This window comes from Phytophthora infestans, genomic scaffold (assembly GCF_000142945.1).
Source record: "Phytophthora infestans T30-4 supercont1.3 genomic scaffold, whole genome shotgun sequence".
Classification (NCBI taxonomy): Eukaryota; Oomycota; class Peronosporomycetes; order Peronosporales; family Peronosporaceae; genus Phytophthora; species Phytophthora infestans.
In genome coordinates this window covers 470,086-539,999 of record NW_003303756.1, presented here as the reverse complement: position 1 = coordinate 539,999, position 69,914 = coordinate 470,086, and the positions used below count along the sequence as shown (strand labels likewise).

The window sequence follows — 69,914 nt, the reverse complement described above, 5'->3', positions numbered from 1 at the left end:
TCTCCTCTGCGCAAAACGTCTGCAGTTGGACCCGAGTACCCTTGGCGAAGGCCAGGATAGCTTGAAGTATTGTCGACGGGGTCGTTCGAGCCCTGCATGTACTCAGCAGTATCAGGTTCAATGACATCCTCCCAGCCAATAGCGGACATCTCACGCAGGACAGCGTTCTTTAGGTTTCCAGCGAGAACTTCATCCTCTCCACCAAAACTATCAAGAAATTTCTCCGCGAAATGAGCCTCTGCAGTGATTTCGTCTTCTGTCGCGACCAGATAATTACCAATGTCGTCAGATGCACAATAAATTCCCTCCTCTTCATCCGATACACACTCTCCAGTCTCCATGTCATTGGCTTCCGCCTCATCACCCGAATCCAACTTTCCAAAGTGATGTTCAATGGCGTGATCAACAACCACGCTCAAATCATCGGTGCTATCGGCAAGCAGCTCGCTACCAAGAGCTGAATCTTCTCCGTCTTCATTAACGTCATCTAAAGAACAGCCCATAATTATGTAAGTATTCGGATTAATATACATCATACTATGCAGTATATAATGCAGCGTAATATGCAGAGCACTATGCACCACATTATGCTGCAATGTATTCAACATAGCATACAGTATACAATGCAGCATACCGTTTCTGGTTGGAGTTTGTGCTGGATGTGTGGAGTTGCTGCCGCTGATATTATCAGATTCTTCTGCTTCTTCAGATGAACAGTCGGCGTCATGAACGCGTGGTGACGTCGGGATGAGCTGAGAGCTTCGCTGGGTACTTCTAACTGGCGAGTTTGCCATAGGACTTGAAGTATTCATCAAAGAGCGACGCGCCGGCGCTCGCTGTGATGGTGACTGTGGCCTGGTAGAAGATTCACGTACGGGGACGGGAGGCACACCGTTAGCTGGCTGGTTGGTGGGGACTCGTTGAGAAGTAGCCTGAGCTCGAGCTCTTGCTTCTGCTGCTTCGATATCAGCAGCGTAGTTTTCACGTACGATAGCTGCGGTAGCAGCTAGCTGATCATCTCCAGGAGCACTGGGTTGGACGCCTACCGCATTGCGTCGCAGCTCTACAAGTAACATACTTGGTATTAGACATAGCAACGAGCTATTCAGCTGCAAGTAATACACACACCTTTTGCGTAATGCTCCAATACTGCTTGTTCGCCACGGAAGTAATCGACGCCTTCGCTCCCCTTCACGTTCTCTCCGGGAGGCATATAAAAGTAGCGGTCATTGAGACTGCGGCCCGAAGGTGGCTTTCGTGTCCACCCGTCCTTCTTTAGCTCTCTCCACACCGACTTGAAAGATAAGTCGCGTGCGGTAGCTTCGCAGTCTCGCGGCACTTTGCCTCGGACTCTCACCATCCTCCTGCGTCTTGGGTCCTCGGGGCGAAAAATCTCGAATGAGAGACATTTGGAAAAGGCGGCGATCGTCGTCGGCTGTGCACCACTCACTGAGTGGGATCAGCCCGTTACCTCCGGTAGGTAATACAAATCATCTAGATTCTCACAAACCTCGCAAAGCTGATCTTTAGATTATGACAAATGTTGCCCCTTTTAACCTCTTGAGAAAAAAAGACCCACACAGAAACAGGCATTCTGGTTGTCTTAAAATGTGTATGCCTTGTGGCGAGCGAAAAGACACGTCTCACAAACTTTAAGTCTAAAGTCGTTAAACTGAATATATTCAGTTTAGCGAAAATGGTAATCCTGCATTATGCAGCACCCGGTTTCGAGGGGTTAACTCTGGATAACAACTATATTCTCGGTCAGCCAAACGGTCCGTACATCCGAAACTTGATAACCCCGGCTTTTGGACGGGTAAGCCGGAAATGTCGTCTGCGAGCTCCGTATAAAAAACTGTTGTTGCTCTCAGCACGTCTGAATCACACCTTGATGGGCAGAATGCTTACGTACGTGGACAAGACTGATCACCAACGCGGAGCCACCAGTACGAGTAATACTATCATAGCACTCCATCTTTGCATTGACCATGAAGCAGAACCCAGAGTTACCACGACGACCAAGGCAGATTTTGCTCACTCTTGTGGGGCTTTGCTTATTGATACTCCTGCTGGATAGCTCCCTGCTCGGCGGCGACGCCGAATATTCGTTTGGAGCTAACCTGGACGATAAAACTGCCAATAACTCACTCAATAACGTACCGGTACCTGCGTGGGTACAATCAAACAGCGACACTGAAGTCTCTGTAGCTAACCGACTGCATCTGAGTCTGCTGCACGAAGCCTGTATCGCCAACAAAGACGCAGTGATACCGTGGCAGTTCAGGTCACCTCGAGACGGTCACCAACGGCAAAATGCAACGGCAGACAATGACTACGAGCTCATCAACCGCAACGACTCGAACCTACTCGAAAAGCTAAAACAATGTCCTGACGTGGACATTTTCTTACCACTTAGATTGCGTGGAAACGGATACTGCGAGGATGCAGTAGCATACGCCAAGTGTACGTACCTTTACTGCGGGTTGTATGCCCTTGACATCATCCTAACAATGTTAACCTGCATAGACCTCGACTCACGATTGCTCCCGATGTGGGCTCTGGAAATTAAGCTTTATGACGATGCACTTGGACGAGAAGTGGACTACTTCGATTTGTGTCCCAAGACGCCGATGATTTTCTTCAATCATTACTGGAACGGCGTTCCGGAATCTCCACGCTGGCCAAAGAATAAACCACTCTACTTAATGCCGAACATTGAGATGTTTGAGCTCACATCTACGCACTGTTGGAAAGTCGACGTCGTACTGTGCAAGACCCACGTATGTTACGACAGAGTGACGCGCTGGTACAGCGAAAACGGCAGTCCACGCAACGTCAAAGTATTTTACACGAAGCACACGTCATCCGACCAGGCAGAATTTGCACGACAGCGTCTAGGCAACACTTCTATTGCTCCGAAAGACTTCTCCGGTGTGAAATTTATCCACACGGCTGGTTCCAGTGGCTGGAAAGGTACGCGACAGCTTGTCGACTGCTGGGTTCTGTCACCGGGGATGCCTCCATTGGACGTCTTTATCGATGACAGCTCATACAACCGTCTATTTCCACGGACATACCAACTATCGTTAAACCGTGCTCGCAGTCCTGTCCACATCAAGCACGGTATGTTGGAGCCTCAAGACTTTAACAAGTTGATAGCCGAATCGGCCTTCTTTATGTGTCCAAGTCGAATTGAGGGCTACGGTCACTACCTTAACCAAGCGCGGGCATCGGGGGGAGTGGTGGTAACCACGGACACTCCCCCAATGAACGAACTGATCCTATCGAGTGAAATGGGAGTTTTGATTTCAACAGAATCTGAGCGTCACCCGAAGATGCTTCTTGGAGGTAAATACGAAGGTGAACGAGGACTGAACGACACTGAGGGGTTGTTGGCTACATTTAACTCTAGCGGGTTATGTAATGCTATCCAGCACTTCGTATCATCGACAACCACCAAGCAACGCGCAGCCATGGGCGCTCGAGCGAGACAACAGTATCACGAAGACACGAAATTCTTTGCACAATCGATGCATAAATTACGCCTGTTCACCCGAAACTAATCGTAAATACGAAAATTTCCCTACTGCTATGCAGTGGATTCGTCGCGGAAATACTTGCGAGGCAACTGGAAATCTCCTCGCTGTCTTCCGCGAGATTCTCACTGGCCTGTTGTCTCGTAAATCAAGCATCGCGCAGACGAAGCCTGATCATGACCAGCCGATTTTGGGATCGGTCACCCGTGTGTTATTGATACAGTAGAGGCAAACTTTGGGTTCTCCGTCCGTGGTTACGGTTTGAATTTTACACAGACGTATATACTGGAGCGTGGGAGCGACATGGAGCCCTTGTCGCGGGCTTCCTCTAATCGGGGTCGTGAGTATCTTGGGCCGACGTAGGAGGTAGTAGTATTAGCGACACTACTGTGATAGTAATGTAAAAATTGATGTATTCTTATGTTGCTTGTTAGAAGGAAATCCACGACTGACTTTCTCATTTCACCTCGCTAAGAGTTTTTAGAGCTTCTTACCTTTTAGCAGATCTCTCGTGCGTGGCGGTCCAGCTCCAATTCCCGCCACGACCAGCTGCTCCACGACTTCACACTTGGAACGTCACTGTCTTGGCTCCAGGTCCCGCTTGCTTGGACGTGGTCCGGAGAGTCTGGAGTGTGTAGACCTTCTGCAGGCAGTCAGCCACCATCGTCAATCCTCTATCTAACTGTACACCGTGACAATTCTCCCCGACTGACGCTCGGTGACCTCGCCGAGCCACATCGCCTGGAGCCTGTCGCACGGTGTCTTCCACAGTCAGATCTGGAACGTTCCCACGTGACGTTCCCCTTGCATTCGGACTCTCGTTCCTTACTCCAGACGACGTTCCTTCGGCCTGCATGCCTCGCAGTTGCTCCACGCTAACTCGCTCTCCTTCCTCACGACGCTCTATACGACCAGCCAGTCCTTCCCACTTGCGTCTCGCCGCCTTATCATTCTGGTCCATAGCGCTCGGCCGGAGCCCTTCATAATATCGCATCACATAACTGTAGCAACCGACAACTAACACAGCCAAATTCCAGTAGCAACAGCCAATTTCAAATTCCAGGTAGACGTCCACGATCAACACAACCAGCGTCACTCCCATCCAGCCACACAGTATTCCCTCGACGCTCTCGTACACCAGGCGGGGCAGGTAGATTCGGATTGACAGTAGTAGAGACGTCAGCAAGTAGCTCCCAACGATGAAGTCTTTAACTCTATCCACAACAGCTACCACAGCTTCGCTAGTGGCACGAGCGTACCGGCAGGACGTTCCCCATAGCAAAAGACTCGCATCTGGAACGTACAGGCAGCACGAATGGTGGAACGCCTCACACCACTTAAGGCACACACGACCCGTAATCCCGAATCGGGACTCGTAGTCCTGGAACACCGCGATAGGAACCAGGAACAGTAGCTTCACTAGCGCGCACGCGTACTCCGGAGGTGGCACTGCAGCGGCATGGGCGTTTCGAGCCGCCACCAAGTAGCGATCGCAGCAAGTGTACCAGAAAAAGTAGATGGCACGCACGCTCTCGATCGTTCCGTCGAGGAACGCCCACGACACGTTCCGCAGAGGCGTCGTTGCAATCCAGATAACTATCCCCATCACAGCGCTGCCGACGACTCTCATCTCGTCCGCCACTTCGATGTCCATCGTCCAGTTTGTCTGTTCCGCCCATTTCGGCTAATCCTCCCCACATCGCCATCAATTTCCAAGTGACATCGTCACAACAGCAGTTCCTCCAGACCGTTAGCCGTTAGGAAGGTTCTTCACCCGAAACCTTGTCCGCCCAAGTCACCAAGCATCATTGCGTCCCTCAGTCGACGCCACGTCCCAACTGTCGAACCTTCTCGCGTGCCCCTTGGCAGCCATCAAGTAAAAACTTCCTGTTTTCGGATTTCTCTCATTTCACAATCCGCTCCTCGCCATGTCCACGCGACATACCGCCGCCGAGCTGAGGCGCTTCCGGGCGTTCTTCAACGCCGCCCTCGACCATGAGGAGCAGGGCACCCCTGGGGACACTGCGCGGGCCTTCCAGCAGCAGTTCTGGACCGAGCTGCGCGCGCGCCTGGGCGCCAACAGCATGTCGTCGGGTCTCCAGTTCTTGAACCAGCTCGCCGAGGACATCCTGAATGGTCAGACCGACGCTTCGCTCCAAGGAGCCGTCGTGGCCCTCCCCGCGCTGTCAGACTCCACTCCCTCTTCAGGCTCCGCTACGGCGTCGACAACGTCGTCGAGCAAGCAGTCGAAGTCGCCCTCCAAGAAGACACAAAAGTCGCCTAAGTCGCCCGTGCGAGGCAAGCGTAAGTCCAGCGGTGACGACTCTACTTCCAAGTCGTCCGCTAAGAAGGCTCGCGTCGCCAGCAAAACCAAGAAGGCGCACGTTCCATCCAACGAGTTCGGCCATCTTCTCGACGTGAGTCGCGCTGCTTCTGCTCCCGTTCGTCGGGCTATTGCTGCCATCTTGGCGAAGGCAGAGGCTCTTGGTAAGAAGCCCTGGCGCCTTGCGTACCCTTGAACCGGACGTCCCATGTGGTACGATCCAATCAAGTTCAGTCACGCGCACACTGGCGTTTCTGGATGACACATCGCCGTGCTTTCTGGGAGTGGGCCTTACACGCTCCTCTTGCCACTGCAGCGGCCATGACTCAGCGTCGCAAGCTGAAGATGCGCGCCGTCCAAGCCCGCTGGGCCTTCACCAGTATTTGCATAGAGACATGGGGCTTTTATGCCTTCCTCGAGATGTCGGAGAAGCGCCCTGAGATGTATTGGCTCGGGGGCCAGCTTGGCAGAGCCACACGCGATGGCCGCCCCTACAACGGACTCATTGCCGAGGACCTAGCGACCCTGAAGCAGAAGGACAAGGAACGCTATGACGCTACGCTCGAGAACGCGCTGGACCCGTCGAATATCGACACTTACGGGTACCCCAGCATGCGCTCCTTGTTCGAGTCTACGGACGCGCTGAATCCGGATGCAGACGAGAAGAGCCGGCTCTCCCTAGCTGCCTTAGCGCGAATTCGCCGCGACACCATGTCATGCACGAAGCCAAACGTAACTTGGGCTGGTGAGAAGAACGAGGAACCGTGGCAGACGCTCGTAAACAACCACGCCGTCAAGCTGGCTCAAGACGACATCATGGCCCAGATCACCGCGGGAACGTACGAAGTTCCAACCGTCCGTCCACCGTCCGGTACGGAACGTCGCCGCGACGAGTGGTCCGAGTTCGAAGATAAAGGCGAGGACGAAGAGAAGGAAGCTGCGGCCGACGGCGAAGACGCTTCAGGTAACGACGACGAGGAGTCCGAAGCCGACGACGACGAAGACGAGCAGGAAGAGGAGGAATTCGTCGAGCACGAGGACGGCGACGAGGAAAGCGACAAGGACGAAGATGAGGACGACCAGAAGAAGGCCGCCAAGTAGCACGTCTTTGCGATGTAGCCGCTCGTAGCTCTCGTTCCCTTTTAACCGTAACGCTCCGTCGTTTCTCGTTGCCGTGCCTTGTTCCTGACTCTTTGTTTCTATCGTCAATGAATCTCTCTCAAAACGTTTCTTCTTGATCCAAACCGACGCATCCGAACTCCCTCGGACTCCAAACTACCGCTTCATAAACTTTCTCACTTTCCAGACTGATGGTCCACAAACTCCTTCACGTTCCGAACTGACGCTTAGCTGATGCTTCACTAACTCCTTCGCGCTCCAAAGTGATGCGTCGCAAACTCATTCGCGTTATGGATCTTCTTGCATGGCAAGCGTCGTCTGCACCGTCGCATGAGCATCTTTAACGGTCCGCGCCCTGTCTCATATGGTGAACGTGCCTTCCAAGGGTCGCTGAGTCTTCCGCGAACTCATACCAACCGCCACTGAGGGTTCGTACCGTAGATGGTCCGCTGAATGCGAATCCGGCCAGTCCATTATTGACTGGCTTAGGGCCAAGCTAGAAGCCGCAGAGCGCATGCTCGCCGTCAAGACGTCACGACATTCGTCCCGCTCCAGCCTTGAGTCCCGCGCCGGCGTTGAGTCCGGCACCGGCATTCAGTCCCGCTACAGCCTTGAGACCGGCACCGGCGTTGAGTTCGGCACCGGCATTCAGTCCCGCTCCAGCGTTGAGACCAGCATCAGTGTTTAAGCCAGCACCCGCATTGAGTCCGACGCCAGCTCTGCCGTAGCCTCTGGCACCCACACCTGCACCAGCTTGGAGCCCCGCGGCGGCGTTGATACCCACCGCCGCGCCGCCGTACCCGTCACGCCTGCCATAGTCGTCGTTGTTGCGATAGCCATTCTGCTTGCCATACGCCCCACGCGTGTCGTAGCTATCGAGCGAGTCATCACTGTCTTGTTGGCCATACCCGTCTCGCTTGCCGTACCCGTTGTTCTTGCCGTAGACGTTCCGATTGCCGTATGCGTCGCGCTTGTCGTAGCCGTCGTTCTTGCCATACCCGTCGTGGTTCTGGTGCAGACGCCCGTACGTCTGCGCCACCTCGGTAGACGCGTCCACTGCACTAGCCGGGAGCGCCACAGCCGCCGCACACAGCACACAGATTGTCTTGCTAAACATCATCTTGCTCGACTTGGAATTGCTTGATTGGAAGCGTGTTGGCCCACAGACGCTGGATTAGGACGTCGGAAATTGAAGAATGAGCTCACTTGCATTTTGCTCCGATCGATGCAGCGAAGGACTGAAGCTGGCGTGATATCCTCTTGCGCAACGAACAGCTTGACAACCGCTCGACTAGCCCGCTCGCTGGGTGTTTGCAAGTCGGCGGGTAGTTAGGAACAGATGGCTGAGTCGCCGCATAAGAACTCGTTGCAGTGGTAGTAATCCTGTCGACAAGGTAACCCTCCGATGGCAGGGTCACCTGCGGTTGTGTTTCTAACCTGCAGTGCGATTATTAAAATACATTCACGTATCTTGCGTTGAGTACTGTTGCTGCTCGTTGCTGAAACAGACACGGTTAAACATATATTTGTTGGAGGGGGCATTGATGCGCCATGTGATGGTAAATAAATCTCGGCTCTACAGTCATCGCAAACGGTAGAACACCGGTGTTATCCAAATGCCACGTACACTTGTACTATTTATTCAATATTTGTTTTGCTGGGGGGGCTCGCAGGACACCATGGAAATGATGTACACTATGTAAAGCGATATAGGGTATCGGAAGGTGGTCAACAATCCTGGGAGGGGAGTAGTGTCATCATATATCTCGCGGACGTTTGAAGGCATTTCAATCCTAGACTGCCCTTTTTTCAGAATTCAGACTCGTTTGACTTGGGTTCTGAAAGGGGACACCTCTACAGAAGATTGTTTACTCTCCTTAGCTCTTTCTGATAACTTAAATAAGTCAGATTATCTGACCCATAATACGACAAATAATGTTGTAAACATGCTTCCCCTCTTTCCCTCGTGCGTACTCTCTCTCTCTGTCGTAGAATCTCGGACCGCGTCAAGCTGACGCTGGTTCTGTTGACCACCAAATCGTTCCCGTGGACGCCAATACCATACAGTATTGAAAATGCTCTCTAGCCGCCACCAAGCCTGAAACTCTTAGCAAACAACGTCTTTTGGTATGCAAATCAGGCTTCAACAACAAAAAGCAAATTACTTTCTCTGTCTTTTAATATGCAAATTATCATTTTTCAAAATTACGTTTGATAAGTTTGCACATTAAAAACGCTTCCCTTTGCGCCAAACGTTTATTTTTGGCGAACCATCGCGTCAACGTTTTCTATTAAAGCTAGGTGACGTGAAACACAGATAGAATTCATGTTTGCCCATGTTTATCCATGATCTTCCGTAACGTGTACGGATATTTTACCTGGTATAGTCCCCGAGTTCTTTCCATTTTCCACTGGGAACACTCTCCACATCTACATGTCCTCTTTCCGCTTTCTGTCGTGATAATCCTTGTTAGGTCGGGGTCGTGTATCTAGCAGGCCGACGTAGGAACTTAGGTTTATCACGTAAATGTAAAGTTGTAGTAATATTCTTGAGCACGTCTCTTGTAAGAAGGAAAATCTCGACTGAGCTTCTACCTAAAGCTCCAAACTGAGCGCTAAGCCTCTTACCTTCTCGTAAACCACTACCACGTGAAGGCCCAACGTAAATTCCCACCCTTGTCGACGTCCAGGTGTTCCACTCTAGGCTTGGAACGCCGCCGATTGGACCGGAGGGCACAGTTGCTTGGACGTGGCCTGCGACATCTGCAGCTAGCAGATCTTCCGAACGCAGTCCGAGAGAATGATGGGTCCGCCTTCCAGCTGTGTACCGTGACAATTCTCCCCGATTACCACTCGGTGTCCTCGCCGAGCCTCCTTGCCCGACACAGGTTCCACGGTACTATCAGCCACTTCAGTGGGAACGCCTCCCAGAAGCGTTCCAATAAGCGCATGACTCGCGTTCTTCGCGTCGCCCAGCGAGCCCTTCCTAGCCTTGCTTGGCCCTCGTTCTTTATCAGCCCGAAGCCCCAATAGTTGCGAACCAGATGGCTGTAGCAGCCGACCATCAACAGCGAGGCGTTCCAGTAGCAACACCACGTAGAAAACCCCATGAAAACGTCCATAACCAGCACCACTAAAGCCACGCCCATCCAACCATGGAGCACCCCCTCAGTACCTTCATACACTAGCCGTGATACGTAGATCAGGATGGATAGAAGCAGCGTCGTCAATAGGTATCCAGCTACGACGATGTCACCCACTCCATCAGCAAAAGCAACGGTAGTCTCCTGCGTAGCGCACGCATATTGTTCCGGTAGTCGTCCATAGTAGCCGCACAGCTTCAGGCAAGAACAAATACCAGGGGCGATGGAATGCCTTGCACAATTTCAAGCAGAGGCGCCCCACGATCCCAAAGCGTACTTCGTAGTCTCTCAGCACAGGCATCGGTATCAAGAAATCCAGAGTCAACAGGGACGTCTCGAGCTCTGATGGCGGCAAGGCGAGAGCGTGCGCATCGCGGGCAGCTCCAACGAACCGATCACCGCACGTGTAGAAGAAGAAGTAATCCGCTCGAGCGTTATGCCCTAGGCCCGCCAGGAACGCCCACGAGCCGTTCCGCAAAGGCGTGGCTACCACCCACGTTACGATGCCGATTACCGCACTACCTACAAGTCTTAGTTCGACGCCATCCTCGATCTTCGCTAGAGGAGTCGTCATCTCCAGCCAAGCAGCCAAGTCGTTCATCAGTCCTGACAATCTTCAAGTGGCAACCCCCATTCTCCGAAAGGTCGACCGTTCCTTCGTGGGTTACTTTCCGTCAGGCCGTTCCTTTCTCGGCGCCACTTCCCAGGATCGCAGCCCGCACGTACTCCGGCGTCAGCTATCAAGATGAAACTTCACTCCTGTAACTTCTCATTCCCCAATCTCCTTTCTCGACAGTACATTTCTTCCTTCGTCTTCTCGTTTCTTCGCCATGTCGTCTCGGCTCACTTCGGCAGAGCGGAAGAAGGCCCGTCAGTTTCTCGACGCGGCCCTAGAACAGGACGGGGTGGGCGCACTCGGCAGCGACGTACAGGCTCTCAACGAGGAGTTCCTCGGTGACTTGGTCACGCGTCTCGGTGGTAACCCGCAGTCGTCGGGCCTAGAGCACCTGCAGCAGTTGGTCCAGGACGTTCTCGACGGAGACGCGACTGCCACTCTCCGGGGTTCCGTGGAGATCCTCCCTTCTCTTTCGAGTCCACCACCTCCAGTGGTGCTTCATTTTCGTCCAAGCTCAAGAAAAGTTCCAAGCGTAAGGCAAGCGATGATTGAATCACTAGGTCGCCCACCAAGAAGAGGCGTTCCTTCGGTAAGGGCAAGAAGGCGGCTCGCGTTCCCGCTGAGGACTTCAGCGACCTCCTCGAGTTGAGCGGGAAGGGACCTGCCTCCGCAAGCAAGGCGGTCCTAGCCGTTCTGGCCAAGGCGGCCGAAGCCGACAAAAAATCATGGTGTCTGGCGTTCCCATCGTCGGGTCGGACACTTTTCTACGACCCCAAGAAGTATCAGCACGTGCTTCGCGCTCACCGGTAGTTTTGGATGGCGAATTGCCGCGCCTTGTGGGAGTGGGCGTTCCATGCTCCCCTCGAGCCTGGAACGGCCCAATCGAATTGCCGTAAGCTCAAAACGCGAGCCATCTAAGCTCGGCTCGCCTTCACCAGCACGTGCATTGAGACTTGGGGCTTGTATGCCTTCATGGAGAAGCTGGACAAGCTCCCAGAGATGTTCTGGTTAGGAAAGCAACCCGGTCGTTTTTCTCGTGAAGCTCGCAAGTACGATGGGTCTATCGCGGACGACTTGGCCGTTCTTCGCGAGAAGGGTCGAAATATGTACGATGCTACCCTCGAGAGCGCCTTGGATCCCGCCAAGGTGGACGCCTACGGATACCCCAGCATGCGCGTCTTCCTGGAGTCCACTGACGCGTTGAACCTGGTCGCAGACGAGAAGAACAGGCTCACGATCGCGACGTTGGCACGCATCCGCAAGAACATTATGTTCAGCGTCCGACCCAAGGACATCTGGGTCGGGGACCGAACGGCTGATCCGCGGAAGTCGATCGTGAACAGCTACACGGTCATGCAGGCTCAGGACCTGATAACGGTCCAGATCATCAAGGGATATTACGAACTCCCTTGTGTGGCGCGCGGACCCGAGAGGAGGTCGAGCGTGAAGACTGGTCTGACTTTGAGGAAAATGCCAAGTCAGTCGGTAATACCGGGTCATGCCCATACAAGCTGAAGAACGGCGTGTCTCCGATCCCTTCGTGGTAAGCCGTTCTATAGGCAAAGAGGACTCGAGGCAGGTACACGTCCCAATCAGTCTGTGTCTCGTTCACGAACATCCTTAACATCCATATCAGCGTTCCGTTGAATCGTTCTACGAGGCCCTGTGTCTGTGGGTGATAAGCAGCGCCGTACAGCTTCTTAATCCCCAGCGTCTGGTATAGCGACTTGGCCAGGTCCGACGTGAAGTTTGTACCACGATCACTCAGTAGGCGTTCTGGAACGCCATGTCGACATATTACGCCTTCTATGATTACGTTTACGAAGGAGATGATATCCAGCGAAGCGACCGCGAAAGCTTCTGCCCATCGCGTAACGTAGCTCACAAATACTAAGATATACCTGTTTCCCGTTGGGTAACTACCAACGGTCCGACTGCGTCCACCACCAACAACGAGAGCGGCCCCGACAATTCTTGGACCGGCATGCGATGCATTAAGCCAGCTCTCCAGGGTCTATGTCTCTTGCCTCCACTGCAGATCGCACACTCACGCACGTATTCGACCATGTCTTTTCGCCATCCATGTCAGTAGGCGTGACATCTCACTTTGCCAGTTGTCTTCGTCTTGCCGAGATGCGCAGAGAAGATATCAGCGTGGCAGTAGTGGAGAACGGTCTTGATGAACGGCAACGGCACAACAGGAACGCTTATGGTTCCGACCGGTCCCGCACGCGCTCCCAGCTGAACGAGTCGCATCAGGACCCGTTCCGGATCAGATAGTGGGGCGACATCTTCAACACGGTCACCCGCAGCTGGGGGACGAGTGCCAAAGCTCCGTCCTTCAGGAACGCCTTCATGGCACGCATCCAAGGTTCCCGTTCCTGCTCCAGTACAAACTTGTCAGCATCTAGCCCGAATGCATCCACCGGGGACTGATCAACTCGCGGAACGCGTCCTTGCAAGTCCTCTCCCTGCTCATTCTGAGTAAGGATCTCCGGTACTTCAGATGTCATTTGGGTTGGTTGGGAGAGTCCTCAGGAGCGCCCATTTCAGAGGTCTCCCCGACTGAGGTTGGAGCACGGGGAGCGCTCCAACTCAGTGCTCCTTCACCCGTAGTATCTACTCCAGAAGCCTGAGACGCGAAGTCGTGAGTCTCCACGTTAGCGGGGTCTCCGTCATCCTCGTTGAGCAAGTCAGCCATTCGTATTGCACCTGCAACGTGAGTGCCGATGGTACAGCCGCGACAAGCCGTCTGCATGTCCCATTGACGTCCCGGGCTTGTGGTAGATCTTGAATCGCAGCTGCGATAATTCCATCGCCCAATGAGCCAACTTGATATTGGTCGTTCTAGTAGTCTCTCCATAAATCCACGTCAGAGCCTGATGATCAGTGTAGAGGTCAAATTCAGCGTGACTGAGGTAGCTCCGAAACTTTCGACAATTCCCCAACCCTCGATCTCAGTAGTTCCACTATTCTATTGGCTGAAGATATTGACTTTCAACCAATGAATGCCCTTAATTCATGCAGACCAACAGTCTGCCAAATGTAACCATTGGTGTATCTCACACCAACGTGGAAAACGTATTTCGTAATCAAGTGGCTATGTGTAACCATTTGCGTGTAACCCCGTTACAATTCTCGAGTATCTGCAGCTATAGCGTATTGAGAGCAGTAGGCATTGCACGAAGGGAAGAATTGTGTTCATGTCCGTGATAGTGATATCCACAAAGTTAAGCATTGGCATGCTGTAGATGTTTGATTTGTATGTACAGTCGAGTACGAGCACGTTGGGGTGTTGTGCACCACTTCTGGACTAAAAGGTAAAATGAAGACTGCATTTGTTAGAGCATGAAGAGCGCTCGCGAGCTCATTCTAGCACTTATGATTCAAGCTCACTACGATCTGTTATACATCGTCCCAGCTCCCTTCCCAAATGTGCCAGGTCTTGAACTTCACTATGGGCCGGGGCTTGAACTTTGTATATGTATTCCAACACTCCCTCCTCGACCTCAAGCTTGACCTTCGCTATTTTGCATCCGTGACGCCCACAAGCTGCAGCAATCTCTTCAGTCGCTTCTTGTCAAGAGACTTGGTGAAGGCATCTGTAGGGTTCTCTTCGCCTTGATCTTTGAGTAGCTCGATTACGCGCTTCTGGACCTGCTCGCGCACAAAAGTCAACGTAGTTCGACGTGACTAGTGCGCCGACAATAAGTTGGGTTGGTTGCCATGATGTGTGCCGCTTGGTTGTCGATCCTGTTTTTAAACTTGATCTGGTGATTCGGCAAGATCTCCTGCAGGATATTACTCGCTGCAATTGCCTCCATGCTGGCTTCGCAAGCAGCCACATACTCGGCTTCTGCTGTGGATAATGCGATTATCGACTGCCGGCGAGACATCCACACAACAGCACCTCGGGCCAGCAAGACGATAATGCCAGTCGCTGTTCAGGATCGTTCGCCCAGTCGCTATCACTATTACCTTTCAACACGATATCATTAGCCGCTTGCTGCTTTTTCTTGTATGTGATCCCGTAGTCCAATGTTCCAGCAAGATACCGGAGCACTCTCGTCACAGGACCTACTTGCTTCGCGGACGGGTTAGCCACGAATCGGCTTAATTGACCCAGCCTGAAAGCCAAATCCGGTCGGGAACTGGTGGCCAGGTACATCAGCATACTTATTGCTTCGCGATACGGGAAACTGGTTTCAGACTGCTCGTCCACGTCCAGTGGTGCAAGCCTCACGTTCGTCTACATGGGGTTCCCGACGCGTCTTGGTATCCGAACCTCTCCAAAATTTATCGCGCGTACTTCCCTTGGCTGATCGTGATGCTTTCACGAGTCTGTTGCACCTCAACTCCGAGATAGCGCGCCAGCCTCCCTTGGTCTTTCAGGCCATACGCGTCGTTCAGGTCCTTGAACAAATTCTTTTTGTATGACTCGTCGTTTGTTGCCACTATAATATCACCAACGTAGCCAAACACGTACACGATAGTATCTCCTTCAAACTTGATCAATATGGCTACGTGGTTAATTCAAGGCGTGAATTGTCGCTCTAGGTAACTACCAGCGTCCTGGCATTGATTTCCGCGAGACATTTGCACCAGTGGCGATGTTATCATCTTTTCGAATGCTAATGGCGATAGCAGCTGAGCTGGAACTAGATATGTACAGCGGGGACATCAACACAGCATATTTGAACGCGTGGCTGGCCATTCGGCAGTACTTGCGCTCGATAAACGGATATTTGTGTCGAGTGAGTGGGCACTTGCACGTTGTACTTGAACCTTGTACCTCGGATCTTGACTTGGCTTGGACGGATAGGGCGACCGTTCTTGTCCAGCACTCGTGCGTTGTTCATCGTGAGATTCACTACGTAGTCGTCCTGGTATTAATAGTGCGGTCACCGACGCTCATGCAACTCACGCAGTCCAGTGCGAGTCCTCTTTGGTTCCGGTTTTGTCAGCTCCTTTCTCAACTCTCTCTTCCTCCGATGGAGTCTCATCTCTGTTCATGCGTTTCCCAGTCTGACGCGAAAATTGAGAGATCATTTATAAATGATTTCCATTGTATGAATTTCCTCCTCATCAGATGCATCGACTTCTTCCGTGTCCTCTTCCAGGCCTAATGCACTTTCGATGTGTGTGTCCATGTGATCGTCCATCCCGCTCTCGTTTCCAGCAAAAGACGCTCGCCACTGTGACGTCTTTGTCACTGGCATTTCCGTCGTATTTTGCCCCCTCTGGGCCTTCGGCTACTATAGACGATCCACACGTACCAGCCACCGACTCGTTTCCCTCACCATCTACCGCCTCCATATTCGATCCGTGTTCTTCAGTTTCTTCATCCTGACTTGTGTGCAAGTCTTCAGCTACTTGATCAACTTCTCCAGTAGAAGGGCATGCTGCCTCGTTTACTGGGTAGTGAAGCCGTTCACCACCAGCAACGCCTTCATCGCCATACACCGGATCTTCGCTCTCCTGAAGCACATCATCGGTTTCATCCTCCTGAAGAACTTCATCCTCGCTCTCCTCGAGTTTAAGAGATTCATCTCTGTTGGGATCGTTCACCGTCATCGACTCTGCTACCGTAATCTTCTCGGTATCCACATTCGCAACGCCACTGTTCTCATCCTGCTCTTCCATCGAGAAGTTCAGCGATGACCAGTCAGCAGATTCCTCGTCAACTTCATGACGGTCTCGGTATACCACCTCCTCAGCCACACGAAGATCAGACATAAACTTCGCAGTATGCTCAGAAGGAAAGTAGACTTTGTAGCCTACCACGTTCTTTGTGTAGCCCAGAACGTAGTCCAACTTGGCGTTCCTGTCGTGCTTGCGCCGGCCCAGCGTCACTGGAACGTGAGCGTACGCCAGCGAATCAAATTTCCGGATGTGGTGCACATCTGGTTTGACTCCGAAGTTCATCTCGTACGGAACTCTCTGCGTCCCCTTGTTGTAGGACCGGCTCTTGATATACTTTGCGTTCCTCGTTGCCTCTGGTCACAGACTACGGGGAAGGCCAGACTGCTCCATCATGGCCTCGGTCATCTTCACTAGCGACTAGTGCGTCCGCTCGCACAGGTTCAGCTGCGAGCTCTTCGGTCCCACTTGGATGTGCTCGATGCCACGCGAGCTGTACCACGCCTCCATGGCCTCGTTCACAAACTTACCATCCTTGACTGTGTGCACTTGCTTTACTTTAAACGTGAACCCTTTCTGGATCATTCTACCGGCTTGACGTTCAGCCCACGGCACATAATCCTTCACGTTGTAGTTCACGACCTCGCTCGACTTGTTTTTAAGCATGTGAACAGTGACAAACCGGGCGTATCCATCCATGATCACCAGGACAGGATGTCATTCCCTTTGCTCGAAAAAAAGCAAGTCTGTGTACACCACTTGATAAATTTCTTCGGTAACTCTATCCAATTTCTTGTGGTGTATTTTCTTCTCCTGCTTGCCCAAATGGCACGCGTCGCACGTGTCCCGCTGGCGCTGAGTTAACATCATACCTTGCACGAGTCCCTTGTCCACCATAATCTTGAGATACTGTGAGCAAATGTGCCCCATACGTTCGTGCCAGCGTTTCAGAGTTCCAACACCTTCTGCCATCGTGTAGTTGACCAATGTCCGTTCATCTGGTCCCGGTACGCTTCTGTCAAAAGAATAAACGGCTTGAAAAACCCACGTTGCTTCCTCCTGGTTGGCCACGACGACTCGTCGTCCTTCCCAATATATCATGAAGCTTTGAGTGGCTTGATCGTAGTCAATATCGAACCCTTTCTCATGCGCTAATCCTGGTGAGAATAGTCCAAACTCTGCATCTGGTACGTAAAAAACATCATCAATGTACATGACGAATCAACTTTGTTCACTAACGCCACCGTGCTCATACCAGCGATCTTTGACATGATGTTTGGCGACAGGCCTCGAACGGTTCTCGCAACTTCTGTGCCTTCAGTAAATGACAGAAAGTGAGAACGAAGCCCAGTCACGTGTGAGTTCGACGCCGTATCGAAGTACCAGTATGAACCACTTGCTGCAGCATCTCTTTGACCGCCAATCCCATGGTGCTCCTCCTGAACTTAATCCTCCATAGATTCATATCTATGAAACCCCTCTGGCCGTGTAGACATCGCAATTCCCGTCACCACGGATTTTATGGCGACCTCCTCACCATTTAGCGCCACAACCGGTGACGTGTTATCAGTCTGTCGAAATGTGCAGTTGCCCCGTGGTGCCCTTTTCTGCTCATTATCATCGGCTCCACTCTCGCCCGACATTTTACCTTCAGGTGGTCGGTACTACCGCTCACGAAACATGGTCGAGACTTTCCTCCTTTAAACTTGCTTCATCGCTTCCACCTTTTCTCTGCCCTCCTTCTTCCTTGTTCTGTTGGCCAGAAGGCGGCTTGGCACCAAAAGACCGATGCAATTATTCTTCGACCTGGTTGGCCCTTTTAAAAGGTCACCGCCATGGACACCACCTTTTCCGGTGTGTCCACACAGTCCATTCCGGCGTCCACAAACCCTCGCAAACGGTCAAACCGCTCATTAGTGGGGAGCGACGCCACCAGCATTCCGCTGAATACATGTCGTCCACAGTCATACCGACCGTCTTGAGTCTTCCCTTGCGTCTGCACATATAGTTCAGGTGTGCCTCAACCTTGCCGTTCTGCTTGCACTTGGCTGACTCCAACTGCGCGTACAGCTGCCGCTTCGTCATAGCCTTAGTCGGATCGTTTGCTGTGCCTTCGTATCGGTCACACAGATACTTCCATATGGTGGACCCGTCCTTCATGTCCATGCGCTGCTGGCCCATGTCCGTGCACACGGACAAAAAAATCAACTCCTGGATATCCAACTGTCATCATTCTCACGTACCCTTCTGCATCGACGTGAAGATCTCGTCGTACTTGATCTGCTCGCTCATCACATTGTACAAGCCCGCGTCCTTCTTCCGTGCAGTGATTTCCGTGAGCTTCTTGTAGTACTGGAAGTTTTGGTCGTTCCAGCGAATCGGTTGGCCGGTCTTGTTAGAGACCTCGACCTCCCAAGATGCATCCGTCGTCGGCTTGGGCATATTTGGCCTTGACGGCCTTGCACTCCAGCGAGAACTTGGGCTCAATAACCCTGTTGGGATTTGGATTCAGACCACTTCTGGAATAAAAGGTAAAATGAAGACTGCATTTGTTAGAGCACTACGAGAGCTCTCGAGTTTATCCTAATACTTCGAATTCAAGCTCACTACGATCTGTTTTACATCGTCCCAGCTCCCTTCCCGAATGGGCCAGGTCTTGAACTTCGCAATGGGCCGGGGCTTGAACCTTGTACATGTATTCCAACAGTGCGCAATGCATAGATGCTTCTGGATGTGCCCAAAACATTTTCGTAAGCCTGTTTGTCCCTAGGGCTGCAGCGAAGCGATAAAAGAATTTGTGCTCTGACATTCGACAAAACAACGATTGTGTCGATGTCATGCTTTACAGGTTTCGCTGGCGGTCGGCATTTAGAGCATTTGCTATGTCCCTTGAGATTTTATATGCGTTTTGATCTGCAAGAAGTAGAGCCTCACGAATGTTTGCCACGCAACCGAGAGCGTCTCAATTATATCTTGAAGGCTTCTGTCAGAAAGTGACGTAGTATCTGCCGTGCGACGGTGATGGATAGGTAGAACTCTTGCATCTTAAGATGGCGGGTGGTTGTGGTACAAGCTGTCTAGTGTATGGAAAATCTTTCAAGGTCCATCTACTTTGTTTTTATCGATTGCGCGAATTCCAACTTTTATCGGACACGCAATCTGCTTCGATCCCCGCTCTGCTCGTTGCCGACTGTCTTCACTAAGTCGTCGGGTACCCCCGCTACATCGCAGTCATAGTTTCGACACCAGACAGGAATTTCCGGCCAATCGAGTCTACGTGCACTGCGTCCCGATACATTGAAACCTTGCGACTCCATCCGGGCGTGGAGTGCCACCGTCTCAGCATGCTCTTGGTGAGCGGTGTATTTCTCGAGGCGGGGATGAATACTCGAGCAGAGGCGTCCATCTCAGAGTTATTTTGGAAGTGAAGGTCGATTAAATCAATCCCATACATAGTTTAGAAAACCCGTATACAGTTGGGTAGTGGTGGATGCGGATCGGATGCAAAACGATTCAAACGCTGTTCGAATGGTTGCATAATTGCTCGAACGGATGCAAGACTACCGTCTTACCCCGCATATAAGGCATATGTGCTGTAAATGAATACAACACTGCTTGTGTGTTATATTCGTTTAGAAAGCCTATGTGTTGTACAACGAACAAATTATTTTACTTTGAAGAAGCAAGTTTGTGGGTCCTCGAATCTGGCTTAGCCATGAGTGTTGAGCGACGTAGCTGTAGTATCCACGAGAAACTCGCTGTTCTAGCAGACTATCGGAAAGGCGTGAAAGGTCACGGCTTTGCTGCTCTTAGCAAGAAGCACAGCGTGGCAGTTGAGACCATTCGCGGGTGGCATCAGGAGGGTCAAGCCCTAAACGACCATGTAAATTATAAAATAAGAGAATTAAAGCTAGGTAACAGCAGCACCGACAAGTTCGTTCAGAAGGGTCGTTGGTTGGGAGCTCTCAAGAATATTCATTGGTTGGTACAGCCTTGTGTTCTAAGTAGGTTTCAGCCACATGTGTTCTAATTAGGTAGGTGGTCAAATTGAGGTTTAAGCTAGATGTCGAGCGAATCCCGTATTCTATTTAAAACTATATGGGGGGTAAGACGGCAGTCGAACAGATGCAAAACCTAGTTCTTCTTGAACATAATTGCTAGCCAATTATTTCTGTAAGGTTTAATATAACAAAAAAGCAATACCAGTGCAAGTCCCGTCTTCGGCTCAATGCTGCATCTTTTCTATGGGGTCCCTCCAAGTAAGCCTGGATTCCTTCTATGTTGCACGTCACCTAAGCCTTATAGGAAACATAGGCGTTATGGCTCGCCAGAAATTATGTTTGACCCAAAGGAAAGCGTTATTTTAATATCAAATGTCTTTTTGGGAAATGATATTTCTGAATATTTAAAGACTGGCCTCTCCTATTTTATAGAATCCTGATTTGCATTCCGGAAGACGTTGTACCAGATTAAAGAGGGTTTAACTTACTCGCTAACTGAATTGGATTTTCATCTGGATTGAATTGTTCACATAACGCCTAGATATTATAAAAAGTTGCTAATCTGCGTACAGTGATGAACTCGAAGCGACCAAACTTCGTTCTAGTTACCTGTGCTTGAAATTAAAGAAATAATTGTGCTTGACCTCGGGTTTGCTTGCGGTAACCCGGGCTCACGCCTAGCATTTCACTTTGCTAAGTGTTTTAGGCTTGGTGGTTGCTAGAGAGCATTTTCAATACTGTATATTGGCGTTCAACAGAACCAGTGTCAGCTTGACCCGGTCCGAGATTTTACGAGTGATAGAGAAAAAGTGTGTGCGCACGAGGGAAAGAGGGGGAGCATGTTTACAACATTATTTGTCGTATTACGGGTCAGATAATCTGACTTATTTAAGTTATCAGAAAGAGCTAAGGAGATTCTACAAAGGCGCCCCCTTTCAGATCCCAAGTCAAACGAGTCTGGATTCTGAAAAAAGGGCAGTCTAGGATTGAAATGCCTTCAAACGTCCGCGAGATATATGATGACACTACTCCCCTCCCAGGATTGTTGACCACCTTCCGATACCCTATATCGCTTTAAATAGTGTACATCATTTCCATGGTGTCCTGCGAGCCCCCCAGCAAAACAAATATTGAATAACTAGTACAAGTGTACGTGGCATTTGGATAGCACCGGTGTTCAGGATTACTACCACCGCAACGAGTTCTTATGCGGCGACTCAGCCATCTGTTCCTAACTACCCGTCGACTTGCAACCACCCAGCGAGCGGGCTAGTCGAGCGGTTGTCAAGCTGTTCGTTGCGCAAGAGGATATCACGCCAACTTCAGTCCTTCGCTGCATCGATCGGAGCAAAATGCAAGTGAGTTCATTCTTCAATTTCCGACGTCCTGATCCAGTGTCTGTGGGTTAACACGCTTCCAATCAAGCAATTCCAAGTCGAGCAAGATGATGTTCAGCAAGACGGTCTGTGCGCTGTGTGCGGCGGCTGTGGCGCTCTCGGCTAGTGCAGTGGACGCGTCTACCGAGGTGGCGCAGACGTACGGGCGTCTGCACCAGAACCACGACAGGTATGGCAAGACCGACGGCTACGACAAGCGCGACGCATACGGCAATCGGAACGTCTACGGCAAGAACAACGGGTACGGCAAGCGAGACGGGTATGGCCAACAAGACAGTGATGACTCGCTCGATAGCTACGACACGCGTGGGGCGTATGGCAAGCAGAATGGCTATCGCAACAACGACGACTATGGCAAGCGTTACGGGTACGGCGGCGCGGCGGTGGGTATCAACGCCGCCGCGGGGCTCCAAGCTGGCGCAGGTGTGGGTGCCAGAGGCTACGGCAGAGCTGGCGTCGGCCTCAATGCGGGTGCTGGCTTAAACACTGATGCTGGTCTCAACGCTGGAGCGGGACTGAATGCCGGTGCCGAACTCAACGCCGGTGCCGGTCTCAAGGCTGTAGCGGGACTGAATGCCGGTGCCGGACTCAACGCCGGTGCGGGACTCAAGGCTGGAGCGGGACTCAACGCTGGGGCGGGACTCAAGGCTGGAGCGGGACTCAAAGTCGGTGCCGGTGCCAACGCTGGAGTGGGACTCAACGCAGGCGCCGGTCTCAAGGCTGGAGCGGGACTCAACGCCGGTGCAGCTCTCAAGGCTGGAGCGGGACTGAATGCCGGTGCCGGACTCAACGCCGGTGCGGGACTCAAGGCTGGAGCGGGGCTCAACGCTGGGGCGGGACTCAACGCAGGTGCAGGAGTCAGGACTGGTGCGGGAATCAACGCCGGTGCCGGTCTCAACGCTGGAGCGGGACTCAACGTCGGTGCCGGTCTCAAGGCTGGAGCGGGCCTCAACGCTGGTGCAGATCTTAGCGCTGGTGCGGGACTGAGCGCAGGTGTGGGTGGAAACTCTGCCGGCAAGGCTTACGGAGGATACTCCAAGCCTGGCGCCAACCGCCACTTGCGCGCGTAAATACCCGGATCCTTGGGTTACCGAAGCTGATGAATCTGCACTTGTGGATCGCCATTCGTTGCAACCAACCACACTCGGACGATGCGCCGAGATCTAACTTGCACGAGATACGTGCTCTACGTTTCGTTGTAGTAGCTGTCATGTATATAGGATTAATCTTCGCTGTGTAGGAGCCACTACATCCAAACACGACCCCATTTTGATGTACCCCTCCCTCTTTGTCGAAACGTGTAGCCATCTCTGACGTTGAAGTGAACTTTTGTCTTCCATGTTTTGTGTAGCCATTTTTGGTACTCTCAAAAGTTATCTACAGTACCTCTTTTAAGTATGGTTGAGGTGGCGCAGCGCTTAGCTGCTTGTACGGATGCTCTCGCTGTCGCAACGGAGCTACGAACCATTCTGTCGGATCTAGCCACTACTCATGACCGTAGAGCGGCATTGAACGAGGTGGTGGCATTTCTAGCGGCATCAGAGGAGCACTGGACCGTCGCGACGAAGTCGCTATTTGCGGACTTAAGCGGGGACTTATCGGCGCGAGAAGTGCAATTGGAGCTGCTGGACGCGCTGCTTGTCTGGGCGACACAGGAATCGACGGGGGGGAACCACAAAGTCTTAACGATATTGTTCCAGTGTTTCCAACTTGCAGTGACGGGTCTGGGCGACGCTGGAGGTGGGAAAAGATGGCTCAAGTGGGGGGACGAGGTGCTAACTGCGGTGCACCAGAACGCAGCGCTAATAGAGCAGCAGAAGTCTGTGGAGGGCAAAAATGAAGCAGACAGAGGCTGGAGAAGCTACTTGATGAACGTTGCAGCTTTGCTCCTGCAACTACGCAATAAATTGGAAGCAGACGACGATGCCACGCCCGACTTGAAGACTGTGACGTTCGTGTGGAAGGTATGGATAGTATCCGTCGGGGTAGTACAGAAGAAGTCGATTGGTAGTGTAAAGCTGATGCGTTTTTGTTGTGCTGTGTAGAATTTAGCCAAGTTGGCGACAATTTTTGGTCCAATTCTGGCGAGTTCTAGTCCTGGTCCAGAATTCGGTGAGACGGCTGAAGGCAGCGACGATGGAAAATACACAATGAAGTTTGATGTAGATGAGCTCATGGCTGCGGCTGCGCTGTCTGTCGAGCGGAGTGCTGGGCGGCTACTGCGCGTCTTGGATACTACCGAGATTCCGGATCTTGGTGTGCTCAAGTTTCTGAAGCTGCACTGGCGGGCATTTCAGCGCTTAATAACGGCGTTCGCTGACAGTTTAGAGTGCGAGCTGGAGAGTAGCGTCTTAGTCATGGTAAATGTGACGGCGAGTCTGCTTTACGCTCTGCGACACAGTTTACTCCCGAAGACGTCGAAACCAGAGCAAGAGCTGCGAGACATGCTTGAGCAAGGACTGGAATTGACCGAGAAACTGGCGGGTGGTGGCGTAAATGACCTAGCAAAGCAGAGTATCTGTACGTTATTATGGCACCCTGCCAGTGAAATGGTACGCGCAGTGAAGCAGCGTCAACCGGCTGAGATCACAAACGTCGACGTTGAGAAATCGATCCAATGGGGACATTTACTCGTACTTACAGCGTTTGCAGGCTTCGGTGGGGGTTCGTCATCGAGTGCGGAGGTACCGTACGATGACTCCGTCAGAGCAGTGGAAGTCTCGCAGTTGTTTGCTCGTTATCGGGAATGTGCACTGAGTGACGCGGTCTCTCGCTCTCTAGAAGCGACGAAACTGTTCACGGATTTGATGCTAGAATTCTTTCTTGGCTTTGATAGCGTTGTGGAACTGCAGCTAGTACTGCTAAAGCAAACGCTGTATCCGGACTGGACGCAGCGTACACTGTGTTGGGAGATCTGGAGGGAATTGCTGTGCTTCAGTTGGGACGAAACACTCGCAGGGCAGACGCTTCAACTGCTTCTCGATATCACGCAGTGGGACGACGACTCGGGTGCATCCTTCGTGCTTGCAAGTGGCGTGGGGGACGAAATCCTGCAGTTGATCGCGTTCGTCTACGCTGATCTTCCTGTATTGCTCAAGGACGTGTGCATGGACCAAGTGACAGCAATTATCGACGTGATCAGTAGCGAAGGTCCAGGCCACCAGTTCAATCTGCGCGTGGCGTCGCAGCTGCATTTGCTCGAGAAGTTAGTAGCCGTCCAGTTCCTGAAATTGTACGACGGGCCGATGAAAGATGAGTGGATCGCAAAGTATCTTCCCATGTGCTTCGAATGCTGTGGCACCGTTCTTGAGCTTTTATCAGCCGAAGGAAAAACTCCATTAGCCAAGCATGAAGACATTCTCGGAATGATGCGTGTGCTGGACATGTGTCTGATGGTGTTGAGAGGAGTGTTCGATGACAACGAGCCCAAGCAAGATGATATTGCGGAGTTGTCGGTCATTTTAGTTCGCATGTCTACCGAGGCCTTAACACAGCTAGCGATGCACATGAAACACACAGGAAGCTCTCAATCTGACGTACTACCAGGTAGTAAACGTACAAGTCGAAGCGAAAGACTGGAGAAAACGGGGTCTAGCTGTTTTGGACGGGCGATTGAGACGTCGTTGTATCTACTTTCGAAGCTTGGACCGGTGCTCAAGGCGAACAGAAGCAACCAGTGCGTGCAAGTGATGAAGGATCTACGTACGATTACTGACAACACGCAGGTTGGTGACACGTTGATCGTCACGGCACAGTTTATTGGGGCTTCCTTGTTCGACGTGCAGGTTGCTAGCGGTGACATTCCTATCGTGACGCAGTTGCTGTTCAGTCTATTCCAGAAACTCTTCGCTGCTGCTCCTCGCACTGGTGGCCGTCAGTTAGCGCCGTTGGCGTTGCTACTTTCAGTGGGTCTAGATGCCTTGTACGAGCTGCTTGCGCACTCAAACATTGTGGAGCAGTCAGGTGCAGCATTAAGTACGCTTCTGGCTGGAGATCTCAAGCAGTCGTTCGTACAAAGCGTGTCGATGCGGAAACTTAGTCCTGACGATGTTGCCAAGGCGTTGGAGACGGCCCAATCCAGTACACTTCAGTCTCTCAAGAGGAATCAGAGCTCCGGTTACCGTGTCTTTAGGGGTCGATTCCCTGATGAGTCTTCTGAATTGTATGCTGATCCTGAGCAGAGCAGCCACGACTTCTCCAACAAACGATCAGCAGAAGACTCGTCTGGATCACTGCCGCAGAAGCGTCACAAGCTCGACCATTTTGTGTCTTTGTGTCGAGAAATCGAGTCCTCGTTAGCGTCCATTGAGAGCGACGAGGCTGCTGCGAACATATTATCGGGCAAGGAGCTAGAAGACGCCACCGCTGTGCTGCACAAACTGCTCACGAAAACGATAACGTTGTGCTGATCACTACTTCAGTACACGAAAGAGCACAACACGATGGCAGGTACGAGCTGGTCCATTTCTGCAGTAGAGTTGATGTATTTAACACCATCCTGACCATGTGCTGCTCCATCACTAGGTCTATCAAACAATTCCTCAACGATACGTTCGACCGAATCTCTGGAAGAAGCTAGGGTCGATCTTGCCGCGTGCCCGGTCATCGTTCGATTTCTCGCGTTCCGTTGCCAGTTTAGCCTGTCGCTGCTGAGTGGCTCGGACGTCCATTTCCATCTGCGCGCGTCGTTGTTGAGTCAGAAACTCTTCGTGCGCGAGTGTGCGTTGTATCTCACGTTGGGCTCTGGACTCCCCCTCGGCCTGCTCTCGTTCTTGCTGTCTGCGACGGGCGTTTTCCGCCATAATGTCGTCGTTTTGTCGAAGGAAATACTTAGTCTGCTCTCCAGAGAACCCTTTCCAGTGGTCTACTCGGACTCGGTGATCCAAAGACACTCCAGGAAGCGTGGCTTGCAGTGGGTTCTCACTCACGAGATGGCTCTCCAGTGTGAGCTGAATCTCGCGAGCGTTCTCTTCCTGCTCTAGTCGACGACGATCACTCTCGTCCTGACGCTGCAGAGCTAACAGACGCTGGTTGAATCGACTGATCTCTGCCGCCGCCGCTGCTCGGTCACGCTCGTTGCCTCGGTGCAGTTCCTCCATCAGTCGCTCGATCTCGAAGAGCTGTGCCATGTACGCGGCCATATCTGCGTTCTCGTGCGCATTGCGTTGAGCGTCTTCGGCCATTTTCTGAATCGACCACTGCTTCATCTGCATCGCCTGTAAGCGGATACGCTCAAGTCGAGCGAGGTCTTCGCCGTCGAACTTCTGCGCAGCTCCTTGAGCACAAGTGTCGGGGTCAATGCTCACGGCTCGGGTCGCGGCGAACTCTGCACGGGCCTGCTGTATTTTGGCAGTTTGTAGATCCCAGTCGTTGCGCAGTGTCAGGACCTCTCGACGCTTGGACAGTGCGTCTTCCGACTCGACCTGGAGCAAATAGCGTCGGATGGCTGCGTCTTCCTCTTCACTGACGCGTTTGGCGTCGCGATCTGCTTCATTCTGACGTTCTCGTTCCTCGATTTGGTTCTTCACACCGACGATATTCGCCTGGAAAGAACAAACTTCACTTGAGTGTTTGAACGAGCACAACTAGAACCCTGCACACGTACCCCAATGCTACGAAGACGACCAGGCCCCAGTTTCTTGTAACGCTCGATTTCGCGCTGACGTCGAGCCTCGACTCGCAGCTCTTCCTTATCTTCAGGTGCCGATGGCGGCGGCATCGTCCCTACGACCATGGTCAAAGCTCTTCCTGCGGCTGGCGCTGGCCTTCAGTCTCCTGTTTGAGAGTGTTGCTGGGATGCTGCTAGTCTCATTTAGACGTGGTTTCACATTTCGTACGCATCAACAACCCAATTTTTTTTAGCTAACGCCATAATCTACTAAAGAAACTGATCGATCGTATGTAGGATTCAATAATTTTTGTTTATTTTTCTTTTATTTTGCTCGCGTCAATAAGCTTGGGAGTTTTCGTTGTTGGGCTTGTGATAAAATACCTTTGATAAAGCACAGAGAGAGGAACCACCGCTGCCTAACGCGTAAGCACTTCCCTTCCGTTAGTGCCATGCAGGGGGCAAATGAGGTGGTGGATGGATTGGAAACTGCTTAGACAGCCTCTTCCCGTTTGTCACTGTCATCCTCGAGGTTCTTGAGGTACTCGTCAAGCGTCATTTCACCGCGAATCAGCACAGGCCGCTTGTGACCCAAGATGGCCTCTTCATCCACGTACACGGCACGCACGTCGTTCATGTCGGGCAAATCAAACATCGTCTCCATGAGCGCACGTTCAAAAATGGAGCGGAGTCCTCGCGCACCAGTGTTCTTGCGTAGAGCCGACTCAGCCACGGCCTCAAGGGCTCCTTCCGTTGCGTGGAACTCCACGTCACTTAGCGCAAATAGCGCCTTGTACTGTCGCACCAGACTGTTCTTGGGTTCGGTGAGCACTTGAACCAGCTCATCCTTCGACAGCCCCGTGGTGCTCACAAGCATCGGGAAACGGCCGATAAACTCGGGAATCAACCCGTACGATACGAGATCTTCGGGCTCCGCTTGCGACAGCAGCTGGCCAATCTGATTGCTATCCTTCAGGCGCATGTTGGGCATCTGGGCTCCAAAACCGATAGAAGACCGGGACGTCCGCCGAGTGACCTGCTTCTCCAGTCCGGCGAACGCGCCACCACAAATAAACAGGATGTTTGTCGTGTCGATGGTAATGTGCTCGCCGCGGGGGTTCTTACGTCCGCCCTTCTCGGGCACATTGACCATGCTTCCTTCGAGGATCTTCAGCAGCGCTTGCTGAACGCCCTCGCCCGACACGTCGCGTGTGATACTCACGTTTTCACTCTTACGCGTGATCTTGTCGATTTCGTCAATGTACACAATGCCACGCTGGGTGGCCTCCAGGTTGTAGTTGGCTGCCTGGTACAATTTGAACAGCACCGACTCGACATCTTCGCCCACGTAGCCAGCTTGAGTCAGACACGTCGCGTCGGCGATCACAATCGGAACCTTCGCCAGTCGCGCCAGCGTCTTGGCCAGCAGCGTCTTACCCGACCCCGTAGGTCCCACCAGCATGACGTTAGTCTTGTCCAGCTCCACGCCTTCCAGATACTGCAGTTTGTCCCCCATCGAGTGATGTTGCAGCCTCGTCGCATGGGTGTGCGTCGTCTCCGTCGTCTTCGTAACTTCTGCAGTCTCTTCCGAGGCATGTTGCTTCGATGTCGGCGGCATTTCTGCATCATTCTTATCCGATCCAGGGTAAATTTCCTCCAATAGAAGACGGCGACCAATATTCGACAGCCGCGGGTCGTCCATGTCCACATGCTGGCGCGTTACGCCACCAGCGCGTGGGTGTTGAGAGCTGGCATTGTGCTTGGCACAAGCGGCCTCCGCTTCCTTTCTGGCCTGGAGCAACTCCAGTGCATGCAGCCGCTTGTAGTGGTTGTGCACGCCTACAGCGAGCGTTTTCTTGACCTTATCTTGACCAATAACGTACTCATTCAGTCCTTCGTAGATCTCCCTAGGCGTCAGTACACGGTCCTTGCTGACTGTCGCGTCCGCTGCAGAGGAAAAAAGCGCCTCATTGGCCAATTTCTCGTACTCTCCGTCTGCATTCATACGACCGCCACGTGAGGGAGACGGGAAGTTGCCGCTGTATGTGGGTCCACCCAGACTGGAGCCGCGCGTGGTCTGCATGCCTGGAGCTAGCGATGAACTCAAGGAGCTCAGTGCTGCAGCCGCTGCAGCGTTGCGGAAGGTGGGGCTGGGTTGAGCAGGAGGCTGCGCCTTGAGGGCAAAGTGCAGGTTGCAGTTGACGCACTTGACCACGTCACCCTTTTTGAACTCCACGGAGGGAGTTGAAGTGGTTGAAGATGACGTCGCAGGATTTGATGACGTCGACTTGTCCGCACTGCCTAGAGGCTCTGCGAGTACGAGCGCGGTCCCGCATTGTGGACAGCAGAGCTGGTCGCCTGCCGCTTTCTTCTTGTGGCTGTCGCTTGGGGGGCCTGTGACGACCCCGCGAGTAGCGTAGACAGCAGTAGGAAGACGTTGGAGGCGATAGGGGGTTGTGGATAGCTGTGAGAAGGCGCGGCACGATGCTGGGGCCGAATACACGCGAGTGGTCTGTAGCATGTGTGAGACGCAGGCGAGAGTTGAGGTGTCGGGGCGGAGGCGACGGAGCATCGTGGGCGCAGTGTATGGAAGTGGCTTGGAGAGAAGAGCGGCGCTGGGACTTCGCGATGCTGGGAGCGAAGAGGCCTCTTTCCAAATGCGGAGCTTGAAGAGGGGAAAACGGAAGCATTCAGGTCACGCTTTTCGCCAATCAGCGACTAGAATGTGATCAGCCTTAGAAAGAGCAAAATCTGACACTTGGAGAGCAGCGGTTTATAATTTAAGCAGTCGCTATATTATGAATAAAGTCTCAGCTTACAAAAAAAACGCGGGCTCTCCTTGCTACGCGATTTCTTTTCGAGGTGTTTAATATAGGGATGGGTGGTATATCTTGAGCTGTAAGGCTAGATCAGCTTGCGCAGTAGGTAGCTCCTGAGAGTTGCTGAGCATTTAAGAAGTATTGCATGACAATCATTCATCAAGTATCTGCTTTTTAAGCGTACTCCCGGTGTCGACGGCTATTGGCCAAAACTCTAAAGCCATCACAAGAAACGCAGCAACGTCAACTTCGTGTACCAAAAGATATTGTAGCTGCGTGTCGTGACCGAATCCAACGAATGCATTCCAGACTTTTTTCTTTAGTTGCCGTGCATCGCTCGTGGATAAATATTTACTGAGCTTTGCTACATCCTACCGGTCGGTATCCTGTTCGATCAAAGCATAGGAGTTTCGTACTGACTGCAGCAACTGTTACCGTTAAAAAAAAAACTTTTAAAGTCCATTTTGGGCTCATGAGCTGGCGTATGATGTAAATACTCAAGTTTGAAATCCTAGGTCGCAAAGACAGCGAAGGCAACCCAGCTGTGGTGATTCCTGCTAGACCTTCTAAACGAAGACCATCCAAGTTTCTGCACGCGTTTCTCGAATAAGGCACCTTGCCACTATTAATAGCTGACTACATAAGCACCAGATTGCGGTGTACTCCTTGAGAAACCAATTCCTTGCAAATTGCAAGCTAAATGACACACACTCCAGTAGTGCACCGCGCAGCTCACTTTCAGTTTAATCCGTCCCTGTCCGTGTATTCCAAAACCAGCATCCTTATTTCCAATCAAGAAAGGGGGCAATGCTTTCGTGAATTCTATCAGGACGAGTCATCGACAAGCAATTAGATAAGCGCGTGGTCTGCGTTCTGTCAAACTGCTCGGATTTTCTCGATGTCTGAGCACAACCATTTTATCCTAACTCAGCCATGAGGCTACCGATCATCGTAACATTGCCAGGCTTCGCTTCTATTTGCCATTCTTGAATACGAAGGCCCGCGTATATACGCCCCTGATCTTTCGAAGCTTATCCTTAAACACAACATATCATCATTGGTAGTGAAATGGACCAGCTCTCCGGGACTCCTACTTATTTTGCAGCGGATACAGTAGGACTGCAGCTCACGAGCAGCTTGTTAATTGGCTATATTTCATCAGCACGAGAATGACTAATGAAAGTGGTCGATATAATAGCTCAGAAGTGACCATCTGAATGCTGTACAGTGACGAACGCACAGACCATTCGTGGCAGTCACTTGGACGTGATGAACTTCTACATATTTCCCCCATTACCCCGGCCACATGCAATACTGAGGTGTTGGGTCAAAGCGAGTCAGTAAACAAATAAAAAAACTCTCTGTCTAGTAAGTCAATGTACTGACGTATGGCGGTAAAGGATAAGTCAACGATAAGTGCCCCTCGAGTTATTGACCTGTAGGCACAGGTTTGAAAAAGTAGCTAAATCACAGTATGAATAGAATTTGGATAGGAGGTCTTCACGCAATTTGTATTGCGGTATTTATGTCCTCGCAATATTTTTTTTTGGAACATGAACTGCGATGTCCTCGCAATATCGTATTGCATGCAATATAAAATTTCAAAGAAAAGGCACACACCATCTATTTTTTGGCGCGCTGCGCGCACCAAAGACGGCAGCTCATTTTTCGCTGTCTATAATAGAAGAGAAGCCTTATTTTTTCGTTTTAGTGCAATCGACACCTCTGCAACATTGGTACAGTAGCTCACATCTTGGTATTTGCTTGCGTGCTTTAGCCTTTGCTGTAGTACTTCTTTTTGAGCGAGCGGGGTGTAATTCCTCAACACGTTGCTTGCAGAATCTCGAAAGCCTGGAGATTATGCTTATGATGCCAGATTGAGCGTTTGATTTGGCGTTGTTCACGTTGCTAACCGCTTTCGTTACGAATAACCAACCACCATAGGCTATGGTCCATAGCAAACCACCTCTACTACTGACATTATTTCCATTTGGCACAGGGGCACAATACGTATTGCGCATTGCTCTGAAATACAGTATTGCAATATCGGCAGCGGTCACGTTACGGGTTCCAGTTAATTGTAAGCCTGCAATACCGCACTACTAAAGTATTGCATTATATTTTTTCTCCTGTAGCCATTCTCTCAAACGTTCCTGATTGGCTGATGAAGTTGAAGTGGGAGAATGCTGCGACTTTTCGTGCCTCTCACTCGCGTCGGCTCCGATCGTATGGCTTGCATTCTTCCAAAACGAATTCGGTGGCGCCGCTCGTTCTTGTTGACACAATTCCAGCCCTGCATGACACAACCTCGAAGCTGGTGCCTGCCGAATTTCGTTCGGGACGGCATGGGCTACGTGGAGATCTGATAATGAAGTCATTTTAATTCCCCGCGCATGATACATGTAGCGGTGAATCTACATGGTCCACCCGACCCGGTCTGCGGTCCGATCGTGCGGGCACAGAGGAGACCTGTCTCCAAAATTGAACATGTACGTGTACATGTACACGCACACGTGCGTGTTGCGTAGGTGTGGAGCAACCTTTCCATTGAAGCGATACATCGTTCACTACACAGCGAGAATACTCGCATCTTCGGAGACCAATTGTACAATCATCTCGTCACTTGTATGCACCACTTAATGTGCACTTGATTCTAGTGACCAAGACACCACTCCTTTAGGCAGTGAAGGCTCTCAGCAGCTTCTGTCATTGCGCTGGCTTCGCTGATGTTCCTGCCACCAAATTTGACTTGTATTCACTATTCCCAATCTTTTCAGCCAATCAACACGATGACTGCACCTCCCACCCCTATCGCCACATCGAGCCTTCTACCATTCGCGTACTTCCGACGGAAGTGCTGGTGTAGTGTATGGCGGCGAGGCTAGTGCAGCCGCACGCGCCGACAGACGCCGAACAAATGCAGGATTACCTCATCAACTGGAATGCCGGACCGCTGGGCGTGGTGCTGCGTCCCGATCTGGGTGCCGACATGCCCCCCGTCGTGGCGCAGATGCTGCCTCAGCCTTCTGTACTCAAGATGGCTGGTGTGCGGGAAGGAGATCTGCTCATCAGCGTCAACGGCAAGAAAACGACGCGTTTGGGATACGAGAAAGTGGTGCGTCTGCTCTTCAAGGAGCGTCTCCCCATGGTTTTGCACTTCCGCTCGCCGCTGCAAGTGCCCGAGATGCAGCGCGGCGTCTCGGGGGCCATCGCTGAAGAGCCGTCTTCTGCACGTGGAGGCCGCTCACGCGCCTGCAGCTCATCACGACCAAGCCAGCAGCCTAAAAGTCGCTCTAGAGGCCGCTCGGACGTGGACACGCACGCGCTGATTGAGCAGAAACGCAACCCGAACGTACAGAACTTCAGTATAGACAGCGACGTGTCGACCAAGTCAGAGAAGAAGAAGAGCAAGAGGAAGCACAAGCACAAGCATGGAGCCGAGGCTGAGGCCGAGGAGAGACGACTCAGGAAGCAGTACAGTGTCGTGTGGGAACGAGGCTCGCTCGGTATTTCCTTCCGAGCGTACAACTCCAAGGTGAACGTCCCGTGTGTGGACTTTATCAGTGCCAGTAGAGGACTGGGACGGGGTATGGATCGAGTGTGTGTCAACGACGTGCTCATTTCCATCAACGGAGAAAAGACCAAGGCTTTAGGTGTCGAGAAGGTGTTGCGATGGCTACATGTCATTGAGAAGCCTGTGGTGCTGAGGTTCCACGCGTCGTCGAACCGCATTTTGAACCCGGCGGGAGGTTTATTGCCGCAACTGGCGGATGAAGACGCGTCGGAGAGACCGAGACGACCCACGATGCCTTTGCCTCTGCCACAGCCAGAGTATGAGCCACCTCCACGACCTCCGCGTCGCAACAACAGCGTGGACCAACCGATGCCACAGCAGAGGATGGAGCGTGGCTATTCTGACGACAGGGAGTACGAACTGCAGCCTGCTATAGCACCACGACGATACTCGCGAGACAGCGCCACGTACTTTGAGCAGCAGCCGATTGAGGACTACGACGCACAGTATCAATTCGGAGCGTCAAAGATTGAAACAAAGGAGCGACGATACTCCAAGAACTCGATGAATGCGTACGCGCATGGTCATGATGAGGACGGCGTGGCTGGAGATTTCCGTCGTGAGCCAAAGGATGATCGTCATCAGCAACGGTCTGAGGAATATTTCAACCAGCCGCATCTGCTGCTGCCTCCTCCTGTGAGAATTCGGACGAATTCTGCTTCACGAGACGATATCCGACGTCAGCAGCAATTAGAAAGCAAACCTGCGCCGCCACTTACAACTGACGCTGCGGATCGTCCACGCTTGGCGTCTCGCGATAGCCAAGTCAGCAACTCATCTCACTTGAGTTTCGAAGAGGCTACTGGTGTTGTTGCCCGTGCTGCAGGAAAGCCCAAGGAAGAGTGTGAGTTTGGAGGAGTACCACTGCTCGATATTAAGGAAGGAACGGTGCAGGCCAAGCTCATGTACATCTACGCCAAGGCGTGTCTAGCTAAGGAGGGCAGTTCGGACGACGAACCTGCTCCGAAGGATCCTCAGCCGTCTCGGACTCCCGGGAACCCGCTCGGTCGCAAGACGCACTCGAACTATTTGTCGTATACGATTCTGCAGGACGACGCCGTAGCTTCCAACCCCATTCTCAGCCAGACGAATGGTGATGCCGGCCACGACCACAAGGTCGAACCCGAGGAGCACAAGCTGGACGTTATCAACGACGTTAATAGCGGCCACGAGCTCAAGCGAAGCGGAATCTTCAGTGACAATCTGGATGAGAGTTTCGCAAAGATGCAGAAGGACATTTCTATCCAGCAACCACCGATTCCGGTCCTAACCCCGTCACTATCCTCTGCAGGACCTTCGTCCCCGGTTAGTAGTGACGCCACCCCGACTGTGACTCCTGCTCCTGCACCTGTGACTCCCGCTGAAGACTTTATATCACTCAAGGACTTTGTCATGAAGGGCGATGGGAGGTTGTCGGAACGTCACACAACCTCGAGTCTCAACAGTACGGCGACGCCAGTGCAGCCAACGGATGGCGGCGAGACCGATAAGACGGACGAGCAGCAAGATAAGCAGTCAACAGTGGCCAAGACTGAAGAAACGACTATCGAGGCGAGCAGTGGGCTGATGCTGGAGGAGCTGAAATCGTCCGAGTCGAAGGAGACTGTTCGTGAGCTTGTGGTGGACGAGCTCGAAGTGGCAGAGCCGATGGAGGCTAGCGGCCAAGAGACGGAGGAAGTAGAGACTGGAAAGGATGAAGTCGAGCAGAAGGAGGGACCCAAGGAAGAACCTATTGATATGGCTGAGCTTGAAGAAGAGCACGCTGACGAGACACTGCACGAAGAGGATGACGCTGCCAGCGTCGACAGCTCGAATGAACGAGACTTGGCGGCGAGTGTGGCGTCACTTGATGACCTGCTTGATCTCAAGGATGGCAATCACGATGACGAAGAGCACGAGGAGTTTGTCGACGATGACGAAGATGAGCAGGAGAGCGAAAAGAATGAGAAGAGTGACGCAAACGAAAAGGAGACAATGAATACTTCGCTGGGTATGAAGTTGGACCAGGTCCAAGAGGAGGAGACTGATGACCACGACGTCCATGCGCAGCACGAGAAGGAACAGGAACAAGAGGGGCACGAAGCGCACGACGACGACCTAGAGAATGAGGATGGTGCCTTGTCCAACCCGCTTGTGAATGAGCTTTTCCGTAATATTCCGGATGTGCGTCAAGTTATCAAGGACAAGCCCGCGCTTGTGGTGTTGGTGAAGAAGACTATGATTGACGAGATCCAGGAAATTCTCCTGAGCTTGCAGATGGAGCTGCAGCTCGAGCGGCACTCTACTATGGCTGTTGGCTCTACTGCTAGCCCGCTTCGGGACTCGCAACAAGGTCGTAATACAGAGGGCGAGCACTGCCATCGTTGTGGCGCCACTGGCGAGCTCGCAGAGCTGGACGTTGCAGGAGGGCAGCGTGAACTGTACTGCCAGGAGTGCTGGGAGCTGCTTTTCTTCAGCGAGGACCGCCAATCTCTAGTAGCCAGAACCAGCAAGAAGCTGGCGCCGTCGGAGGCTGGGCGACTCAGTGCTGACGAAGACGCACTGGACGAAGCGCTCAAGTACAGCTTCCACGACAGCGCCATAACTCGTGAGGATATGATCCACCCGTGGCGTTATCTGCAGGGCAGTGACTCCATTTCGTCATCTATCCGTGACTCGAACGATTCGAGTATCACCAGTCGTACCGATGAGGTGTGGCTGTAAGAAACCATGCCGATGGTGTATTAGCGGCCGCACAGGTACTTCAACCCATCGCGTTTGTTGTATGAGTGCTGTCATTGCTGCATGTCATCGAGTGCTTTAATCGCCTAGGCATGCGGAGAGACAAACATAAGTGACAGAAATTCAGCGTAGCGGTTTGATAAATTGTGCGTGATCAATGCAACATTTGTGCATCTGGAAGTGACGAACGCGGTTCAAGTCAAAAGTTTCGAAAATTGAATCTCGGAGAGTCGTGGACTCTTTTCCTCTGCTCATACATGTAATTTATGCGTCATAGCGCAACCCGCGCAGGCTGCGCTGCGCCGCAGCTGGACCCCAGTCATTTCTCTGGAGCTCAAAGGATTTGTAGTGCTGCCCCACGGGTGTTTCCAGTTCTTCATTTCCAAAGCAGCGACTCATGGTTCTCCCGGCCGCTACGTTGGCAATACGGAGGATGGTGTACACCGTCACCACGATACCGTGGAGCGTGCTGAAGCATGTGGAGCAAACTCTACTCTGGAGCGTTCCTCCCGAGCCTACAGGACGAGTCCGGGTTATTACCACTTTAAATTATGTGTACTGCAATAATAAAAAAGTGTAGATCCACCCAAAATATGGACGGGACCACACACACAGAAAACGGTCACCACCACCACCTTAAAATGAACGACCACCAAAATAGCATGATCACTGCCAAGTGTTGTAGATACAGAAATAGATAGTTTTACACGCTCATCGCACTGTCGCTCATTTAGAATTACGTGGAGACAAAGAAATGGAGAGTGAGAACGATGATCTTTTAGATGGGGCATTACAGCTAGATTCATCGGAGTCCGACGTGGAGGACGGCTCTGCATCTCGCCCGCGGCGACCCTGGACTACTATTTGGCGTTCTACAGAACCAGACGCTCTAGAAAGATATCGATCAGCTCTACCACCACACAGTATCGACAAAAGCAACCCAGTAGGGTGTACGATTAACCATTTAATTGATCAAGACTACGATTTGCACCGATGTGGCCATAAAATGCGCTCACAACTTGCTCTGTGTAAATCTGAGCGCTGCAAGTCACGCCTGCAGCTTGCTGCCGACACTGATACTGACACGCCGTTGAACGCGAACCGCACCTGCCCCTGTCGCTACAAGTTCAAGGTCTGTCTGTCATCTAGCACGTGTGAGGTGCTTCAACAAGGCAATCATGCGATGGGCACCGATGACCCCCCAACACCAGTAAAGAGCAAGCTTACTCTGCAAATGAAAGATTACATTACGGACAGCCTCGGAGCTGGAGAGCAAACTACGGCTTCACGTCTACATTCGCTTATCTGTACACTGGTTGACCAGAATAATTTCGATGGTCCAGCTCCTACTAGCTCACAAGTATCAGATTTCGTTAAGAACTGGAGACGCAAGAATCCTAAAGATTCTATGGCGCCGATGATAGAGCTGTGTGATGGTCACCTCTATGACCAAATTGATATAGAGACGACATCAGACACAGCAATGATCATTTTATGTGATTCTCAACGCGACACGGGGCCCGGTGCAGAGGGGACTGTTTCGCACCTTGGTGACGGATCGGTCGCGTACCCTCTACGGGTAGGGATGACCTGTTTACGTCTAATTCGAAGCTACCTTGCGGTCCAGACTCATCCCGATTTCACTACAATTTTGCACATTGACAGTACGCACAGCATGGTTATAAACGGCTACTTGGTTTTTGTTTTTGGATTTTCGGATCGCGCTGGGCACTTTTTTCCGTTGGTATACTTTTGCACTTCGCAAAAACGTGCGATAGACATCGGATGGTGCATCAGATACCTGAAGCGTGTGTGCATGGACTGTGCTGGTGTTCAATTTGCACCACAATTTGTAATGATGGATGCTGACAAAGCACAATTTAACGCTTGTGTCACAGAACTACCACACACTGTTGTCTTAATGTGCTGGTTTCATGTGACAAAGAATGTATGGAAGCATTCTCGTGAAAAGCGCGTCAGCGAAGGTGACACAAGATCTGTATTTGTGGATCTTTATGATATGCACTATGCTAGTGAGCAAGAGTACCCAGTTGTGAAAACCCAAATTCTGACAAAATGGAGTGCCAAACCCCGGGGATCACCAGTACGCAAATTAACTGATCACATTGCTAAAATGTGGGTCAAATCGCACCGTTTTATGCGCTGGCAGGCTCATCACACACCACCCGGATATGCGGCTACCAATAATCCATTGGAGCAGTATCACCGCAAAGTCAAGCTTCAATGTCCTGATGGACCTTCCATACCTAGTGAGCTCATACAAAACCTGAATGGTGCCAGACTGGCTTTTATGAGTTCGGACCCGGAGTTTTCGTCAGTCCCTACTGCTTCAGAGCGCCTGGTAAGGCTTTATCGCTTTATGTGCAAGAGAGAATGCCTCGTGGTGCATATCCTACCTCCAGTAGGATCTGTAGCAGCCGATCTGTATCGTGTTGAGCAGCGCCCATTGCGGCTGGCGGCTTCCGAAAAGAAACTTGTTGCTAGATCAATCAGATCGGTCAATTCTAGGCGAAAACAAACCGAAGGTATGCCTGCAGGTGGTTGGGTCGTAGATACAAGGAGCAAGTCTTGCTCGTGCGCCTACAACAGGAAGCATGCTATGTGCTGCCATGTAATCAGTGCCTGTGTGCAAGGAGGCGTGTCGTGCTCCGGTGTAAGCATGCGGTTCAGACAGTTTGTCAGGCCAAGCCATGTCCATGCTCAGACTCAAGAAGGATCACCTGACTCTGATACTGACTTTTTGTCTCAAGTCTCTGGCGCTTCTACGCCAAGATCGACCGGAGATATTAGAGTGGGCGATACAAGTCAAGATTCATCTTCTGATTCAGACCATCCAATAGACTCTATTATAGAGAGATCAGTGCGAGCGGAGCCACTAAGTGTGCAAACAGCCGTCAACCATACTGTACAGAATGAAGATGACGCACAAGGATTTGAGCCAGCCACCTCTACGCATAGTCCAACGCCTTCCATTGTGAGTTCTGCTGCGACGGAGATACTGGACTACAGCCTCGGGGACGAACACGTCCAGACTAATACATCTGCTGAACATCACGGCCAATCGAATGGCGTATCCAGGAGTTGTCGGCGCTCCAAACGTCAACGGAAGCTTACAAGACGAGCTGTCGAGTCTCACCTCCAAAGCAGAAAGAAATCGAGGCAATGATGTAGGTGATATATCTCTTTTATCATTTGTATCACAATCTCCTTAACTTTTAATATTACTATGGTCATTTCTTACTTCGTTCCAACCACATCCTCGCTGAGTGTGGTCTCTGCTCGGATTCCAGCCGAAATTTAGTGCCATAGCTCGTTGCAAGGGAAAGTGAGGCGTCGTTGTTGCTGCAACTACAACATGATCGCTACAACGTAGTGTTCTAATCACTTCACCTATGCTAATGATTCGAGCGAAAGCACTGACACGGAGTGTTTATAAGCTTTGTGCTAAGTGTTACTGCTTCCTATCTGTGTGGACACTCCACTTTTATTTTGTGAGTGATAGCTGTCCACCATTCGTGTGCATTCTCCATTTTTTTGGTGGCGGTTCCAACTTATTTGGTGGAGTTACACCGACCTCCTACAGGACCCCAGTGGGCCGATGACGTTTTCACCAGGCATTCCGAAATAATCATTGTATTGCTGCTTCAATACAATAGTTTACACTTAATTACTGATTTTTACAAATTGGATGACTTTTTCCAATTAGTTATTTTGTATTTACAACAAAGTACTTTATTTTTTCGTAAAATTTAGTTTTTTCTGCTTTGTTCTGCGTAAATACGGAGCTCAGCAACGGTCGCTCAAAACGCGAACCTGAGGCGCTCGTCTATCATTTTTGATCTTACCATGGCTCTCGCCAACACCTTCACGACCAAGCAAGTCTGCAGCTACTTTTTTACTGCCAGCTTGGCGACTTCCAGTCGGCCACCATGAAGCTTCAAGACGACAACGTAACGCTTCTCGATGTGCGCGATATCTTTGATGCGCTCATCGAGAAGCATTCCGTTGTGAAAAAGTATCTTGCTGCCGACGCAAATATTGTTAAGGACGTGGACTTCGAGCGAGCGTGCGTTGTAGCCCTGTCAGGCGCCGTGGACGAGCTGACGAACGACCAGGAGCTGATGTTGCAGCCATTTGAGACGGTACCCGCAATTACGACACCGGACACCAGGCACGGACGCCCACAGGGCTTTGCCGACAGAGTCTTGGCGACTAGAAAAAAGCGGCGCGGTGCAAAGTAGGTATTTGATGGTGTGCTTTTCATCCCGCCGACGTCAAACACCGTGGAGCGTCTTTTTAGTGTGGCGAAACATACTCTTTCCCACCATCGCCAGCGTATGCTGCCTATTCAGCTTGAAACCGTGTTGTTCCTGAAGATGAATCGGCCTTTCTGGGACGCAAACACTGTAGCAGCTATCGTGAACGCAAAGTAATGTGCAGTGCTGTACATCTAAGTAGTTAATTTTCCAATACACTACTATTGATGTCAATTATTTATTTCTTAAGTTGTAGTTTTTGTAGCAATAGCTTATTTTGGCATGGACCTTCAATATGATTGCAATTGTATTATCGGAATGCCTGGTTTTCACTGCTTCGAAAATCGCGACCGTAATGGCCTGCATCGAGGACGACCTCACGGACAGTTGCAGCTCCGGCATGTTCTCCAGCGACGAAGACGTAGATTGGAGCAGCGACGAGGTTAGTCTGGACGGCAACTCGGACGACGAAGACAGCGACTCGTATGCGTACCAAGGCGAACGATGGTACTGGACGCCGCCTAGCTCGATGAATAGTATGCAGAGTTTTGAGGAAAAGTACGATTCCTCAAGCCAGCGTAGCGTAAACCTGGAGGAGTTCGGACTGGAGCGAGGCGACGAGTACTACAGACGCCCCACAATGTACGCCATGTCATCGATTGACTTCGCTTCCGGTGGAGTCGTTGACTCCTGGGATGATCGTTTCGGCTCCAGCAAGGCCGACTTCACTTACGTCGCGACTTTGCCCGACAGTAACTCGGATGGCGACGAGTCTCAGGAACCCTGTATAGTCGCGGGATTCTACATCCCCGTGCTGTGAAGGCGCATTAATTAGCAACTTGTACCATAACCAGCGACGCTACCAAATTGCTTAAGTACAGTATAAACCAACGAGCGTTCGCCGAGGCCTAGTGGCAATTAATTAAAAAAAAAAGCTAGAGGACAGAGGTCAAGAGTCCACCGGGAGAGAGCAGCATTAGACGACATCGATATCACCGAAAAGACTAACGGGACATTCCCCTTAGAGTTATGTGCTCCGTTACAGAATACCAGGCAGAGATCATTTAACCAAGTTGAAGTGACGGTAGCCGTGGCCTTTGGCAGAGAAGACGACAAACCGTTTTCTCTTCAGAAATTTTGCTACGCTGGACGACATGGAGCTCCACTAGCCTACTCAGCAATAACAGCACTTCAGAATTCCGGCCCTTAAGTGCAAACGCAAAAGAACGACTGTAAACACGCACGCTGCGATGGCGCTCCTCGCACGTACCTTCCGGACAATTGTGGGGCTCCCGTGGAGATCTTTTGAGCTTCTGGACCAGACGGTGAGATGGAGCGCTATGCCAGAGATGGTGGGGGAGCCGATGTCCGAGATCTGGGCCGAAGATCTTTACACACCCTGCTCCACGAAGTGCTGGGTGTCCACCAAGTTCATTTATGACGATGACACTGACAGCTCTGGGTCCGAGATCAGCTATGAATCCGATATATGCGATGAAGAGGACGATGAGGAATGGAGCTACAGTGAGAGTGACGAGGAACTGGACGGGTTCAGCTTTGGGAGCGACGGCGATGTTATTTACTGGGGAGACCGCTGGTTCTGGACACCGCCTGGGTGTGATGACGATGAGAGCATCGATTTGATTGTCTTGGGCGATCCCGAAACCTCGAATTATGTTGTGGAGAAATTGGTTGACTACGTGATGCCGACCATGGACTTCAGCGCAGAGGCAGCAATAGACGTCTGGATCGAAAAATACGGATCCAGTGCGTCGCAAGTTCGATTTGTGACGGCACCGGTAGTGCGAAAGGGAACCGTTCCAATCAATACGTCGTTGGTGTCTAAGCCCTCGAACTCTTCCATTGGTCTTTTCGTCGCTGTGCTATAAATAGAAACCAACAAACTCATAACTTGATATTATCAAGTCCTTTGAAAAATAAATTGTCAGCTATCACCCATTACAGATTAATTTGAGATTATGGGGGTACACACAAAAAGTAGGTATCGATTCATTACAAATTTCAAATGAGCAGGTCTTATTTTCCCACCAATTTGTATAGGTTTCACTCCCGGGATAAGTTTAGCATGGATATTAACTTATACCATCTTGGTATACTAAACAAAATATAATTCACATTCTTTGAGAAAGAGGAAATGCTGGTGCTTCGTTCGCCTTACTTGGCATTGATCACATCGAACGTACGTCTTGTGTTGTGGGTGCAGAGATCTGATGAGACACTGGACAAATAGCACTAATATAAACGCTGTGTCGCATTGAAATAGAATTTTGCTGTGGCCGTTTCACAAGGCAATCGTCGCAAACACGGACAAGAAGCACCACAAAACAGTTCTGTGCATGAACGACATTTGGATCTGCAGCATTTGCTGCTAATTAAATGCTGCTGTTTCGTCACTATGTGGGCACTACAGGCGAAGAAAATGATGAGATGGTGGCCGTAGCTGAGGCGAGGAGGACCGATTATTTATATTTCTTGTTTATTTTGTCTCGTCTAGTTGACGACAGCGATATTTTTCGAAAATGCCGGTGCATTTATGTTTTGTTGTGATACTGTGTAGGTGTGTGATTGTAGCTTTCTGCTCACCACACAAGCAAGAAGGTTATTGTTTATGCATCTGATGGGCCACCACCATTACTAGTGACCCACCACCACTGCAAGGTTCTTTTTACGCCCAACACCACTACAATTAATAGTGGCCCACCACCACTACTAGTGGCCCACCAGATGCGTAAGAAGAACCTTCTCGCTTGTGTGGTGACCAAAACACCATAATCAAACCTAGCGCTATTATAAAAACGGTAAAAAAAAGTAATATACCGTCCTGTTGGCCATCACTAGTGGGCTACCAGATGCGTAAAAAATAACCTTCTCGCTTATGTGGTGACCAGAACGCTACAGCTACACATCTACACAGTATCACAGCAAAACATAAATGTACACCGGCATTTACGAAAATATAGCGGTTCGTCAAACTAGACAAGACAAATATAACAAGAAATATAAAAATGGTCCTTCTCGCCTCAGCTACGGCCACCATCTCGTCCTTTCTCCACCTCTAGTGCACACATAGTAACGAACCAGCAGCATCTAATTAGCAGCAACCGCTGCAGATCCAAATGCCGTACATGCACAGAACTGGTTTGTGGTGGTGTGGTGTTTTCCGGAGGCTGAAAACACCAAGCAGGGCAGGTGGCGAGCCTACACGAAACTTGTAGTCTAGTGTATTGATGTACGCTGAAGCTAGCAGATTGTAGAGTGAGAGGATAAGCCAATTGTCACCAACCTTCCACCTCAAATGAAACTGTACAGCTCTGATGTTGATGGCAGCATCAGAGGCAACACGCAAGACAGCCAGAGATTCCACTTGGATCACTGGCGGTCTGTCCTACAAGATCCATGAATATTTGGCCAGTTAGAGGATGCTGACTTGGATGCACCAGAATCAGACATCTCTCCATCTGTGATTAACCTCGGCGTACCAGGTTGCTCACTGTCTAGTCGTCAAACTTGATGGCAGCTGAATACGGCTTGATGCCTGTAGGTGGTTCTTGTCCGTGTTTGGGACGATTGCCTTGTGATACGGCCACAGCAAAATTCTATTCAATGCGACACAGCGTTTATATGAGTGCTGTTTGCCTAGTGCCCCATCAGATCTCTGCACCCACACCACAAGACTTACGATCGGTGAGGTCAATGCCAATGAGGGCGAACGAAGCACCAGTATTTCCTCTAGTCGGGAAGCTCTCAAAGAATGTGATTGTTTAGCACACTTAGTTTGTATAAATGTATATCTTGACTAAACCTTTTCCCCGGAGTGAAACCTGTGTATTCATACAAATTGGTGGGAAAATAAGACCTGCTCATTTGAAATTTGTACTGAATCGATACCTACTTTTTGCGTGTACATAATCTCGAATTAATCCCTAAAGGTCTGTACGACAACAACGGTGAAAATCCCCCGCCCCCCGCCCCGGTAGATATTTATTTTCAATACAAAATGAGAAAGGCCAACCTGCGATTGGTCAAAATAAAATAAAACAAAAGAGTAAAAAAAACGAGAAAAAAAGGAAAACAAATCGAATGTACATGTATGTTTTTGATCAACACCATCTCTACAGTCGTAGACTTGTTCTCCCGAGCTAAATGTGATTTTCGTCTTTGCTCCCTGTCCTTTTGTCGTTTTGCTTGTCTGGGCGCTCTTGAACTCAAACAGCAGATTTGCCTTTTCCCTCTATTCTTTTGGTCTACTCAATGAAATATTTAGCGCCCGAGAGGTAGGCTTGCATCCCTCCAGTGCCCCCTGCTCGAGCGCTTCCAGCCTCTGTTTGACGGTGTACTTGTTTTGGCGACGAGGTGCATCCATCGTCTCACAGCCATAACGCTCAGGCGTGCTGTCCAGCAATTTATGTGAAACGTGTTAATTGGTTTAAATTAAAGCAGCCCTTTTTTGTTTTTGTTGTATTTGAGTCCAACAGCTGCACTTGAGGGGGGTCGAGGGAGTTGTCGTTGTCTGTACTACTCATAGCACTACCAGGACTAGGAGAATATGAAGGTCTATACTGAATCCCTTTGAGAAATCGTACCTTTTTGAATGATAGAGAGTCATTTATGGGAGCTGAACCTTTACGCATTTATTCAGACTATGTATTAACAGTACAGTAGCTGTTTCAGGAATCAGATACAGCAAAATGAAACGTGGCGCATCCTCAGCATCGAATCCTGAAATATAGGCACCTGAACGATGATGCTACAGCATCAGTTTGGGTGTCGACTATAGCCGTAAAAGGAGTTACTTCGTTGTCTCCGGGACGTACGGATCGTCCTTCATCCACCGGCTCACAATCGGAAATTGGTACGTGTCGAGGAGGTCGTTGACTTCAGGAAACTCCTTTAGAATCGTAGCGCGCAGTTTCTCGTCAACAACCAAGTGGCCTGCAGCATTGAAGTGAACTCCGTCAACCAACAGTTTGTCTCTCGCAGTCACCGTCATTGCATCGAAGTGCGAGTACAGGTCCAGAACGGAGACCCCAGCCTCTTTTGCAGCTTCCACACAGGCGCGAGCGTACGGCTTCATCATCGCGTTGGACCGGTCCAACAACCCCTTCTTGGAGTCGGTTCGCTCCGCAGCAAATTTCTTTCGGGCAGCGTCACCGACGTGAGTTGGGGTAACCATCATCATTTTTGAGTCAGGTGCCACTGCCTGGAATTTCTCCACAATTTTGATGAGATTTTTGCTTGTACTATGGAACGGGGACGTGCATCTCCTGGTTAGTACCGTTTATCAACACTGCGTCGTTTGCACCCAGCCAGAGTGTGATAAGTGCTGGGTTGTAGTCACCCCTCGTGATCTCTTCTTCGATGCCGGGCATCGCGTACTTAAGGTACCATCTGAAAGTTGCTCGGACAAACAGATGAGTGAGATGAACATCTCCAAGCAAGTAAATGTGCACGGTTGTACCTCGTGTTGTATCCCGAGAGAGCACGCACGATCATATCGGCGGAGCGCGAGTATCGGCCCGCCAGAAGAGAAATGAAGCCGTCCACGGATGGCTCGGTAGCTTGCTCCATGATCGAGTCACCCGCTAGCAAAACCGTCGTTCGGTTCTTGAAACCAGAGTCCGACGCTGCTGAAACTGTCTTAACCGAACACAGCACACACGCTGCAACGGTGAAGTACTTTAGAAGACCGCGGAATGATGTCATGGCGCCTCAGCGTCAGATTAAAAAGTGAGAGCTGGCCGAACAGCACTACATGTATAGCGTCGTTATCATCGTCGAGTCGACTTTGCAAGCATGGATGATACCGACCCATATGGATATGTTCAGTGCACAGTGCATCACGTAACCACGGATTACATGGAACTGTAAAGCGAAATCAGTAAGTCTGCTTGCTTTGGCAATCGAACGATTCAAGGAAAGTGAGCGGCTTTTACCGGTCCCGGAATGTAATAGCATCTTGGGATCTGCCGCTACCGTTTCGCACGAATTCACGGACCCAAATGTTTACTCACATCGCTTTTACAAATACTAACTGAAACTATTATTCCAGTCTTGTAATACATATACCGTACCGGTTTTGATAAATCGTTCAATTGAAGCATACATATTTAATTACCGTATTCCTTCTGTGATTAGCGACAGCAAAATTCTTGAAGTGAATGCTGCACAAAAAACATACACGGCAAATTGATCAGGTTTAATCTTGCACTTTGTATGCTGTCAGTAAGCACATAAACTACAACAGTACAAGATTTAGAGTGCAATGATTGGCTATTTCTCTTGTCATTAATGAGTGTGCGTCGGTTTGTACATTGTAGTACAGTGGACGCCTTCCAAAAATATACAAATTCCCCGGCATACCTGCAGTAGATATGGCGGGGCATATCTGCTGCTGAGACTGCGTCAAGCAAAATGATACTTGCGAACCATTCAGAATTATCGAGATAATCGAGCTTAAAGTTGGCCAATTGATTTTTGTACTTAACCAGAACTGTGACATTTGGCGTAAACTTCCGTCGAAAAAAACTGTAAAAGTACCCTTATTCAATTGCTTTTAACAAAGGCTTTTAAATAACACTTGAGTTTTTAAATGTTGCAGAAATATTGTTCTCACGACACTCCTAAATGTATCGTCATTTCGAGGGGCCATAAATGAAGATAATAATTTTGAGCGACCACAACTTTTTAGCATTCTGTAGCTTATACGGGCTCAAGAGATAGAGGAGACGCCCCGCTTTTGTTTAGAGGGCTTAAATCGCGATTCGTACTTAGGTTCGTAAGTATCATTTTGTTTTGGGCGGTCTCAATTTAATCTGTAGGGCATAAAAATCGTATCGATAAGCTTTCCTACCCCTAGCTTAAATTTCTTTAGCCATGTTAAGAATAGATCTTGGAACTTGTATTGAATATGATGATCATCGCTCTGGGTGAATCTACAATCACTTTTTCTGCAAAAATATCGCATATCTCATTTTTGCGCCAAAGCTGAAGAAGTTGATACTTTCCAAAATCGGTTACTAAAAGCAAAGCGCCGACGCTGCTGAGAAAGGTACGTCCTCACGGACTTTGAGAAAGGATGCTTGCTAATGATCTTTGTACTTACAGGCCATGATTCACTCGGCCTCGTACTGGCGGGAGCGGTGTATCGCAGACTCCTCGACTGAAGAGGAGAAAAACACGCCGCCGAACCTGCAGAGGGCTGACACTGTCGACGGGCATGATGGCTACAGATCTACTGGGACTGGACCTCTAAAATGCAGATGTTCTGCACTCCAGGCTGCTACTCTTATGACGAGTCGTCTTCGATTTACTTGGCGCGAAACGCCCCGCCACGGCAGTTGGCGGCTGTCGTTGCGGAGGACGTTGATGGTGGCACGGTGCTGGGCGAGTACTTGGGCGAGTTGGAGCACGTGAGTGTGAATCAAGCGGTCCGACCTCGAAACAAAGGCTACCGCCTCCTCATGACCCAGCGACCGGAAAGACTAAGCCACCCGATCCGTGGCACCCTCAACGCTGAGGATTAATGTGTTTTGTGAACCACTCTTGTGAGCCTGTGGCGCAGTTCATCGAGGTTGCGAACGGCCGCCGGACCACCGTGGTGGTCGCCACTACGGAGGATGTTCGTGAAGGCGAGGAGATTACCGCCGACTACGGCACGGATATCTGGTTTAGGTGTCGGTGCGGTCTCGTGATCTGCCGCCATCGCGAGATCCAGAACCAGCAGTCCGAGATGCAGACTTAGGAAAGGAGTTTATTCTTACATTTCGTTAATATATGTTTCCATCTTTAAAATGCTATTTTGATGTTGAAGTGAAGCAGTGCTCTCTTTATTTCGAAGCTTCACGTCTGCGTTGAAGATCCGATAACGGGTTTCGCACCAAAAACAAAGCGATATTGACTCATAGTAAACGGTAAGTAAAAGCATTGATCTTTGTTGGCGCTCACTTCCTTGGACGCCAACCCGTTTTAAAGCTGGCTACTGACGAGTGTTATTGGCAGACAGCGGCCCGCCGCGGCCGAGGGCGTGCTGCTACGGCGCGTCCATGAGAAGCCGGCTGAAAACCGGTCCTGGAGCTCTCATATTTGGTTTTATAAGACTTTGAGCAATTTCAAGCCTCGTTCCCGAGCAAGCCATAACGCGTAACCTCCCTCCACCACCCTCAGCGCTCTTTTCGTCACCGGTACGCTGTCAAATGTTCTCTACGTTGCTGTCTACCCCTACCAACGTCTCGTTAGCTACCGTGTTCGTGTTCTTCTCTACTTAGATGGCTAAACTAACTGGAAGCACCAGCTACAAGCTCTCTGAAGTGCAACGCCTGATGAGTCTCGTCGCCAAGTAGGCAAAGATGAATGGGAACGTCTGGCAACTTCCTACATTTCGAACCGAGGGCGCGGCATTGCTACGAGAGGCTCCGACGCAAGTTCAAGATGCTGAACAGCACTCTTAATCCGACAGGTGTTGCTGACATGCCCCCGCACGTCAAAGAGGCCAAACTTCTTAAGAAGAGCATCGATGACGAGGCGTCAAATAGATGGATGATGGAGCCGACGCTGACGGCCAAGAAGATGAAGAAGACGAGCAACCTGACTTCGGCTTCGAGTACAAAGGTGACGACGACATCTGCAATACCTCGGGTCTACGGGCAGATTCCGAAACAGCTACCGACACTTACCATCATACGGCTTCGACGATGAGGCTACCACCCAGGTTGGCAGCATTGAAGAGCTGCTCGAATCGGCAGATGTGAGTGAAGGGCTAGAGGCGTTTGACGTCACCCCGAGACCCTCGCCAGGTCCAAGCTGCTCCACCCAGCGTCAACTTTGCTCGGCAGGCCGAACCAGCCATGTAACGGGGTTACATGGTGTGGAACACACAGGGGTACGGATTACCCGGAGAGTTAACAAACTCTAAGTACATAAGCTGAAGAGTTTACAGACTATCAGTACATAAGTTGGAGAGTTAACAAGGTTTCTCAGTACGTTAGCTAAAAGCCACACGTTTTGCATTTGATTAGCTTTAACTATGCTAGATAGTTAAACAGTTGGCCGTAATAATAGTAAATAAAACACTTCTGGTTTGGTAGCATAAAAGCTAAGGTATTAACTTTGAGCCCTGGTCTTGGGCTGTAAGTTCCTTTGGATAAGGAACTTAGTATTAGGGACTCTTTGAGTCGAACGTCTTCCTCTGACGCTAAAGCTACGGCAGCCCCGCTGCACTTGGTAGCACTTGTAGTCAATCCCGCTCCTGAGTCGGTTGACTATATCCTCTGCGAGGATGGAACACCCCGTGTTCGCGAATTTGCCCCCGGCGCAGCAGGACGCGCTTACTAAGCTTATGTCCTTGTTTGGCCCGGAGGACGTGGCTCATCTTGCATCACAAGGTCCAGAGGCGGCACCGCCAGGCTGGAATCGTTCTCTCGCTACGAGAACGCGCTCTTGGAGCATGTCCAAGAGAAGATGAGAGCCGCAACGGCGGCGGCGTCGATGACGCATGAAGCGTCTATGAGACTGAAACCGCTCATGGTGAGCGTAAAAACCTTCGAGAAAAGGATGGAGAGAATCTCCTTCTCTGGACCCGTGAGGTCGAGATGGCCATAAGATCGGCCCTGCTCCAGTCTGAGCATCAGCGCGTGGCGCTGGCTATCTCCAGGCTTGGAGGTCGAGCTCGCGAATGGGCACTAACGTGCGGCACGTCTGTTGACACTGCATTTCCCACTTGGGATCGGCTGAAGCAACAGCTTTCGTGCGTGTTCGCGCCGCCTAATCAGGCGTACCATATCGGTCGAAGTTCCTTGCTACCCGCCAGGGTAAGAAGGCGTTATTGGACTATGTCCAGGAGCTGAGAACTCCTATCGCCGGAATGGTGACGGACTCTCTTCCGGAACTGGTCAGCGTGACCGTGTTCATGGAGGGACTTCGTGTGAGCGCAGCTCGAACGGAAGTGTTCCGTGTACACCCTAACACTTTCGAAAAGGCGGTAGATGTGACATTGAATGCCGAGCACAACCTCAGGCCGGCTCGACCGTTTGGTTGGAGCTCTGGTAGCGCAAGCTCTTCGAGCGGTCCAGAGCCGATGGACCTCAGCTATGCTGAAGACGAAGAAGCGGAGCTTCTTGCTGCGGAACAACGCGCCGGTATCCGCCTATGCTTTGTGTGCAATAGCACTAAGCACTTAAGGGCATATTGCCCTCTGCGCAAGAAGCGCGAGGCACCGGCGAGCCAGCACTCCGGGTCTTCGCCGGGAAACGGCAACTCCCAATAGGCGCGGAGCGGCCTACTGGGGAGGATCTGAGTTCTGCTGTGCCTCGAGGAGGTAGAGGACAACGGGGCTCAGCCCCAAAGAGAGCTGAGCTTTCTTACGAGAAGTGTGTGTGCAAGCCGGGCTTGCTGGTCATTCAAGCGAGCGTGAAGGGCTTTGCAAAGCCATGGAGATTCTTGATTGACTCGGGAGCCTCGGGCAACTACGCCCGTCGCTTCACCCTGGAAGGGTGTCAGCTGTAGGCTGAGGCACTGGAAGTGCCAACGAGAGATACGATCTCGGTCCGTCTCGCGACGGGGACACTGGTAACCGTTTCGAAGGTCTCTGTCGACCTTTGAGTGAAGTTTGAGAACTTCGATAGCGTGGAATGCTGTTTGGTCTTAGACCTGGATGCGAGGTATGACCTCATCCTTGGCATGGCATGGCTGGAACGCCATGAGCTAGGGGGACGACTGGAAGGCGAAAACGCTGGGTGCGTCGCACCCTGCTCCTAGTGGAACTTTGGTGAGTCATGAACCCACCTCTGCTAGACAGCAAAAGCGCTTTTAGCACGAGCACGAGGCCGAGGCGGCCATAGTGCTGGACATTGGTATGTCCGAAATTTTTAGCAACGAGATTGCTGTTTGCCCTGAGGGCGTACGTGGTGCGGCGCGTTATTCGCAGAGCGGTGCAGGTCAGGTCAATGGCCAACTGCTGGGTCCTGGTGAGGACGAGCGCGGAGTGGCGCGTAATCCACTGAGTGGTATGACCCTGGTAGATACCCTACCGCTGGGTGGCCCGAGGGTCGCGGTCGACTGCGAGTCGAGGCATCATGGGCGTGGCCCAGGAGATGCAGGTGAAGTGACACCTAATTCACTGTGTGAAGGTCAAGGACATCTTGGCTTTCAGCCGAGTGTCTTGCGAGACATTGTAACCTCTTCGAGGAGTGATGGTGCTGCTGCACCCGGTGATGGTGACGGAGATGTCGCCACACCGCCCTCATCCGGCCGGGCTCGGTCGCGGAGGGAGAGGAGAAGAAGACGCAGGGCGTCTGTGACGGCTTCGACGTCGGACGATGTGTCCAACGTGACGAGCAGTGATGCTCCACGTGATTGCTGTGAACAGCTGTATACAATCGTGAACGGAGTGACGGGGGAGGTAGAAGGCGATATCAGCCTTGACACTCTGCCCGCTGCGGATGCTCTGCTAGAGCTGAACGAGATGTCCATCGCCGAGTTTGGCGAAGCCTTAAAGGCAGGCGAGCTAGCCGATGTGGCCTGCTGGGACCTGAGGAGGAGTTGAACTCCTCATCCGTCGTGGACGACGCGGTCCTAGAGGACATCAAGAAGGCGCTGAGCGCAAGAAGTGGGTCGGCGATCCTAAAAGATCCTTCGGATCCCTTCTGCCCTATGGTGAAGGAGTATGGAGACGCCGTCTCGAAAGACCCACCGACGGGCCTGCCTCCGGATCGAGGCGTGTGTCGTGAGATTGACCTTGTTCCTGGAACCAAATACTGCGTAACAAGGCAATGGCCTTTGCCGTGAGAGAGCAGTGTGACGTCATTGACGCATTCTTCCGTGCGAAGCACGAGGCAGGGATGGTGCGTGAGAGTAAGTCTCCGCACTCGACACCCACGTTCTGTGTCAGAAAGCCGAATGGCAAGTGGCGCACTGTTCATGCTTTAAACAAGCTAAATGCGGTCACTATCCCGGCGCAAACGCCGATTCCTCGCAAGGATGTTCTGCAGAACAACATGGTAGGCTGTACGTTGTACAGCGCACTCGACTTGGTCGATGGCTACTACCAATTGCTCATGAGAGCGGGCGACATTCCGCTGACAGCGGTGAGTACTCCGAGCGGTATGCTCTGGGAGTGGCTGGTTATGCCCCAGGGGCTGTCGAACGCACCAGCAACGTTTAAACATCTTGTGACGCAGTTGTTTAGGCCCCACCGGGCGTACGCTCAGACGTGCTTTGACGATATATTAGTCCGTAGTCGTGCTGAGCACGGAAAGTCAGACGTGGAGAACCACATTGGCCACTTGCGAGCGGTGCTCGAGTGCATGCGCACTAATAAGTTGTATGCCAACTTGGACAAGTGCGTCTTTGGCGCGGAGGAGATACCTTTCCTCGGGTGCTTCATTGGGAAGCGTGGCTTACGGGCAGATCCTGCCAAAGTCAAGGCCATCGTGGACTGGCCGGCTCCCAAGAACCAAAAAGACTTACGCAAGTGGCTAGGCTTAGCCAATTACTTGCACAAGTACAGCGCGAATTACGCGGAGATGGCTCGGCCATTATCAGATCTCCTTAAGAAGGATGCACCATGGTGCTGGAACGTCGAGCACGACGGATCCTTTGAGGCTGTGAAGGAGAGCCTTCTCCAGGCTCCGATCCTTGCGCTACCGGACCCGGACAGTCCGTTTAGCGTCGTCTGTGACGCCTCCGATTTTGCAATCGGTTGTGCTTTACTACAAGCAGACGCCGAAGGGCGTGAACGCGTGATCGCATTTGAGTCTCGCCAGCTCAAAGCTGCAGAGAAGAACTATCCAGTTCATGACAAAGAGCTACTTGCAATGAAGTATGCTCTAGTCAAATTCAGGGTACACCTGCTAGGCTCTAAGCCTTTTGTGATCTTTACTGATCATGCGTCGTTACGCACTGCGACACAGTCGTCTCATCACTCTCAGAGAAGGGCAAGATGGCTTTCCTTCTTTGCCGAGTATAACTTCGAGGTGAAGAACAAGCCGGTGTGGCTTAATGGAGTGGCCGATGCGCTCTCGCGCAGGCCGGACTACGAGTTAGTTCATGTCACGACAGTGACGTCGTCTGTGACTGACTTGATACGCGGAACGTATGCACAAGACGACATGTGCGTAGCGCTGCTACGGGCTCTTGGGAGTGAAGAGTTTAAAGACTCTGACAAGGAATTGTCGGGGCGCTTACGCGCGAGGCTGCATCGATACTTCCTCGATGGCGGCCTGCTGAACTACAGCACCGACTCTGAGGATAACCCTCGTGTAGTCGTTCCTCATGATGAGGATCTAAAGTATCGAATCCTCTATGAGATTCATGATACGCCCGTGGGCGGGCACTTAGGTCGGGAGAAGACCTATGGCTCGGTGAGCTCGATGTACTGGTGGCCCAAGATGTATACGTGGGTCGGCACCTATGTACGCACGTGTGAGACGTGGCAACGAACAAAGTCCACGCCGAGCACGACAGCGCCATTGGCGAGTTTGCCTGTCCCCAAGGGATGTTGGCAGTCCATGAGTAGGGACTTTGTGTTTGGTCTTCCCAAGGATAAGGCGGGAAACACGGGTATTGTGGTCTCTGTAGTCCAATTGAGCAAGATGGCTCATTTAGCGGCGGTGCCGGACACCATTGATTGGTGAGGGTACAGCTTTGCTGTTTTTAGACCGAGTTTTCGCCAACATGGCTTGCCTGAGGCAATTGTCTCGGATCGAGACCCGCGCTTCACCGCGAAGTTCTGGACGTCCCCCTTCAGAGTGCTCGGCACTCGTTTGGACATGTTCACAGCGAAACATCCACAGACCGACGGTCAAACCGACCGCGTTAAGGAGGAGGATATCCTCCGAAGCGTATGCGCTGAGGCGCCAAAACGCTGGAGCCAAATGCTCCCATTCGTTGAGTTCGCATTAAAGAATGCAGTGCACGCCTCGCCAGGCGACACTCCGTTCTATGTGAACGGCTTGGTGAGCCCTCGCGTCCCACTGACGCCGCCACGCAGTGGCTCAGGGCTTGATGGGGGAGGGATAGCCGAGCGGCTAGCTGATGTCAGCCATGTTGCGGTTTGCAAGCAAGTCGATGACTTTGTCTCTTTGAGACTGAGCGTAATGCGTCAAGTACGCGACGCTATGGCTGAAAACCAAGACACGCAAATAGGAGATGCAGATGCCAAGGGCAAAAGCAATGTTGAGAGATTTGAGGTCGGAGACCAAATTTTATAAATGCAAAAGTAACCTACCTACTCATGCAGTGTCTGCAGTCTTCAAGACAACATTGAGACCACGGCTCATAGGTCCGTTCAAGGTCGTGACCAAGAAGGGCCTAGCGTATACGCTTAACCTTCCGAAGAAGATGCGCACGCATCCAGTCTTCTACGTTGGCTTGCTCAAGCCGTATCAGAACCCTGCTCAGGTGAGCGCGGAGGCGTTGGCGTCAATGGTGGCTGGGCCACGACAGGCTGCGCAACAGCGGGAGGCCGAACCACGGCAGGCTGAACGACAGCAGGTGGCGGGGGCACAAGACGCAACAGCAAGTCGATCTGACCGTGCAGCTGAGCGACTTGACGCTCAAGGTTCGCGACTCGGTTCTACACCGACTGTGGCTGTTCAAACCAGTCCATACGGTGGTTCGTCTCATCGAGATCATCTGCAAGGCGACTCAGGGAGTCTGTCGTACTCCAGAGAGCCCACACGCTGCTCCAGCGCGAGCACGTCGCTGCGACTCGCGACGCGAGAGTCCAGTTGAGGCTCGGCCTTCTCCTGCTCTGCTCGACGAGCACGGCGATCTCCACTTCCATGTGGAACGCCTAATGGCGAGACGCAGGCGCCAGGATCGTACGCAGTACCTTGTGAAATGGAGGGGTTATCCTCACTCACAAAACGCTTGGGGGTTTGAGGCTGTCCTCCGACAGGACTGCCCTGACGTCGTCGACCCTTTTGATCGGGCACACCTACTGTCCCGCCGCTATGGCGTACGACCGCGTCGTCAGGCGCCGAGCGCTTCCCGCCGCTAGAACGCAGGGATGACAGGTCGGTGGCTGAGATCAAGCTCCGACCCGTGGCTGTAGCAGCCGGCTCGTAGGAATGAGCGGCGCTCGCAGCATGAGCGAAAGGCGGTGACGCCTCGTGGTGATGGGGACGGGGTCCAGGGTTTGACGGCGTGCTTTCCACTTAGCGAAGTCTAAGCGCAAACGTCGCATCGCGCTCTCTCCACCCAGCTTCGAAATTGTGCTTCATAAGCATACTGGGATTCCCCAGGGTTGAGAACAACCGGAATGGCTCGCATGGAGGGAACTGGTTCGCGGTTGAGCTGCATTTGCAAGCGCGCCTGATACTCCCGAGGAGTTGTGACTTGTGGAGTCAGATATCGCTCTCGGAGCCGGTGCCGCTGCACTTGCTCATCAGCAGTCGAGGCCGCAGGCCCACACGTGTACGTGTTCAGCGGCCGCTGCGCCGCGAGGCAGGTCGCTTCGACAGGGTTCCGCGTCTGGAAGCCGTAGTCACGGCGTGACGTGAGAACGAGTGGTCGGACCACAGGTCGAAACGACTGTGAGCGCTGCTCATTGGACAACTGACGGCCTTGGGCCTCGTCCAGGTCATTCGTAATGACGTTGTGATCGTATCGATCTTCCTCGTCATACCGCGACGATAGCGGTGGAGCATCGCGCAGCGCGCGAATCGGATTCGAGCGTTCAGAGAACGGATGCGGTGTCCGCGGGTCTCTTCTTGTTGGAGGTCGCGCCGCTGAGCGGTTGGACCTTACAGAGGCTGCTGGAGAAGACGCGGCACCAGTGTGCGACCTCGGAGAGGTTGGGTTGGAGTAGGCCTCGCTACCCATGGGCTCGTCGTAGTCGACTTGGCCCTCTTCAAGCTCCGAGAACAGAACATCGTTTCCTCTGGGCGGCGCCCGCGGCTCTGACGAGCTTTGAGCTTTACTCTCTTCATTTTGACGGCTCATGGAGCGTTGACCGTGTCGACGGCAATACGCTTGGTGGTACTCCGCCATGGAAAGAGACGAAGATGCTCTTGGAGCAGTTGCGGAGCGCAGTTGTGGGTCTTGGACCGCCGGGGCAGGGGGCGGCGCAACGCGCTGGAGAGGTTGGACCGTGGGCTGGAGTTGACGTGCCAGGCATCAAGGATGCGAAAGCGTTTGTGAGCTCGTGGAGCTGCACAACGCAGAGGTGAGGTCTAATGACCTCCGTCGTCTTGACAAGACGTAGCCTCGCTGAGGACAGTTTCGAGAACGGAATGCTCTCATCTTAGTGAGGGAGAGTGTAACGGGGTTGCATGGTTTGGAACACACAGGGGTACGGAGTACCCGAAGAGTTAACAAACTCTCAGTACATAAGTTGAATAGGTAACAGACTATCTGTACATAAATGTAGAGCTAAACAAGGTCTCTCAGTACGTTGGCTAAAATCGACACGTTATGCATTTAACGTGTGTCTTTTAGCCAACGTACTGAGAGACCTTGTTAACTCTCCAACTTATGTACAGATAGTCTGTTAGCTCTTCAACTTATGACGGACCCGCCGGCTCATTCCTATTGTGATGTCAAACAACGAATCTAGAAGGTTTCTATTGTGAGATCAAGCAATGAACCTTCTAGATTCATTGTTTGCCTTCACAATAGGAACCTTCTAGATTCTTCTACATTCATTGTTTGACTTCACAATAGAAATAAGCTGGCGGGTCCGTTAACCACGTCTAGGAAGCGTGCATACCCAAAGACCTTCATATGGATGTGCTATTCTACAATTACTTACGGCAGTGCGAGGTATTTAATAAATTCACAGCCTGATCAACGTCATGTTTCAACCACTCAACCGCACCTCTGGTTTGGGAGCCTGACAACACCAGCAAAGGTGGTACTTTCTTAATAGTACGCTAGCGCATACTTTGTGTCCTTCGTATCTAATAAGAGATCCCAGCTCGTCATTCGCCAACGCCACTTTATCCGAAATAGTTCACAAACATCACAACCTGCCCCGGGTCGTGGCACCAGTTGTGGTGCTGGTAATGCCACGCGAGGGCTAGCTACTAGTGTAGATAGGTAGATTCCACAGCAGTACATCTACCAGAACGTCAAACGGTTGTTCGAACGAATCTGAAGACACATGATCTGCCCAAACACCAGGATAAATTGGACCTTACGAATCGCTTGTATAGGCCAATCAGTGAAAATGATAGCACACTACTAGCATGAACAAAGCTAGCCGGTATTTTTAATCCACGTGATCCAACAGCGGAAGGGTAACAGGCACAGTTAAGTCTTTTTTAAGGCGCAGAATTTTAAGCATTCGGCTGGGAGAATATGTGGGCGGCCACACGCGCGCCCTGTCGTTAAAATAGGCAAGATAAAGCCGTCACGTAAGCCTTCCGATATATAATCAGCTTAAACATACACATTCGCGTGGCCTTGCCAAATGATCTCTCGCTCATAAGCCTCGAGTCCACCGACAGGGATAACACACACAAGTATTCTTGATCAGATGCTTACCTTGCACTTAATGGGGAAGTCGATTCTGTATTTGTGCTACTCTTTCGTGCGATGTCCTAATCTTTAATCCTTATTTGTATACACAAAGCGCATAAAACACAATCCTTTATGGATCTCTTCGCATGTCAACCGACGCTTGAACCGTCGCCGTATTTTTCCAAACGGTCACCGAGCGCTCAAACAGCCGCCTGGTCTTCGCAAGAGTCTCTCCAACCGCCACCGAGCCTTCGTATCGTAACTCGCCAGTTTAGTACCACTGAATGTGAATCTGGCCAGTCCCAATGTTACCAATAAGGACGGCCGACATATAGCCGCCCCAAGAATACTCGGTAGGATCATAGTCGGGTCTTTGGCACCTCGAGGTATCTCCGTGTCACGTTCGTGGATTGCGCAACTTGAAGGTGTCGCGTCCATGTCCGCTGACGGTGTTTCTCGTCTTTAACCAAAACACAGCACCCCACTAGCCAATATTGGTGTATGCACATGTGTAGTGCGCGAATTTTAGAGCATGTGCGAAATTTCCATATTTCGGTGGTTTTCATTGAGATTTGACAAAATGATTTGCTAATACACAATACAGTACTGATTTCAGTGATCATAGAATATCATTAATATTAATAATGCTTAAAGAATTATGTCAACTTATTTATGACACCACAAGTAGTGCTTTTCATCCGCCTACACTGTATCAAATATCCTCACCTGCAATATCACGTTACACTTGACACCCATATTGGTATCTTAGGATCATTCGAAGTACCTCAAACTTCGAGCTATTCCAGCAGCTAGAGCTCTGTATTCACTGGAAAGCTCGAGATCCTATCGTACTATATTATTTGATTCGCACGGTACGATGATCAAATGAGTACGTTTTCAATTTTGACTAATGATCAACGCTTGTTGATTGCGCTGGAACCGATCATAGTAGCATTACTACACAATTTTTTAATAAAGTACAGATGACATGGAAGACCCTCCGACAAGTATAAAATATATGTTCTCGAAGTCTTGTAGTTTACAGGCCTAAGATAAAAATACCTTACCCCTCCCTCGGAATATGGAAAACAAAATTACAGGTAACCAAACATGACTGTTCAAGCGTGCTTAACTATGGGAAAGTCACTATTGTGCAGCACATCTAAAGTAGACACTTGCTGCTTGCACCCTTCCTTCAGGCTTAGCTCATCTCGCAGCTCTCTGCATTACTCTGCATCGCTCTAAGTCCCTATTCACTTTGCTCGAATAGGAAGCTTTGCGGTCCACTTTAAGATGCTCCTTACTCGCTGAATTGAGCTCTACATAGTCATTCTTTGCTTCGCCCCCAGTATTCTCGGAGGCATTCATCGAGCTATTACTCGCGGGAACGTCTTCCACCTCGACGCCGCAGTACTCTTAATCAATGGAGCCATCGTACACGTTCTTGTCTGGTAGATTCGACAGTCCCGTCACCGACCTTGTTTCGGACGCATGTAGGCGCGAGAGCATTGCATCTAGCTCGTCGGGCATGCGGACCTCCTCCTGTATTCATACGCATAGTAATCGAGTAGACCGGTATGTCTCGAATCAATAAAAAAAATATCGATGCCTTCTTACGTTTCAATAGCTTAGATATTGTTCCTTAAGATGGCGCTGTTGCAGCGACAAAGCTGAATGGGCCCACTCGGCTAGCTGTTGTTGAAAAAGGTTTGGGTGGGTAGCATGATGCTGGCAAATTTGCAAGCGCTGAGCATTGGTGAACATGGTGCGGGTTGAGAGAGAGACTCTGGGAGGATCGCAAACGCAAGGAATGGTAGCGTGAGTTTGTTCGGTTGGCTTCTATCATTTCAAAGGTATACCTGGCTGAGCCACTTCACAACAAGAATACCCTCAGCTAGGAATAAAAAGTTTGTACACTGCGGTGATACTTTTCACAATCATTTTGTCAAAATCTCAGTGAAAACCACTAAAATATCTACTCTGGCGAATAAATGGAAAATCCACAGAATCCGTGAGAGTTCTCTTTTTACGCATTGGATCCGAATTGATTTTTAATATCGGATTTTGACGAAAAACAGACATCTGTCCTTTTTTTTAAACTAGTGCATAGTATCCATATGCTGGTTTGTATTTTTTACTACTTGACCATCAAATCCAGCCAATTACAGTGTGTTCGGCGCCCAATCCGCAGGAATGTCGTCCTTCTCAGAACTGGTGTAATCTGTGGTCTTACTACCATCCTCGCTAACGTCAACTGCTTGTCGGACCACATCATGTGTGCTGAAGCTGTGCAGCGTTGCGTATAGCGGCTTGTCACATCGCCCCCCTTAACAAATTCCACCCAGCTGACAGTGGAACCTCTAATAGCTTCAGTGCTTGTTTTATTGAGCTAAGCATTTCGTGTCCAAGCTCATTGAGCTTGGACACGAAATGGAAAAACTATGTATCGACAATGCTTCTCCCTCTTTGGCTGCACCCACTACCTGCTAAACCCCTTTTAAGTAGGATTAAATCGTTTCCATCCATGACGTTAATCATTCCAGGCATATCTCTTAGTACTGAGCAAGAGCATGTGAGAGCTAACCAGGGACAGCACTGTCGCTAGGTCGACAGCTAGAATGGCTACCCGGCTTCACCCACCGCACACCGCCATTCAATTCATCTTCGATAGCGATGGCTTTCATTTAATACGAACCCACTCGGCTAATGTCGAATTATTACTCAATTGAAGCTGCAGACATGGGCCTACTCAAAGTGAAAATTCTGCTGCGTGTGTAGCTACGGGCTACTGTTAGGGACCGGCAATTGAACCAGACAAGGATTACTGTGCGTACACTATAATACACATATTCGATGTTTTGTCCTCTTTTTCGTAAATAGTTTCACGCACCAACCACCATTGGCTTGCCCCCCCCCCCCCAACGTCCATAGTTTCAGTTTCACATTCCGACTGGGATTGGTAATAGTTTAGACACACTGAAAACGGACCCAAGGGTGCTGCTTGTGAGCTTATCCGTAGAAATTTCGCAATTATCTGCTAGGAGGGATGTCAAAACAAGGATGGTGGGATAAGGTACTCTGCAATAGATTACTTCACTAAATTAAGAAAGCCTCTAAAACGGGATGTTGTCTCATCGTTTAGGGGCGTGCAGTCCATACGACTGACCGAACTTTGAAGGCTAATATCTACACTCGTACCGATCTGATTGTATAAATTGAAGCGTCAGTCGGTTTTTGAGCCCCCAAAACATTCAATTAGCCTACCTTTGGATTGCTCCCGATTTTATAATAATTTTTTTAACGTAAACGCTATCGTCCATGCGCTGAGTATATGAATTGTCCAGGTGGCCATCCATGTATTGTCCAGGCTGTAAAAGTACCGACCTGAAAATTTTAAATTACGGGTTGTGTAAAATACATGTATTATGCATGTAAAATGTCTATGCTTCTCAACGATTTTGAGGGCTACCACAGCCACTCACTTCACTTTCGATAAGCCGGAGCTTCCGGTACCGTCGTCGCTGTGCACGTCGTTGCCGCCCTCCCCCGCTCCGATATGTCGGATAGCAAGTCTGAAATTCCCCCACTGGAGCCTCCCGAGCCCTCTTCACTGCCGACGCCGCCATCACCGGCCTCAGAAACCGCGACAGGTCAGCCAGAGGTGCGTTGCATAACTACCTGATCTCATACGTATGTCGGTTTTGCTAACTACGTGCCCTCAACAGGCTAGCTCGAGCGAAGAGGCGTCATATGCTGCTCCTTCCGCTCCTACGAACTCTGCAGAAGGCTCTGAGAACTCCGACGAGTCGGGCACCGACAATGCGGAACGTCCATGCAGCGTCCAGGTTTCAGATTGTCCAGTGCCTGTTTGTGCCCCGGAAGCCCTTCACTCAAGCTGGGCCGACTGGGCGGTCTATTTGAAGAAGTACGCATCTTCAACGCGGCAGATCATCCGAGTTTTCATGACTGTGAGCTGCGACTTGCGGAACAAGCGGTTGGCTAAAACTGTCGCTGCACGAGAAGGTCTTGACGTACCATACGTTCCGACCCAGTGGGCAACGTACCAGCGCACATATATTTGTACGCATGGGTGGCGGACGAAGGATCGGAGCACAGGTGTGCGGCCGAAGCAGTTTGTTCGTGGCACTGGGTGTCCTTTTCGGTTCGTGGTTCAAGTCGTGGAAGAGGAAGGCCAGTGGCTGCTTCGAGTGAAGAACGGGGTTTACCACCACAACCACGTCGTGGGTACCGCCCACTTCAAAACTTACGCAGAGAACCGAAAGTTGGAGGATTCTGAGACAAGGTCCACCGTGCGCGAAATGGTGAAGTACGGTCGCAAGCGCGCTCGTATTTACGAGTACCTGCTCGACAAAGGGGAAAGCCTGGTTAAGAAAGACGTGGACAACATTGTCCAGCGTGTCAAGGCCGAGTTTCGAGGCGGACTCGACGATGATGATACCTGCGCACAAGCACTTACCGAGTTTGCAGCGATGGATGGCAACGTGGCGACTGTGGACGAGACTGACGCTATGAAGGACCAATGCGAGCAAGGTGTCAAATTCTGCACTTGGCTGCTTCAAAACGTGATAAGCACCATATCTTCAGTGCAACATCCTGTGTTGGAAAGCATGGTAAACCAAGTGGCGAAATCGAACCCACAGAGCACAATCGTGATCGAGGCCACTGAGTATCACTACGCGATGCTATACCGCTTGAAGCCACCATCCTGGGCGAACGACGCCTTGATACATGCTTTCTGCACAAGACTGTGTGCAACAAACCCTACTGCTCATTGAGAGCACGGTGACGGGGCGAAATGCCAAGGGCATGAATGAATCCCTCAAGAAAAAAGCGCAAGAGCTGGTAGGAGGGGCAGACTTCCTTATGATCCCGGTTAACGTTGGAAATTCGCACTGGTGCGGAATTGCAGTAGATGTGAAGCGAACTCGAGTCCTTTATTATGACTCCATAAACCATGGGACTTACAAGACCGTGCTGGATCCACTGTACTGGGATTTGGCGAAAACCCTGAGCGACGACTATGAGGTTGTATTCATCAACGCGCCAATTCAGACGGACGGCCACAACTGTGGTTTCTTCGTAATGCTACGACTCTGGCGAATGGTAGACAATAGCATTGCGCTGGATGTAACTCCAAAAGGTCTCACGATATTGCGCTTTCACATGCTTCAGCTAGTTCTCCATGGTAGATCTAACTAACCCATCTAATTTGAGTCTAAATACACGGAGGATATCTGACCAGTGCATGGACTCGATACATGGACTATAATACTAACGTTACCTGTGTTCGTGCTCATGCCTAATGCACGGGTGATTTATGGATTATACGTGGACTCAATACATGGACTACAAAATTGACAATGCAACTTAGCAGCAACTTGATGCGGTGAAAAACTGATCGGCGGTAAATACTTGATTTAAGTATGGATATAAATTACGCAGAACGTAATTTATGGACAACACCTGGCGTGGCTGCATGGTAAAAGCATACAGTCGGCGCATGGACAGTAGCATCTGCCCTTTTTTAATTTCATTGGGACAGGTAAGATAAATCCGAGCCAATTTAGCTGCCAAACGATGACAGATAATTACACTTATGTCTAGTTTTTGTATGGGAGGGTGAGTGAGGACTTCTTGCACGGAATTGGTGTTGTTTCTACACCTTTTCGCCTTCAAAATAACAAATTCGTTGTTCAATGTGGTAACATGTAAATTCAAAATCTCATCGAGGAAAAAAGGGGCCGAAGCAGCTGCTTATACTGCTGCCAATTATCTCTGATTTCACTTGTTGGTTTGGAGCATCGCGCCGTTACTAATAGCGCCGTCAATCCTTCAATATGGGTGAAAGGCAAAAATCCTGGCACCTCCGTAGATCGTAATGATGGTGGGTGAATGCAGCATCCCGATGTGGAATTAAGCTTAAATTGGAGATTGCTAGGTTTCCACAGAAAAAGACAAGTACGTTTTTTCGTCAGAAACGAACAACAAAACAAAGTTGATAAACCGAAAGCCCATGTATTGGTTGCCGTACACGCAACCGTAGCAAATAAAACTAACCCACCTTTCCGCCGCCACTTGAACGACGGCCTTTTAAATCGTTGCTTGGTTACTTTGATCCTACTTAAGAAACGGCGAGGTCGGTTCCGAAACATACCATGGTAGCTACGCAAGTGACATCACATGTTATCCCGTGACTCGTAAGCTCATCGGCAAGCTGATCACATATTTTAAAGACCTCGAGGTTTTAACAGGGTCTAACACCGAGTAGTATTTAAATGACGCATATCCTGGTGTCTTTAAGTAACAGTGTAAACGAACGTGCACATCTTGGTAAATATATTCCGAGCGGAACAATTAAATGTATCCACGTTCGAGCACTAAATCTTGTCTTTTGGAAATGTCGCGACAAATGTGGTTCCGCCCATATTCATGAAAGACAGTATAGCAAGAAAAGTGCAGTTTATTGGACGTAACTTGTGTGTCAATCGCGCGACAACTGCTTCACGAAATGGAGCGTGGAAGCGATATGGACCCATGATATCAGCATTCACAAAAATCTGGTTGTATTCAAACACGTCTTCATCTTGCTTTGGAGGTTCGACGACTTCTTGATCCATCTATACTAGTAAATCACCGGTCAAATTGCCCCACAACATCACGTAGCCATCACGACTTAGGAGCTCTTCAAGCTGCACGCTACCGTTGGCGGTCGTCTTTAAATCTTCACATGTCAAACGAGGTGATCGAGCTCAACTTGATCTATATTGTATGCACTGCATTGGATCGCGAATCAGTAATCCTGTTTGCACACATTACATGTACTCGATATAAGTTTTTTAAAGATCCGGTACACTATAGTTTTGCTGCGTCAATATCCAGAGCTATTCGGGCAGCGCACGGCATCAGTTCGAAGAACTGTGTTAGGGGCCGTACAATGTTTGTCATTCTGCAGCATTACTCTTACCCAAGCAAAGTTGCTGTAGGCAAATGGACAAAACGCATTACATCTCAAGATGCAGCGCGACTACCCGGAATCCAGACGACAGCCACAACCGTGGCGAGAGCTGCAACCCTGACGTCGGACACTTAGAGCCGACCAATTTTAGAAGTAAGCAGGGTGTTAAGTAGCTGTAGCTGACTCGTATCAATGGCACAATTGCATTTACCTCTCAATAAAAAAGGATTCAGCGGAGCTTAAAACAAAGTTAACTTTAGTCCGTGTAGGACCGCGACAAGATGCAAAACAGTGAAGCTCGATTAGATGCAGAGATGCAGCGATGCAAAACGTTCAACAGCCCGTGCTCGAGTTTGTTCAAGCACCAGGACTGACAGACTGGAGCCAGGACGCAGCTGTCAGTTGGAAGAAGAGGTAGGAGCAGTACGTGAGTATTGCTCGCCAGCGTTGCACTGAGAGTGGAGAATGACTGGAAGTTGCTCTGCGTCCGGTCAATACTTGTGACCTGGAACCTCTCGAAGCTCTCTCCCTCTACGAACTCTGAAAGGATGTAGACGAGGTGACGAGTAAGGAATTGGTTGCCCTGATCGACGCTAAACTCGGGTCCGTTAAAAATGCCCAGGTCCCGGACTTGGCAACGTTTTTCGCGACTGTTGAAGATCGACGTCCGAGAGGACGACATTGACACCCGAGTGCTCAAATACTATAAGGACTTCGCGACGATCATTAAGGAGAATGGGCTTACGAAGATCCTTGATAAAGGTGATCCTGTCGACGGTGGGTATATTGATCGAATTAAACTACGGTGCACTGTTCTCATCGATAACGTAGACCTGAAGATGCTTCAAGACAACGTGCGTCGCCACGTAAAGTACGAATTTCGAGAAGCGAGGCGCGACGACTTCACGCTGTTTGAATTCATCAAAGAGAAAGCACGTGCGCAGCATTAGTACCATGTACTGGCACATGAGCAGAAGGTCAAGTCGAGCTTTTCCAAGAAGGATAAGACGAACGATCGCAGCAACAGCAAAACTGATGCTAAACCAGCAATCATGAAGACACCGAACACGCAGGGCGGCACTGGCGGTATACGTGGTGGCTCTGGTGGCGCTGGTAATAGAAGTAAGCAGCACCCGCCCAAGAAAGAAACACTTCTACTGAAGACGGCCTGTTGGCACTGTCAGGGACCTCACTGGTTGAGGGGTTGTCCAGCGGCGAGTGAAGACGATAAGACTCAAGCTGTGGAGAAGATGAAGGAGATCCGTCAAGCGACAAGCGGACGTGTCAAGAAGATCGGGGTGGCACCTGCGCTGGGCGAAGTATTGGTTATTAACCTTTTGGCGATCGCGTTTCTTGCTGACACAGGATCGGAGGAGACATATCTGCTTAGACAGTACTTAGATGAGCTGATTGACCTTGGAGCATCTCTGGACGTGACTAAATTGCCTCGCGCAGAGAAGAGGAGTGTGACAGGAGGAAATACAGTGGAGTGTCGTGAAGCAGTCACTCTGGATCTACTGTTACAAACTGTTGCTACCCCGTACACTTGTCTGATGTGTACTGCAAAGTGATGGAAGGTCTTGAATCGGATTTCATCCTTGAAAGATACGTAGAGAACGTTTGGCATTGATGTCAATGAGCAGTTTTCACAACTAGCATCTGGTCCCCTTGGTGCTGACGAAGACCCGTTCGACTTAGGAGTCCCATCAGTGATACCTCCAATTGAAGTACACAAACATATGGAGGAAATGGTGGTGGCTTCGGGTGATAGCGGGTTTGATCGAGATTATCTGGACACGCTTCGTGAGGCTGTGATGGAACATGAAGATCTATTTCGAGTCGATTTGCTCGACGATCCACTTGAACCAGTACGAATCACGTTGAAGCCAGAAGCTCAGTCCTTCCAAACTCACCCTCGTCGTTATTCTCCAGCTCAGAGTGCGTTCCTTCGAGGGCACGTCGGAATGCTGGAAAATAATAAGTTTATCTATTAAAACAGCATGAACTTGTGGCCTTGTGCGGCAGTGCTGGTTGCGAAGGTTGGTCGGCCAAACGAATTTCGATTGACGGTCGAGTTTTGACCAGTGAGCGCGGCAAAAGTGCGATCGCTGGCACAGGCGCTGATCTTACGTCTTCCTCTGGGAACGTTGCAGGGGCTTACAGATTCGCTGGTTATGATATGCCAAGTTGGTTTTCTCAGCTGCCACTCGATGTAGACAGTAGGGCCCCCCATGAGTTTCCTTACTGACGAAGGAGTATGGACGCCGTGTCGTGTTCCTCAAGGAGTTATGGATTCTCCATTGCATTTCGGAATCAGATGAACTCTGTATTTGAAGACATGCTGCGTACGAATCTTTTGATCTGGATCGACGATATTTTGCTGTACGCGCCGTCACTGGTAGACTTCATTGGTGCGTTGGGGAGGGTTTTGACTCGTGTACGCAAACTTGAATTGAAACTCAGCGTGATGAAAGGTTTTCTTTTTCGGAAGGAGGCCACGTGGTGCTGCCAAGTCTTCAGTGGGTTTGGATTTTGTCATGACCCAGAGCGACTCAGTGGCCTCAGACAGCTACCTCTGCCCTGTACTGCTGCGGATTTGCAGCAGCTCCTTTGTGCAACCGGGTGGGTGCGTGACTCTCTTATGGATTTCAGCCGGGTGATGCAGCGTTTGCTTGACAAGTGGAGGCTGTGTTAAAAGTGGTTGGGCGGACGAAACGACTTGCCGCAGGAGCAGCTCTCACGTGGGATGCTTGTGAAACTGCTGCATTTGAAGATGCACGCAACCTACTTGCTACGTCTCAAACACTCCTTCACCCAGCCCAGAATGCGTCAATCGTACTCATGCCGGACACTTCGGACAGAGGATGGGGACTAGTATCCACGATTGGGTTGAGGTCGTTGCGTTTGCCGATCAGCAGCACGAACTGCTCGTGTGCAAGAGTGGAAAGTTGGAAGACACAAGCGAGATGCTGGAATCCCTTGAAAAAGAAGCTTTCCCCATCCTTTGGGCGTCTCGCAGCCTATCCTACCTGTTAGCTCATGGTAATGGGCTCAGTCTCTATTACGACCCCAAGAACCTCGTGTACGTGTTCGCTCCTGATCAAGAGGTGAAGCGCCATGTGCGTGGAAAGCTTCAACGCTGGGCCCTCTTGTTGACAGGGTTACAGTACCAGATTGACCATGTTAATGGATCTGCGAATCTGTGGGCCGATTTACTATCTCGATGGGGCTTACTTCGGTGGAGGAGGGAGTGGTAACCAAGTGCAAGGCTATTACCCGAAGCAGGACTTGGGAGACTGCTGCAACTGACACCCAAATGCAGCGTGTACACCTGCGAGCAAACGGATTTGTGTTTTCTCTTCTGAGTGAGATTCAAACTGCGCAACAAAAGCATGTTACCAATGCCCTCCGAATATGCAACATGACAGCAACGGATCTATGGTGGTTAATGGACGGCTCTAGATACCTGAAGTTGAAGTGTTATTACTGCAACGAATTTTGATTGTTGCTCACTGCGGAGTTCAAGGTCACAGAGGAATCGAGCCTATGACGACAACGGTGAATAAACTGTTCGAGATTACGAAGCTGACTCAAGTCTGCCGCCGTTTTCTAAGCCGGTGCTCACTCCGCAAGCATGTAAAAGGAAAAAACATCATTCCTCGTCCATGGAACCCTACCTACGCTGCTACAGAGCGAAACGAACTGCTACATTTCGATTTCCTATTCCTTGGTTATAACATGAGTACGTGCAAGTATGTGCTTGTGTTAAAAGACGGTCTCACTCATTTCTGCTAGTCTGTTGCATGTGATTCGCCTACTAGTGTAGTAGCGGCTACAGCTTTGATCGATTGGTGGAAGAGTTTTGGTGCTCCGTCGGTACTGGTGTCAGACCAGGGTATCCACTCCAAGATTAAGCTATTTTGTATGGTGTGTAAGAAGTTGGATATCGACCAGCGCTTTGTAGTGGCGTATGCACCATGGATCAATGGGACTACTGGACATCTAGACCGTGACGTAATGCAAGTCCTACGTGTGCTACTGATGGAGTACACCTTGGATACTCATGAGTGGGTCATCTTACTGCCGCTCGTGCGAGGAAATATCAATCACACTCATGTGCGATAGTTGGACGAAAAAGCTCCCAGTGAACGCTTTACAGGCCTATCACGCCCGACTCCGTTCGAACCTATCCTACTAGAAAGAGGACAGCACACTGAGATGCTGGAAGCTTCGGCATTACCTCCAGAGCGCCTAGAGAAACTACGGGCCAGTCTGGCCGGGGTGCACAAGGAAGTGGCGGACCAGCGTGATAAACGCCGATTGCAGAACATAGCTCAAACCAAAGAGTTCGAGTGCAACTTCAGTGTGGGTGATTTCGTTCTGTGATCACGTATCGACTCACGTTTGGCAGTAGACAAACTGTTAGCACGATGGGTGGGTTCTTTTGAAGTAGTCAAAACGGCTTCTCACTCCTTCACGGTTCGCCATCTCATGACGAACAAGCGCTATGTGGTTCACAGGTCGCGTCTGAAATAATTAGACTGACTTGAGCCTGGAAGTCACCCAAGAACTACTTGCTCACATTGGTAACCAGGGTATGGTTCTCGGGGTCGAGCGTTTGAAGAAACATCGAAAGTACGGTTTTGTATGGCAGATTCTAGTGTCCTGGGAAGGTCTACAGGGTGA

At 50.8% G+C, this 69,914-nt stretch overlaps 12 protein-coding genes across 12 annotated transcripts; 6 read left to right on the top strand and 6 right to left on the bottom strand.

Annotated features, from left to right (window-relative positions):
* Positions 1–2,549: 2,549 nt before the first annotated feature.
* On the top strand, positions 2,550–3,563 carry PITG_02166 (uncharacterized protein; the record flags this gene model as incomplete). The annotated part of the gene is made up of 1 exon (XM_002907084.1): positions 2,550–3,563. One exon carries the CDS (start codon positions 2,550–2,552, stop codon positions 3,561–3,563), a length of 1,014 nt encoding a protein of 337 aa, XP_002907130.1.
* Positions 3,564–7,510: 3,947 nt separating this feature from the next.
* PITG_22694 (uncharacterized protein) lies at positions 7,511–8,098 on the bottom strand (the record flags this gene model as incomplete). Its single annotated transcript, XM_002907083.1, has 1 exon — positions 7,511–8,098. The coding sequence occupies one exon, from the start codon at positions 8,096–8,098 to the stop codon at positions 7,511–7,513; it is 588 nt and encodes a 195-aa protein (XP_002907129.1).
* Positions 8,099–17,917: 9,819 nt separating this feature from the next.
* Positions 17,918–18,819, bottom strand: PITG_02165 (uncharacterized protein; the record flags this gene model as incomplete). Its single annotated transcript, XM_002907082.1, has 5 exons — positions 17,918–17,984; positions 18,053–18,072; positions 18,209–18,286; positions 18,340–18,600; positions 18,673–18,819. 5 exons carry the CDS (start codon positions 18,817–18,819, stop codon positions 17,918–17,920), a joined length of 573 nt encoding a protein of 190 aa, XP_002907128.1.
* A 3,003-nt stretch (positions 18,820–21,822) lies between these two features.
* Positions 21,823–22,845, top strand: PITG_22693 (glycine-rich cell wall structural protein, putative; the record flags this gene model as incomplete). The annotated part of the gene is made up of 1 exon (XM_002907081.1): positions 21,823–22,845. The coding sequence occupies one exon, from the start codon at positions 21,823–21,825 to the stop codon at positions 22,843–22,845; it is 1,023 nt and encodes a 340-aa protein (XP_002907127.1).
* Positions 22,846–23,172: 327 nt separating this feature from the next.
* On the top strand, positions 23,173–26,184 carry PITG_02164 (uncharacterized protein; the record flags this gene model as incomplete). Its single annotated transcript, XM_002907080.1, has 3 exons — positions 23,173–23,594; positions 23,637–23,739; positions 23,833–26,184. 3 exons carry the CDS (start codon positions 23,173–23,175, stop codon positions 26,182–26,184), a joined length of 2,877 nt encoding a protein of 958 aa, XP_002907126.1.
* A 132-nt stretch (positions 26,185–26,316) lies between these two features.
* PITG_02163 (RIB43a flagellar protofilament ribbon protein) lies at positions 26,317–27,546 on the bottom strand (the record flags this gene model as incomplete). Its single annotated transcript, XM_002907079.1, has 2 exons — positions 26,317–27,318; positions 27,381–27,546. The coding sequence occupies 2 exons, from the start codon at positions 27,507–27,509 to the stop codon at positions 26,317–26,319; spliced, it is 1,131 nt and encodes a 376-aa protein (XP_002907125.1).
* Positions 27,547–27,754: 208 nt separating this feature from the next.
* On the bottom strand, positions 27,755–30,031 carry PITG_02162 (ATP-dependent Clp protease ATP-binding subunit clpX; the record flags this gene model as incomplete). Its single annotated transcript, XM_002907078.1, has 1 exon — positions 27,755–30,031. One exon carries the CDS (start codon positions 29,953–29,955, stop codon positions 27,877–27,879), a length of 2,079 nt encoding a protein of 692 aa, XP_002907124.1.
* Positions 30,032–33,071: 3,040 nt separating this feature from the next.
* On the top strand, positions 33,072–36,479 carry PITG_02161 (uncharacterized protein; the record flags this gene model as incomplete). Its single annotated transcript, XM_002907077.1, has 1 exon — positions 33,072–36,479. One exon carries the CDS (start codon positions 33,072–33,074, stop codon positions 36,477–36,479), a length of 3,408 nt encoding a protein of 1,135 aa, XP_002907123.1.
* A 282-nt stretch (positions 36,480–36,761) lies between these two features.
* Positions 36,762–37,227, bottom strand: PITG_02160 (uncharacterized protein; the record flags this gene model as incomplete). Its single annotated transcript, XM_002907076.1, has 2 exons — positions 36,762–37,012; positions 37,218–37,227. 2 exons carry the CDS (start codon positions 37,225–37,227, stop codon positions 36,762–36,764), a joined length of 261 nt encoding a protein of 86 aa, XP_002907122.1.
* Positions 37,228–41,129: 3,902 nt separating this feature from the next.
* Positions 41,130–41,594, top strand: PITG_02157 (uncharacterized protein; the record flags this gene model as incomplete). Its single annotated transcript, XM_002907075.1, has 1 exon — positions 41,130–41,594. One exon carries the CDS (start codon positions 41,130–41,132, stop codon positions 41,592–41,594), a length of 465 nt encoding a protein of 154 aa, XP_002907121.1.
* Positions 41,595–42,024: 430 nt separating this feature from the next.
* PITG_02156 (uncharacterized protein) lies at positions 42,025–42,565 on the top strand (the record flags this gene model as incomplete). Its single annotated transcript, XM_002907074.1, has 2 exons — positions 42,025–42,465; positions 42,515–42,565. The coding sequence occupies 2 exons, from the start codon at positions 42,025–42,027 to the stop codon at positions 42,563–42,565; spliced, it is 492 nt and encodes a 163-aa protein (XP_002907120.1).
* Positions 42,566–45,026: 2,461 nt separating this feature from the next.
* Positions 45,027–46,498, bottom strand: PITG_02155 (GDSL-like Lipase/Acylhydrolase; the record flags this gene model as incomplete). The annotated part of the gene is made up of 4 exons (XM_002907073.1): positions 45,027–45,186; positions 45,610–46,035; positions 46,082–46,183; positions 46,254–46,498. 4 exons carry the CDS (start codon positions 46,496–46,498, stop codon positions 45,027–45,029), a joined length of 933 nt encoding a protein of 310 aa, XP_002907119.1.
* Positions 46,499–69,914: the final 23,416 nt, after the last annotated feature.